General features: G+C 33.3%; 1 protein-coding gene across 1 annotated transcript; it reads right to left on the bottom strand.

The window, feature by feature from the left end:
- Positions 1 to 40,763: 40,763 nt before the first annotated feature.
- On the bottom strand, positions 40,764 to 71,880 carry LOC114327815 (homeobox protein Hox-C4a-like). The gene is made up of 5 exons (XM_050659198.1): positions 71,758 to 71,880; positions 60,379 to 60,653; positions 53,218 to 53,424; positions 47,196 to 47,386; positions 40,764 to 43,221 (listed from the first exon to the last, which is right to left on the bottom strand). The coding sequence occupies exons 2-5, from the start codon at positions 60,593 to 60,595 to the stop codon at positions 43,066 to 43,068; spliced, it is 771 nt and encodes a 256-aa protein (XP_050515155.1). The 5' UTR covers positions 60,596 to 60,653; positions 71,758 to 71,880; the 3' UTR covers positions 40,764 to 43,065.
- Between the last annotated feature and the right edge of the window lie 209 nt (positions 71,881 to 72,089).

Raw genomic sequence — 72,089 nt, 5'->3', positions numbered from 1 at the left:
CCCATTCTAGATCTTAAGTAATTGAAGCGTTTATTTGAAACACAACACTTGTCCAAAAATGAAAATTTTGGAAAATCAAGTAAAACTGTCCAGCTTTAATTTATTTCAAATCTTACTTTTATTAAGGCATTCATTAGAAGGAATGTGGATATCAAAATAATTGTACAAACTTACCATAATATATTCGAAAATAGAGAGATATTGTGTTGTACATATAAGTAGCTTCTGTTATGCTGAACTATTTAAAATAAAAAAGAAACAAACATCACATTATTACTATCAAAGAATGCACACAACTAATAAATTTAAGGATAAGATCATTTACACTTACAACTACCGTTTACTAGGATGGGACAAGTGTTGTTTGTTTTTACAAAAAAAAAACGCATGGACATCTGTTGTTTTTCTAAAACTATCAAAATTATGTATGCAATGTGAACCAAATGTGTGAACTGGAGAAATAAAATACTATTCTATAAGAACAATACATAAAGTCGAATTTTCGAAAAATGGACATGTGTTGTTTTTCAAATAAACGCTTAGCTAGAACGGCTGAAGCTACAGAAATCGGTACCTATAGTTAATAATATACGTAACGAAATAGTAGGTAATGTTTGGGAATGAGTGGACTAAGTTATTTTTTGCAATGTTTTTTTTTGCTTCAAAAAATATTTAGTTTTGAATTGGATTATTTATTTAACTTTGCCGAGTCAAAGGGCGCCTGTACTGCCTTGGCGCCGTCGTGCACGGCACGACCTTGCCCATATGGACGGCGCGTCCCTGCAAGAAATACTGAAGTCGGTATGAACATATGGCATACAGCTTTGGGGATGTGCCAGTACGAGTAAAAAGCGTCGTTTAAACACAACGATATGACAAGTTGAAACGCTGTTTAGACGCTGCGATTCAATGCGATACCACCTTCAACCCAACTCCAACTTTGATAAGTTGTGCGATGCACCGTTTACACACAGTGATAAGTTGCAACAACTCGATTGACCTTGATAAGTTGTTTGATTTATCGCTGTGTTTAAACGACCCTTAACATCAACATGATCCAAAGTTTTCAGAATAAAGTACTAAGAGACATTGTAAATGCTCCCTGGTACATAAGAAGTAGCGACCTACACAGAGACCTTGTAACGGTTCGACACGTTACGAAATTATTTTTGAACTTTTTAATTATTTTTATAATTATTCTCCTTTGATCTGTTAATTAAATTTCTCTAATTTGCTTGTAATTCCCAATTATAATTACTATTTTCTCTTGTATTTTAAAAGATTTATTTTTATGGCATCATACCTAAACACACCTAAAACTATTTACCTGTTAGTTTTGTTGGATTGGTGTCCCTGACGTTTGGTTCATATTCTGAAAATTTGACAAGGCGGTCGGACTTTATAGTCCATTCTTTCAAGGTTTTTGCTCTAAATTTTAAAGAACCGCTTGGATTGACATGAAATTTGTCATACGTATAGCTTAAATGTCAAAGAAAAAAAGTGATATTGTGCCGATGTGTGCTTTTGCCCTGAGGGTGACTTTCACCCCCTCTTGGGGGTGAAAAATATATGTCAAAAATAAGTCCGGAAATGGATAAACTGACTAATTTTAAGTAACTTTTGTTCTATAGAGCTTTTTCGCTAAGTCAACACTTTTCGAGTTATTTGCGAGTGAATATGTTCATTTTTCAACAAAATAACCACATTTTTAGACGGTTTTTTGCAAATAACTCAAAAAGTAAGTATTTTGTCGAAAAAAACGTTCTTAGCAAAAATATAGCCTATGAAAAAGTAAAAAAAAATGGTGTACGCGTTAGGTCTCTGGATCTCGTAGAACCAGAGTTATAGCCAATGCAAAATAGATTCATATTCACCAAATTTCAAATAGGATATTTCGACGTGAAATATCCAAAAAATTAAGCACTTTTTGGGGAAAACCCGTTATAACTTTTTTAAAGTGTTTAAAAAAAGCTTTATTTCTGTTTTTACAAAAAGTTTCTAGCATTAAATTTAAGCAAGTTACGCTCAAAATAAAGACGGTCCCTTTTGTTTTTGCAAAAAAAAAAATTCGGACGACCACCCCCTAATTAGCAACTTAAATGAAATTAATCGTTACCTCTCCACAAATTATTTTACTTATGTTGTGTTTATTTGATCTGTAAGTTTCATCGATTCAAAGTGCCTATTTTTAAAAATATTTGGTTTCAAAGTAAAATTTTTAAAAATTTAAATTTTGAAAAATATGTTTTTTCTTCAAAATAACTTAAAAATTGTTAGAGATACCAAAAATCTCGAAAAACAAAAAAGTCAGATTTTCTTTTCTGAATATCATGTATTTTTTGTTTTTCTGTTAGATAAAAATTGATTGCATACATTCGTGATCAGTGACTCGTTCAACCCCTTTTAACTACAGCCCTTTCAATAATAAGGACTTTGAAGCAATGAAACTTACAGATCATATAAACAATTTATACACGAGTCAAGAAACTTGTGAAGTCGTAACAATTAAGTTCATTTAAGATACTAATTAGGGGGTGATTTTCTCGATTTTTTTTACCAAAACCAAAAGGGACTAACTTTATTTTGAGCTTAACTTGTTTAATTTTGATGCTAAATTTTTTTTTATACAACAAAAATGAAGCTTTTTTTAAACACTTTAAATAAGTTGTAATGAGTTTTCCCCGAAATGTGCTTCATTTTTGGTTATTTCGCGTTAAAGTATTCCATTGGGAATTTGACGAATATGAACCTATTATTCATTAGCTACAACTCTGCTTCTATTAGGTGTAGAGACGTGATATATACACCATTTTTTTTTTAATTTTTTATAGGCTATATTTTTGCTAAGAATGTTTTTTCGACAAAATTCTTACTATTTGAGTTATTTGCGAAAAACCGTCTAAAAGCGTGGTTATTTTGTTGAAAAAATGAACATATTCACTGCCAAATAACTCGAAAAGTATTGACTTAGTGAAAAAACTCTATAGAACAAAAGTTACTTAAAATTAGCCAGTTTATCCATTTCCTGACTTTCTTTGGACGAATATTTTTTCACCCCCAAAAGGAGTTGAAAACCACCCCCAGGGCAAAAGCACATATCGGCACAATATCACTTTATTTCTTTGACTTGTTAGCTATGTGTATGCCAAATTTCATGTCAATCCAAGCAGTTCTTTAAAATTTAGAGGTTTTGCAATATTTTACCGTTAAAGACGGACTATTACTTGACTGTGAAGTGCGCTGGAAGTAGGTAGGTAGGTAAATGGTGTCCCGTGGGTTTTGCTAAATCCATCCAGCGTGTTGTTAAGGAAAAACAATAACTAATAAGGGAGATTCCGGTAAATATTTTTTAACATAAAAATGTTAATGACCTTAGATCTTACATTATTTTTTTCATTTAAACTATTGCTTAATTATTGAATTTAGTACCTTTAATCATTCCACTGTGTTCAATATTTGATATTTGTTCAGAAAAAGTTCTAATAGTCTTAATTCTAGATAGTTCTAATTCTAGAGTGGCACCATCCTGGTGCTCATTTTCGAAGATGCAACCGCAACCTCTTTAGGAGTCGTTTGGGTTCGTTTTGGGAACATTTAGTTTTGTGCCTTGAGTAACTATTATGATTGATATCACAGACATTTGGTTAATGCATTATGTTTATTAATTATTTTTCTTAAGATTTAGCTTGCATTTATTTGGTTTTTAATATAGGTACATATAAGTTTAGTAAGTTCCCAAACGCATGTATAATTTTGCGGTACTGTACGTTGAGCTCAGCGTATTTGCCAAAACGATATTACTTATTGTATTTTGTTGTTAATTTGGTCGATTTCAGTTCATTATGTAAATTTAGTTTGCAATATTACTTAATTGCTTGTTTCACAAATATTTTGTTGTTCATTAGCTTTTCTTCATTTGTTCGGTCAATTCAAGTCGTTTGTATAGGTATTTATTTCTTCATTTCTTTAACTTTCATTCATTAATTTTGCTTAATTCTTTATTGTATTTTCTCTTAGTCAGGCTTGTGCCTATTTATTTATATTATTTTCATATTTGTCGGTTTAATTTAGTTGTACGTAGCAAGCGTACTATAACCATTTGGTAAAGGGTCTCATGTGAGTTGTACCCTATAGATTAGGGAGCGTTCAAGTATTACGTAACGCAATTTTTGAAGATTTTTGACCTCCCCTCCCCCCCGTGTAACGCACCGTAACGTTTTTATGTACCCGCCCTCCCCTTACCTAAACTTTACGTAACACCCAAGTGACCATTTAAACCTAAATTGAAAACTAGGTTACGAAAAGTACCGGAAACCCGGTAAAAGAACTTTATTATTATTTTAATCGTATTTGAGGTAATAATAAAAACTTACAATCATCATCCAGCCTCAAAAATCCACTGCTGAACATAGGCCTCCTTCCCTCGTTTCCAACCACGTCTATACTGCGCCGCTCTCATCCAGTTTTTATTTAGGTTTCTTACGTCGTCTGTCCATCTTGTAGGCGGTCAACCGACGCTTCTCTTGTCTTCTCTTGGCCTCCATTCCAATAACCTTTTTGTCCATCGCCCATCTGTCATTCTGGCTATGTGTCCTGCCCATCTCCACTTCAACCTGGCTATCCTTTTGATGACGTCAGTCACCTTTGTTCATCTCCTGATTTCTTCGTTTTTAATTTTGTCTCGCAGAGTTATTCCTAACATTGACCGCTCCATTCTTCTCTGCGTTACTCTTTTTTACTAGTTTGTTTACTAGTTTACTAGTTTGGTAGCCGAGGCTTTAGGTAAGGTAAGTGTTTTTGATCCGTACGTCAAGACTGGGAGGACGCACTGATCAAATACCTTTCTCTTTATGGTAGGGGAGCAAAGTATGCTAAGTGTGCAGTCACTCGAGCGCTTTGGGGACCTATTGGATTGTGAAGAGTAGGTCCTAAAACCAAAAAAAGTTAAGTAAATTTTTCCATTTTAGTGGGCGCTTGCCATTTTTTAATTTAATTTTCCATTTCAAACAATGGTTTTTTCCGATTATAACGCCATCTATCCCTAATTCGAAAAAATGTTTCGGACAAAAGTTACTTATTTTTACGTAAGGAATCCAAATCTGCAATAAAAAATGAGGGTTTCTATTTAATATTTTAAAGTAACCCCCCACCCAACATCCATAGGGGGTCGTGTTTGGTGCCATTCGATAGATTTTTCAAAAATATTGAATAAGTGTATTTTACAGTTTTTCGATCTGATGTTCATTTCGCGAACTATCGCGGGATTCGTATTTAAAATATTAAATTTACCCCCCACCCCTCTCCGTGGGAAGTTGTGTTTATTATCATTCGATAGATTTTTAAAAAATATTGGGCACGTATTTTTTAGTTTTTCGATCTGTCATTCATTTCGCGAAATATTCGCTTTTTTCTTGTGAAATTTTGGGACTCGCCCATTTCCTTACTCCCGGCTCAAATCGTCAGATTTTTGAAATATACACTCTTTTGCATGTACTTAACTTACCTTATCTTAATCTGACAATTTCGAGTTTTTTTAAGGATAGATTTTTTTTTCGGGCCCCCCTTAACGAACTCCCCTGTGTTAAGAGCCAATATATGGTAGAGGTACATCTCCAGGGTACCAGGTTTCTCCCCATATGCTAATCTGACGCGCTCGATAACTGCAAAAATCCCCGCTTGGGCTCCCCTACGATTAGGCATGTGGGCAACTCACTTTTAAAAGTTTCTCTCAGTTTTCCAAATACTGCCCACCCAAGAACGATTTTTCTTTTTAGTTCATGTGTCTGGTTATCTCTGCCAATCGTAATTTCATGTCCCATGACATGAAATATGTCCAAAAATTAGAATAATAATCTTTTATTACTAATTTTACATTTACATTTACATTTTCCCTGCTTGACCCCATCCTTACATACATTTTTGGCTTCATCCTTTATTGTTCTTCTCATGCATTCTTCTATTTTATCTTTTTTAATAAAAATTTAAAATAAAATAACATATTTATTATTTCAATATTTTATTTTGCTTAGTAAAAATTTTTGTATAACAAATAATATACGATGTTGGCAGTTTCGGAAAAATAGTGAAAAACATGTGTAAAACTTTTTGATCTTCAACGCCATGTATCGTGAAAACGCATGCCGTTACAAAAATCTTATACTAAGCAAACCGTAATTATTTTTCAGTTTTTCACCTATCTTAGAGATCGTGTTACCTTTTTCTGAAACACCCTGTATATATAAGAAAGCACTTATAGAATAGAATTATTTCTGTCCTTGTTTTAATCAATTTTAAAAAACGCTGAGACCCGTAGATTTTCATATATAAGAATGTGTGCTTTTTAAACATAAATATAAATGTTCAGGGTGATTCATGCAAGCCTACCGTAGTCCATAAGCTTTATTTTTTAACACATTTTTATATTTTTAAAAGCTGCTTAACACTCTGATTTCATGGTCTTTATGAATAATACAGGGTGATCATTTAAAATTATAATGTATGGAAACCACTTATGGAATAAAATTGTTGTCATGTGTCATTATTTTAGAAAATTATAAAAACGCTAGGATACGTCAACTTTTAAATTCAACTATGGACTATTTAAACATAAATTTAAATATACAGGGTGATTCACTCAAGTCTAGCATAGTCCATTATCTTTAATTTTAATTAAACACCCTGTATATTTTTGTTTTTAGAAGCTGCTTAACAACCTCATCTCAAAAATGTGTAGGTATTATGTAGGGTCTATTATGAATAATGCAAGGTGAAATTTTGAAATTATGTATAATTTTCGTCAACTAATTAATCACATAAAACGTTGAAATTAATAATTCAGGAATCACACTTTAAATAAGGGTATTATTTTTATTTTAATATCTATCAATTTTCTAAACTAAGTATCAATATAGTGGGTTTTGTATTTAATGCTTTTTATTTAAAGACTTTTTAAATAATTTGAAAATTTGCGTATTGAAAACATTAATGAATACCTACTGCAGAAAACGATTTCAGAAATCATACATGATTTATGAACACGTAGTTCCCTCTACAACCTCTAAATAACATCTGTATCTTTTAATCTTTTGTTGTGGAGAGAGATCCATCTTTAATTATTACAAACACATGTTACTGTGCTTCATATGTGTTACAAATTTTAAGATTTTTTCACTTGAATAGATACTATTGTCCTGTTGTCGGAACATGAGCGGAACGTGAGGGTGCAACATAATACAATTCAGGGGTCTATATAAAACATAAAAGAAATTCCGTAGTTTTTTTTTTCATTTAAGTTAAAAAAGAATGTTACGTAACGCGCTGTTCGAACCCCCCTCTCCCCATGTAACGCGCCGTAACGTTTTACAAAACCCCCCTCACCCCAAACTGCGTTACGTAATACTTGAACGCTCCCTTATTATATGTAAGAGGTATTAAATTTTGTAACAGATAACATTACTGTTGTTATATTGTAGAATATGTTCAACTATAACTCTTGTCATGTTAGAGTCACTTAATAATTCAATTTGATTTAACTCAGAGATTGTCAAACATCTAGTAGTTATATTTAATAAATATTTACTTATTTTGTATATCATTTATTCTTATTATTCCTTTATGTTCACATTTGCTGATTTAATATATTTAATATCTGACAGCAGTGTAAGATACCTGGGAGAGCGATCGAAGATCATTTCCTGGCGCCCATGATATGTTTGGTTTTATTCAATTTATTCTTCATTAGCAATTATTTATCTTTATTCATTTTCAGTACATTATTCTTATCTTAATATTTCCATTTCTTGTCATCCTCACTATATACTTTGAGCTACTGTCTTCGACAGGCATGCAAATTGGTCGTATCCATCCTTGAGTGTCAAGTTGTCGTTCTCTTGCATCTCTCACTAGCCTAACTCCATTCAGTTTGCCTCTGTCTCTCCATACTTATATTATCATCCCACTCTTTTCAATTTTCATCTTATCATTTGCCCCCTACACTAATATTACTGTAAAAGTAGTATTTTGTTACTTCAGCTTCTCCAACGAGAAGCTATTTTCTTTTCCTTACTTCTGTTGGAGTTTATTATTCTCTTAACTTTCACTCCAACAGAAGATTTCTTTTTTGTTACAACCTAGGTGTGGAAGTGGTGGCAGATGTAATTAAAATATTCGCAAAGAAGCATGAAAACAGACTTCATAACCATGTAAACGTAGAGGCTATTCAACTCCTGGATCAGCATGGAATAGTGAGAAGACTAGAATAGTGAAAGAACTAAACCTTTCGAGTTAGTGTAAAATCTTTTAAGTTAGTGTAAATAGTAAATGTTAGTGTAGAGTTATGTGCGTATTAAGTGCTGGGTTAGGGCTGGCTAAAAAAAATATTGAGAAATACGATTGGGGAGAACTCAACAAACATTATCTGACAGAACATCCAATTGATTTGTTACCCTTTCATTAAACTCTCATGCAAAATTCAGACTGCTATTACTAACCAACATGATTCCTGTCATTTGACATGTTCTTCGTGTTCCACTCATTAAAATGCCCAGTTGGTGAGAAACACCAGTCTGATTTTTGCACGAGAGTTTAATGAAATGGTAACAAATTAATTGGAAGTTCTCTCCGACAAAATACATGGAACGTTTTCGTAGTCTGACGTTCCAAATTTTTAACCTGTTCCACAATTAAAACTTCCCCTGTTACAGTGTTCCCATACATCAAAGGTTGTCCCACTAGACACCGTTGAGCTATTAACAAATTTTCAGCTTGCTATTAATAAACTTTTTTTGGTACGCGGGATCCAGGTCTATACCTGATAATGATTGTACTCTGAGGATTAAATCTGCGACCAGCACAATCGTGCCCATAGCTAAAGGAACGACCTTTATCGAGACCGGATTATAGCAGGTAGCATCGGCGCAATCGTCCCCAGCCCGTCCCATTATTGGCTTATTAAAATTTACTAGCGGTAATTTTCAACCGGACTATAACTATAAAAATTATACCAAAAGTGCTACTTATAAATAACTGAGAATAATTCAGAACTACACATCCTCAAATTTCCAAAAATCACAATCGAATTGGACATTGAAACCCTTTATAATTTTGGTTCTAAAAAGTAGAAAAATGATGTTGAAGCCAACGGAAATATCAGCGAAGTAATAAATAAATACCAAAACGAAATAAAGCCGTATCCAGTGGGGAGCGAGTGGGAGCCGGAGTGGGAGTACGATTCAGCCGGTGCTTTTCGTATGAACGGATGAAAAAAGTAATTACACATCAAACGAATTGGGAAAAAATGTGGTTTGGAATTCATATTGTTTTCATAACGGGAGCATGGGAGATAACGAGCCAAACAGCGTGATATAAACTGTCATATATCAAGAGGTGGAGTTAGGGGTTCGGTGGGGGAGGGGAGAGATAGATCCAGGGTAGGCATATTTAAAAAATGTCATTTTGAGTTGGACCTGATTATTTTGTTTCATGTTTAATATATCTTTCATTGCGTGAATTTAGTAATAACTATTATATCACTATGATTTTAGCTAGTGATTTTACCCGTTACCAACCGACGGGGGATCCAATCAGTTGCCATACACAGTCACTCCACTCAATCTTAAAAAATTCTAGGATCCCTAGAATTAAAAATTTTAGGATCATCAAACTTTCAACAAAATTAAAAATTAAATTTTTAAAATAATAAAGATCTTGCATGTAAACCTAGTAAATATAAATAGTCTAGGCGTCAGCTAGGTCACCCTGGCCTTTTCAATTCTGATGGGCAGTGATGGGCAAACTCAACGGTTTCTTATGGATTTTTGGCTGCTGATTACGAATTTCGAGGGTGGATTTCGATCCCAGTGGTCAAAAAAATTGACATAAACAATTTAATTTTTTATAAGGCTCTAGCTCATAAACTAAAAGAGATAAAAAAAATTTCAATAAAATTTGTTTCTTAATAAACAACAAAGAAAATGCCGTTTACTAAACTTAAATTAAACAATTATAACTCAAGATATTATAAAATTAGTGCATAATGCAAATTGCAAAATAAGTAGGTACTTTTCGAAACTTTTTCGATCGTAACTCGGCTTCTGCGCATGCAGATGAGCTTTACAGGGTATCATTTTAAAACTTAATTCATGGACTTCGGAACAAAATTTGTTATTTTACTTTATTTTTATTCGTGTTAAAGTTATACCCGTTCGGAATTATAATTTTCTTAAAAAAATTGAATATTAATTTGTTTATAAGGGTTTTTGGTAAATTTGAGCAATAAACATTTATAATTTAATTAACATTAATGATAGTAGAACTCAAAAGGAATATTTTGAGGTTAGGAAAGTGTTCGTAGGTTTATTTTTGGCCAAGATATCGATATTTTAATAGCGCGCTCTGAGGCGCAAGATCGGCTTTCCGCGAAAAGGTTCGCGAGCTAAGCTCTCGATGCAAATTATAATTATTTACATATATGTATATGTTATCTTCATTTTTCATTTTTGAAGATCATAATACAATTTGATCATATAATTCTTATAATTACATCATCATACAGTACCTCGTCTCACCTTTTATTATATTATTTTTTTTTTACTTTTCTTTACTTTTTCTAAATTTTTTGTACTAAATAATGAGAGAAAATACATATAAAACTAAGATTTCAGAAATATAACTAAAAAGGAAGTTGTTCTTATTTATTAATATTATTTTTACAAACATTTTCTTTCATGCATCTGCATCGAGATATACAGAAAATATCAGCTTTTTTATATCTACATAAGTCTTTGGTGCAATTTTTACAGTTTCATGGCGGTACTAAGTCTATTTTTGGAGGCATTAAAATTAAAACTTTTTGGGGCTTCAGAGTCTCCACCACTACCAACCACCAACACCTGAAGCTACGACAAACGAAGAAATAAACATCGAGGAGAGACAGGTAAAGGAAGCATTAAGGAAATTAAAAAATAGAAAATCACCAGGAGAGGACAGAATGTCGAACGAACTCCTGAAATGCGGAGGACAAGATCTGACCAAACAATTAATAAAACTAATCCCAAAAATAATACTTATCGAGTATTACCGACGAGAACAATACAGAATACCACAAGAATGGAGATCAAGCATCCTAATACCTCTTTTCAAAAATGGAGACAAATCGGACCCGGAGAATTACAGAGGAAATAACTTATTAAACACAACATTAAAAATAACAACCAAAGTGATCAAAAACAAACTGAATAAAATTATAACATTAGCAGAAGATAGAACAACGAGGTTTTAAGTCGGGAAGATCATGCATAGACGCTATATTTATAATGAGGCAAGTTTAAGAGAAATCATTAGAATACAACAAACCGGCATATTTATGATTCGTGGACCTTAAGAAGGCATTTGACAGGGCCAAATTAAAGGACTTTATGATTGGCCACACCTACATTGGATCCGTTTTTCTCCGATCCGATCAGATCAGATCCGATATCGGCCGACGTCGGGAGTAGCTTCTCCGATTTTCATCGAGAAGTGTTTGGTTTTATTCCGGTTTTTGCATATTTATAAGTAATTTAATTTTTTGTTTTAACTATATGAAATAAATCAACAATAAATAGCTTCCAAATCTTAATATTTAATTTTGTAATATGTGTCTCTACAAGATAGATATTTTATAATGTTGTCTTGAATATAAGGTTTACAAAATCTCTTTATTTATAGGTATAAAATTTAATACCTCTAGCACAGAATAGGAAACAATTTATTGTTTCCTATTCTGTCCCTCTAGGTCAGGGGTTCCCAAACTGGGTGGCGCGCCCCCCCTGGGGGGCGTGAGGACATATCAGGGGGGGCGCGAGACAAGTTGAACATTAAATTAAATTTAGTTATTTTTCTAAAATTCAAAATTAACCGCTTGTTAAACTGTGTCTGGTAACGCAGAGTAAGCAAAAGTTATCTCAAATACTTACCTCTTTTTGACAACACTGTGAAACGCCGCCTTGATGATATGACCGAAGACATACAAAACCAGGTAGTTGATGCAGTGAAATAATCGCCATTTTTTGCTATTCAGATAGACGAGAGTACTGACATAGCACAATGTTATCAGTTAATTGTTTATGATCGGTATATTCAAAACGAAAGAATGAAAGACGAGATACTCTCTTCTACAGAGTTGGAGACTGGAGACCACGGCAAAAGCTATTAATGTTATGAAAGCAGTGTGAGAGTTTTTTGACAAACATAAACTCTCTTAGCAAACACTGATCAGTTTATGTACAGATGGCGCACCTTCAATGCTTGGTTTTCGCTCAGGCTATTTGCAATACATTTTTTTATATATCGACAAGCCTTGGCAACAAAAACCCTTTTAAATGAACATGGCTGTCTTAAACTTGTGTATTAAAGTAGTGAAGTACATAAAAAAAACAGTGCGTTGAATACTCGACTGTTTAAAACTCTTTGTGAAGATTTAGAAAGTAATCACACAACATTGCTACTTCATACAGAAGTACGATGCGATGGCTCTCAAAAGGAAACATGTTGGCAAGATTATTTGACCTTTGAGATGAAGTAATCACCTTGGAACATGGCCTTCAAAAAACATTGTACCCAAGTAAAATTGGCTTATTTGTCAGACATCTTTGACTCGTTGAACAGCATTAACCTAAAACTGCAGGGTGGAGACTCAAATATAGTAGTTACTCATTGTGATGGAGGCTTAGTTACTCAACTTTGGAGGCGTAAAATATCAGCAAACCCCTGAAATTATTCAAATTTCTCTACAGTAGAGCCAATCTCAGAAGAAACACGCTTCAAGGACATTTATGAAGGATCAAGTTTGAAAATCCAAATATCAAACCATTTCAAGTGTGTCTTAGGAAGCTTCACGGGAAGCTCTTCATTTATATTTGCCTTTTTCAACACTTGTGGCAATTAAAACAAAGTATCGGAATAAACTTGATGTTGCTAGTGACTTGTGCTGTGCACTTACTAAAACTCAGCCATGAATAATCATACTAGTAAATAAAATGCAAGCACATCCATCTCACTAACCAACCTAATCTATTTTTCTTTTAATAATAATTTTTGTATTTTACGGAAACTGATATTGTTGTATCCTATGGCAGAATAAATAAATGTTTTGTTTAGGGGGGGGGGGCGCGAGAAGCTTTCATTTCAAAAAAAGGGGGCGTGGTACAAAAAAGTTTGGGAACCCCTGCTCTAGGTAAATAGTTTTATTGGGATGGTCAATTTCACTTCGGTTATAAAATTCTAACGGGTAGGTACTACGTGTCTTTGAAATTGCCAAAATAATCTTGGATAAAACCGTACAAAGAGAACCGAAGTTTATTACTGCTTACTGCTCAATTTGTGATAAAACCGGTATAATTATTTTTATAATTATAATTAAAAGTTTAATTATTATAGTACCTATTATATGTTACTATAATATCTTTTTATATGAGAATATTTTTTAATCCGTGCCAACACAAGGCTAGTTTGTAATAAATCAATGTATTTTTTCTTTTCTCATGAATTATTTTACATTCTTGTGACAAAAAAATAGGATCTTAAATTTATCAGGATAGTTACGTAGATTTTTGTTTATATTAAATTCTCCTGAAGATCTGTCTTTATTAAATTTATGCATCCATCTACGTTTTTTTCTACGTCTTTTAAAAACGTTGTTTTCCAACAACAGCCAACACATTAACACCTCTTCATTGGAACTCATTGACGGTGCTGCACGTGTGTGAACGTATTCTGCACTAATTTAATATTGATATAACCGCCAAAAAGTTGAACATGTTAATTTTCTCAAAAAAAAAGACAAAACACATGATTATAGCAGCAAATCCAATAAGATGTAAATTAGAGCTGAAGAGTCAGATAATAGAACAAGTGATGGAGTTTAAATATCTAGGCATCACACTATTTTGCTACTGAAAGCTCGAAACAGAAATGGAAGATCAAGTAAATAGAGCAAACAGAGCCGCAGGTTGCCTGAATGACACAATATGGAGAAATAAAAATATCGGAAAAGAAATGAAAGGCAGAATTTACAAAATACGTGAAAGAAACACGACCTGACACAGAGAGGACAAAAATAATGCTAGAAACAGAGAGCTGAAAACCCTTCGAAATATCGATGGTAAGACTCTACGGGACAGAGCTAGAAGTACAGATTTACGACGGAGATGCAAGGTGGAGAATCTTAATAACTGGATAAGAAACATAAGAGTAGAATGGAACGACCACATATGCCGAATGACAACAAATAGAGTTGTAAGGACGGTGAGAGACGGTTCCTTAATAGGAAGACGATCAGTGGGAAGACCACGAAAACGATGGAATGACAACTTACTGGAGGCTCACTGAAAAAACGCACAGAGTCATGTCTACACAAAAAGAAGAAGAAGACTTATGTCATCAATGCAGTTACTACATATTAGTAACGTTGAACTATAACTCTTTATTAAAATATGGAGGTAAAGGACCAATGGACATCGTGCAGTTAAAATATTAAAGTACGGTCCACGGTCAGGACCCTCGCCTTCTTTGACATGATTGACTATGTTAATATCGTTTTGTCGTCGGAGGACGGGAGAGGTGAGCGAAGGGATAACTGCAAAGCAAAGTCAAGTACCGGTGAAAATTCCCTCTGCAAATTTTCAGCCTCTCAGCTCTCCTCACATTATTGTTGTCGTTGTCATTAGGGGTGAGGACGGTCTGTATAATCGCGCAGATTTATTACATATTTTATCTTGTTCAATAGATAACAATGAAATAGGACAAATATTTATAAAATAGTGAATATTTGCTCTTTTCGCCAAATCGATTCGTTGCGCAGGAATAGAAAGATTGATTGCGTCAAAAATTGTAAATGGGGAGTTTTATTATTATTCACAGTTTCTATATTGTAGTGGTGCCGCTATATTTAAGTTTATTCATGATCCAAAACGAATCTATTTCATGTACCTATATTGACCCGCAAAAGTAGGTAACCGCACACTAAGTTGATTATAAGTAAAGTAATACAGTCCAGGGCTCATCTGTTTTGAGATGGACGTTGAGAGGTGACTCAAATTTTTTTTTCAGAAATTGCTTGAAAATAACTCAAATAATAATATTTGAGTTATCCTCCCACTCAAAATGGTCCGGAACATTGTTTAAATAATCAAAATGTCAAAATATGAAGGAAAAATTCGATTTTTTTATTGGTTTTTTTATTATAACTTTTATTATAGATTTAAAAAATAGTCAACCTTATTGCAAAATAGCAATAATTGCGAAAAAAAAACGTACAAAAACAAGTATTCGCATTTTACGTTTTTCTACCATCTACGCTACACTTAGGACCTTTATATTTTACCCAGAAAAACTCTATGATAGTAAAACAACACTGTAAATTTCATTAAGATCGGTTTTTTCAAAATAGATTTTTCAAAATAAATTTTGCAATCCAGCTTTCGCAAAAAATTCATTTTTTTAAATGTTGCAGGACTGAAAATAAAGCAGATAGCAAGTTGAATTTTTTTTTCTTATAGAAGTGTACTGTACCTTTTATTTGCAATTTGCAAAATTAAAATCGATTAATTACCACGGCGTCAGGAAATTTTTTAAATAAACATTAATTTTTGGTGCTACGCGCAGGACAGCGGCGTTCGATTCCCACAAGTTGATTTCCACCAAAATTTCTTCCAATCTTTATCTAATATATTATTTTCTTACTCTATATTTTGTTGTGTTTTAATATTTTAATTTCACAAAAATCAAACTAATTTTATTATTGTTTGTGAAATATTGTTTAAACAATTGCATATGTTTAAAAATAATAAACTTTTATTCTCTAAGTTAAAATATATGAACAAAGAATGTTTTTGCTAAAAAAATGTTATTTCAAAAGATAGAGTATGTGCTTTTATTTTGCAATAAACAAATTTATTTGTTTATATCAAAATGTAATAAAAATTAAAATATATCAATCATTATCAAAGGTCATTGGAATGCCCAATCAGAGCAAACTATCCGCTGTCCTGCGCGTAGCACCAATAATTAATGTTTATTTAAAAAAATTCCTGACGCCGTGGTAGTTAATAGATTTTAATTTTGCAAATTGCAAATGACAGGTACAGTACACTTCTATACGCAAAAAAAATTCAACTTGCTATCTGCTTTATTTTCAGTCCTGTAACATTTTGAAAAAATGAATTTTTTTTGTGAAAGCTCGATTGCAAAATTTATTTTACAAAATTTATTAAACCGATCTTAATGAAATTTACAGTACTGTTTTACTGTAACACAAAGTTTTTCTGGGTGAAATATAAAGGTCCTAAGTGTAGAATAAATGGTTGAAAAACGTAAAATGCGAATACTTGTTTTTGTATGTTTTTTTCGCAATTATTCCTATTTTGCAACAACGGTGACTATTTTTTAAATTTTTAACTAATTCTGTATTATAGAAAATTTAATTACGCACTTTTTATGTCAGTACAACATTTCTCGAAAACGAATACTTTTAAAGTTATAATACAAAAAACGAAGAAAAATATCGAATTTTTCCTTCATTTTTTGACATTTTGATTGTTTAAACAATGTTCCGGACCTTTTTGAGAGGGAGGATAACTCAAATATTATTAGTTGAGTTATTTTCAAGCAATTTCTGCAAAAAAAATTGAGTCACCTCTCAACGTCCAAATGTATGTACTAATATTTTTACAGATGCGGCCTGGTCTAATAGTAAAAAACTCTAACATGTAGTAAAATCCACTTCTATGCAATTGGTATATTTATTAAAATTTAAAAAATCCCAATGGATTGAATAAAATGTGTCCCATTCAGAACGTTTTCAGACCTATCGGTCCATCATCAGTGAATTTGAATACTTGCTAAATAGCCCCAGAACCAAACAATGGTTGAATTTATAATTCGATTTACATTATTTAAAAGTAATATTAAACAGGCTAAACGCCGATGTTACAAGATATAACCTAGTTACATTCACTGATGATGTACCGATAGGTCTGAAAACGTTTTGAATTGGACATATTTTATTCAATCCATTGGGATTTTTAAATTTTAATAAATATACCAATTACATAGATGTGGTTTTTACTTCATCTTAGAGTTGTTTAACTATATCGTATGTATACAGCCAACCTAGGGAACTTCCCTTTTAGTTTAAAGTAATAGTCTAAGATCCGAATCTAGGTCCACCTTCACCCATTGGATTTCCGGATGACTTTTCTTTTATTAAATTTAAACATTTGAATGAAAATTTTCTTTATTAAATTCCATACCAACAAAAATATTATCTACTGGCATGGGTTGCCTATCAAAATCTTGTCATAGCTATCCGTAAGGGGGGGCGTAGAGTCCAGTGCCGCACTCAGGAGGGGGTTTTGGGGGTTAAAACCCCTCCCAGAGCATATAAAAAATATAAAGAATAGTAGGAAAACGTAACTTGTCTTTCAGAAACAATACAAAAAAATTTCGCTGCTCAAGCAAAGCTAGGACAAATAATCCCGGACAAATAATCCCCGGACAAATAATCACCACAAATTTTTTTGGACAAAATATCCCCACAAAAAAATCCCGGACAAAAAATCCCCAAGAAATATTTGCTGACGAATTGTTCTCTAAAAATTTTCCCGTGAATACAATCGACTCAAATGTTTTTCAGCCTCAGTGCGTGAGAGCTATAGCAATCGCCATGAAACAGCTTTTCGGCACGACAATAATGATTAGTAATTAAGATTAAGCATGAATTATTGTAATTTCGATTACCAAATTTTGAATTACAATTACATGCCGAAAACTTCAAATTTTACATGACAAACGAGTGTGAGTTTTTTCAAAAATCGTGGAAGATATGGGGAATGCGCTAAGGCTGTGGGAACCATGCATGTTGTAATTATTCGCTTAAATCTTTTACTCACTCTGCTTTGAATAACTACGTTTAAAACATTGCCTATTAGTGATGAGAATTACTGATCCTGAAAACGATAATCTTGATTGTAATGCAAGAAACCTGTTACTTTTTGTAAATTTTACGTCAAAAATACTTAGTTATTATCACTTTCAATGGCGTTATAACTCTTCGAGTGTCCTTGCGAGTGTTTTACTATTGCCTTCCATGTGTCGGTACTGTGCCACTATTTCCCATTGGCTCACTCCCATTTTCTTCTGATCTCTGACTGCATCTTTCCATCTTTTTCTAAGCCGTCCTACAGGATTTCTCCCATCGGGACTCTCCCGAGCAGCTATGTCTGGTTTGCTTTTTGGATACATTTTTCGCATGGCATATTCTAAAGCCAGGTTAAACAATAATGGGGACAACGGATCTCCCTGTCTCAGTCCAGAATTTACGCAGAAAGCATTTGATATTTCCCCACATCTTCTAACTTGTGCAAAGAAGTTACTTACACGCATTTGCGTTACCGCAAATAGTTTCTTGGGTACATCCAGCTCGACCATTGTATTCCATAGTGTAGGATGATTAATTGAATCATAAGCCTGTTTGAAATATATAAAAAACAGATGCATGTCTTAATTATACTCCCAATGCTTTCAAGCATTTGTCTGATATAGTAAATATTTGATCAACAATCGATCTTCCGGGCCTGAAATCACACTGGTAGTCACCAACTATTTCTTCGGCGTATGGTAGTAATCTTTTTAGTAATACATAACGAACAAAATTTAGTCATCAGTTTCAATTCACTGCAAGCAACATTTCAGAAACCTGCTTCAAAAGCTTTCAAAAGCCATGCCAAAAACCTGTGTTCTGCGTTTTCATAACAAAGCTAAACATTCTTAATAGCCCAAAAATTGTTCATAGATGCACACAGATAATAGGCAATGTTTTGAACTTAGTTATTCAAGGGAGAGTGAGCAAAAGACTTAGCGAATAACTACAACATAATTCCCACAGCCTTAGCTCATTCCCCATATCTTCCACGATTTTTGAAAAACTCACACTCGTTTGTCATGTAAAATTTGAAGTTTTCGGCATGTAATTGGAATTCGAAATTTGGTAATCGAAATTACAATAATTAATGCTTAATCTTAATTACTAATCATTATTGTCGTGATAACTCTTATGCACTGAGGCTGAAAAACATTTGAGTCGATTGCGTTCACGGGAAAACTTTTAGAGAACTATTTGGTAGCCAATATTTCTTAGGGATTTTTTGTGGAGATATTTTGTCGAAAAAAATTTGTGGGGATTATTTGTCCCTGATTTTTGTGGGGATTATTTGTCCGGGGATTATTTGTCCGGGGATTTTTTGTCTCGAGATTTTTTATTCAGGGATAATTTGTGTAGATTTTTTGTCAGGGATTATTTGTCCGAACCCCGCCCAAGCCAACCCCCCTAGAGAAAAATTCTGAGTGCGCCACTGGTAGAGTCTGAACAACATATCAAGCACATTTTTTTAAAACTCTGGTAGAATTATTTTACTTTTAAATTAAATACGCATGTTCAGTACAATTCATATAGCCACTTTACACGATGCAACTAATTGCGCAATTAATTGCACAATTTCTTGCAGCAATAGAAATTGCATCGTGTCATAAGGAAATTGCACAGAAAAGCTGCAACTTCTTGCAGAAGTTGCAGAAAAGCAGAAAAGTTGCAGTTAAATAGAATATGTCCCATTTTTCATGCTATTATTTCTGCAATTTGGTTGTATTTTTAGTGACTTTTAAGGCTACACTGTTTGTTTTTACTACATTGACATTCTGTCATCCTAAATTTCAAACTAAACATTATTTTAACAAAACTACAGGAACTTTTTACCAATTTCACGCTGTACAGATAACAATATGCTGGTGGATAACTTTAATTGTGCAACATAGGGATTAAAAAAACTATTTTCTATTTGTATTTCTTACAACTTGTTTCCTTTTGTAAATAAATAATGTATTATAGGTATACTTGCATAAGGTATTAATTGATTTTGTTATAATACATATTATTATAATTTTTTCAAGTTATAATCTAACATTTTTAATCTAATATCGGACAACTCTACTCAAAAAATTACATTTAATTTATAAAAACAACATAACCTAAAATGTATGCTATTTTGTCAAAGATTCTGTCTATTTCATGTCAGTTTATGCAATTGTTTGCACCCTGTAATCATTTTATTGCAGAAGTTAGTTGCAAGTTCTTGCGCAAGAAATTGTGCAATTAATTGCACAATTATCATATCGCAAACTGATGCACCACATGTTTTTTAATCGCGGAATAATTTACAAAAATGAGAACAGCTGTTGACCGTTGTTCATTACGTTCAAGCGCGCTGGCGCGAACCTGCTGCAAAGCGAGTCGAAGGTAGGGATATTCAACACTATCATCTCCCTACCTTCCTACCTTCGACTCGCTTTGCAGCAGGTTCGCGCCAGAGCGCCTTAGCGTAGTGAGAAACGGTCAACAGCTGTTCTCATTCTCTTTTGTAAATTACTCTGCGATTAAAAAACATATTTCGGTGTGCATCACTTTACGATTTGACAGACAAAAATAAATTTAAAATAAAAGTTGACAATACTTTAAACGCGTTTTCCTCAAAACTGCTTTTTTCAAAGGCGGTAGACATTGTAACTCAAAAACTACTTGACCGACCCCCCTGGAATTTTGTATATATTTTGTTTAGATATTCCTTGAGGTAACGCTGTCGAGATATTTTTTGTTTTATACTTATTTTTTGTTTAACAATAATAATTATGTTAATTTTCTCCATTTTTTACAAAACAATTCGTTGCTTTGAATTCTGACTGATATCCAAAAGTCAAACGTCGACAAAACTAAAAAACACGACAGTGTTATCTCGAGAAACTCATAAGCTAATAAAATCTTTTTGAATTTTTTATTTACCATGATCCAATGATGAGTTCTGATGTCCACCGCAAGATTCATTATTTTTTGAGGTGTCTTTAAAAATTTGTCACCATTGGCTTATTTTTTAATATCTTTCCTTGAGTTTCTTTTTGAATAATCTATGTATTGTACTGAATATGATTAAGAAGCATATTATGTGAGTTTCACCCCGAGAAGGGGTGACAACAAAATGTCTGCGGTGGCATTTTGTATCATTGGAGTTATTAAAAAGTTATAAAGATAATTATTTATCTAGAAAAATCCAAGACACATGTTTCATTTTCGCTACAGTTCAACCGTTGATTGATATATTGTTAGTCCCCAATATATTATTATATTGTCCCCCTATAATATTTCGATCAACGGTCCACCCCAGATTTTTCAAAATATCTTGCTTTAATATTATATAAACAAATATATATTATTTATTATTTAAACAAATATTATGTAAGAAAAGTGTCTAACAAATTGACATCAAATGTTAAAATTACCGACATAAAATAAAATATTTATGGGCATTACAGTCTTTTAAATTCAATTTGTCAATAATCGTTTTTTTGGGTTGGACGCCTTCTGCTTAACTAGACATTCTGCGTAACATTCAATTATTCAAGAAAATTTCTAAAGTTAGCTAAAACCGTTTTTCTCTTTCTCTCTATATATCTCTTTCCCTCAATAACCAATATAAAGTATTTTATGGACCATAAACCGATTAATGTGTAACGCACTAGATCAATTTCTACTCTTAACAATTTTGAAGTTGGTTAATCGTCTACTTAAGGAGCTCACGATGCTGTATTGGGTAAAAGTTTAAAGCTTTTTTGTCCTTATTTACTAAAGCAATAAAAATTCAAAACACACTGCCATCCAGCACCACCCAAACTATTATTTCTTATTATTTAATCCGCCACCCCTTCCATCTTGCAATAAAAGAGTCAGTAATTGAATTCTTTGCAAGCAATTATCTGTTAAAGTATTTTAGGAGAACAAAAGAGCAACGTTACTGATGTGGGTCTAATAAATAGGAGACGTCGCCCGCCCGGTCGTAGTCGACGTCCCGACGGAAAGGTCCTTACAAGTCAGAATGCAAAGAGGACGACAACGGGGGCGAAAGGCGACATAAATTGCTTAAATAAGAAGAACCTATAAAGAGATTCTCGTAATGCAGAGGCGGAACTAATTGAACAGTGGTGGCGGCAATATAAGATTACTACAGTAAATCCTCGCTCATATAATATATGAGTAGCTCGAAACGCATTCAATATGCTAAAGAAAATGTGGTCTTCACGTCAGATGACAAGTAAAACAAAGAAATGAGTGAAAAATAATTTCGACCACGAATCAAGTAATCTGTTAACCGAGGTACACAGTACCAAGCGGCGCCGCTAGAACACTCCGATAATGCGTCGCAGATTACTTATATGAAACATGGTCATTTTGTACTCTAATACAGAATATGGATGACAAAAAAGAAAATAATCGTTGCGTTTTGATTCAATTCGAGTCTCTTGCCATCCTCTGACACTTGATGTTTCGGAATTTAATATTTGCACCATTTTCTTCGTTTCGTTATGGTCCAATTCAGTCTTCTTGCAAAGCCTCTTTGACAAGAAATAGATTCCGAAACATCAGGTGTCAGAGGATGACAAGAGACTCGAATTGAATCAAAACGAAACGATTATTTTCTTTCAAATAAAACAAAGATAAGATTATTCAACAGCAACGTGAAGACTGTGGTACTATACGGAGCAGAAACTTGGAAAGTGTCTAGAAAATGTATGAGACAGATGTAGGTGTTCATAAATAAATGCCTAAGGAAGATTCTTAACATTTACTGGCCAAACCGCATATCTAACCAAGAGTTATGGACAATAACTAACCAGGAACCTATATACAAGACAATATGCAAAAGGAAATGGAGTTGGATGGGGCACACACTAAGGAGACCTGACACAGACATAGCGAGGAAGCCCTAGAATACACACCACATGGAAAGAGAAGACCAGGTACACCCGTAGAAACGTGGAAAAAAGTGTGGACAAAGAAATTAATGCTATTGGGAAAACCTGGGCAGAAATAAAGATCAGTGCAAAGGATAGGACAGAATGGAGGCAGACGTTTGACGCCCTATGCACCACATGCAGTGAAGAGGAATAAGTAAGTACATACTAACGTAAGGCACGAAAGAAATAAATATTGAATTCTTCACCTATTGACGATTTATACAAATTTAGAATTATAAGTAATTTTATTGAGTTATTATATATCTTTTTCTTCTTCTTCTTAGCCTTGTATCATCAATTTTTGGATATAGGCCCTTCCCATCTCATTTCATCGATCTTTTTCTTGAGCAACATACTTCCAATTTGTTCCGGCTATTTTTTTGAGATCAAGCAAGCAAGCAATAGTGATTTAACGCAGCCTGGGAGACTTGCTCACCCCTAGAGAATGATATTCGGGTGATACAATTCATTGAGACAAGAAGGATTCCCTCATGTATGCAGGAATCACTCCACCCCGCTCCAATGCTCCAGACCATCCACTTCCCCCCCCCCCCCCGATAGCTCTCTGATGCGCTATAGGGGCTCTCAATCAGCAAAGTGCTTATCATATGAGAGTCCTGGGTACACGGAATCCCACATGAAATCCTACCCCGATCAATGCAGGCCAGCCTACCTATACAAACTAGGTAAGGCGAATGAACCATGGTGCAGAAAGTGCGAAATGGAAGAAGAGATTGCCATACACATACGATGCCATTGCATTGTGCTAGGTGATATAAGGCAGGACTTCACTGGTGAAATGAGGTTTGAACCAGAAGAGATCCTAAAACTACCAATAAGAAAACTGTTGGTTTTCGTTGAGGCCATAGGACTTATTAAAGTTTAAGGAGAAGAACAGGGTTTGGTACAAAGGTCTTATGACCAAGTGCCAGAGACTAACGAGTCTCGCCTGAGTTAAGAAGAAGAAGAAGAGCAGGCCAGCGTGAGGCGCTCTATTCCCGCTATCTCTGGTGACTTATCTTCGATCTGAATTACTTGCTCGGGCGCTGAGTCCTCGCTCTGGGCTGCGTCCAGTTTTTTGAAATCATCTAAGTACCCATCTCATCTGTGGCCTTCATATTGGTCGTCAAGTTTTGTAAGATCTCCAGTGTTGTATTGTGGCTAGAGTTGCACAAGTTTGACTTGAATGTTTGAACTTGACTTGAGTTTGACCTAATTTCAAGTCAAACTCAAGTCAATCCTTCTGACAAATAATTCAAGTCAAGTCAAACTGGTCAATCGCACAGGTCTGAAAATTCAAACTGTTTGTCAAACTAGTTTGAAAGAGTTTGAAAAATAATTTATTTCGTAGATATACTTTTTTAACAATCCACGAGGAAAATAAAATTCCTGTTGCTGGTTGTATACCATAAATCACAAAAAATACAGGATCCTTCGTAAAAGGTATATTTAAAAGACCCTAATAAGGGTTACATCGCAAAACAAAACGTTTTCGGATTAACAAGTAATCCATCATCAGTGTTAAGCCAATAACATGCATGCGTGAGCCACCAAAAAGTTATGGGTAAAAACCCTTTAAAAGGTATAAGATCTTATATTATACTACATATTATGTTTAAAATAGTTGGATGTTGCAAATATTCCTGAATATTACCCAGGGCAACAGAGGACTCTAACCCACGTGGATGTGATATGAGAGGTATGAACCTCACATATTAAAAATTGAGTGTCAACTATACCTTTTAAAGGGTTTTTACCCATAACTTTTTGGTGGCTCACGCATGCATGTTATTGGCTTAACACTGATGATGGATTACTTGGTAATCCGAAAACGTTTTGTTTTGTGATGTAACCATTATTAGGGTCTTTTAAATATACCTTTTACAAAGGATCCTCTATTTTATTATTTTTTTTTAAATTTTTTTATATACTTTTTTGTTGAGATAGACATGTCAGTTGCCAATTAAGATAAGAAATTTAATAATACATTGAGTGCCATATAAATCATCCTTCAGTTACAATAAATTTAAATGAACAGTTTTTGGTTTAAATGGGATCTAGCTACATATTTTTATAATTTTCTGCTTTTATAACCGATAACAATAAACACCGGCACCGTCTTCAACAACAGAACAAAAGTAGTCATAAAAAAAGGTTTAGGAAAGTTAAAAAGGAAGAAAACAAAGAACCTCAAAAATCTGTTTTCGTACCAACCCCTTTTTAAGCATGTTAATTCCTTGAAAATTTATGGTCAAATTTGGATTATCTACATTTTTTCAATATAAACGCCCCAGAATCTAACAGAGAATCATAACATGTGGTGTGTACTAAAGTCAAGCTGCGTAAGTGAACGCAGTAGATACTAACAGTACCTATAAGTTGACCTGCACCTTACAAAGCAGACTTTTGAAATTAAAAGTTGTACTGTTGGAATAAAATCAATATTTATACATGAAAAACAGGCTATTGATTTATACTCTTATTACAGAAATGATTAATAAACATTCAAAATTCAAAATACATATAGAAGAATCCCGAAAGGTCCATTTTATGACTTATACTATATTCTTAGTACATAGCACGTTAGACATAATATAAAGATTTTATATAGATTATTTGTATTTTTCAATTTAATTATAAATAAACACAACATTTTCACTTTAAAAAAATTTCATCATTTTTTGACGGAAACTTCAAAATTAATGTGTATGTGTACATTAATAGGGACAAAACTGTTATTCTGGCCAAACGCTTAGTTTAGCATAAACAGACCAAAGTCGGCGCTTAGTCTACAATTGCGAAACTGTTATGAATGGCAGTTATGGATATATGGCAGTTATGAATGGCAGTTAAGAATGGCAGTTATGAATATAGTCTTGTTATGGAAAACCAAAAACCCTTAATAGACAGAATGTCGCTTGGTTTATTTTTGTTTTTCTTAGTAACCGTTAACGTAGCAATAGCAGGGATTTTTCCAAGATAGTTTTAGCTATGTGTCACCAGAATCCGCTGTTATCTTGATTTTAAAGAAATGGCGCTTGGTCGAGCTATGCATAACGCTGTCCTTTTAAAGAATTAGTTCACTGTTTGTGATTTTATAACGCTGTTCTTTATTTTTACATAATAGAAGTATGTATGCACTTTGCAATTTTCATTGTTTTGAAATCACCTGCCACAACATCAAATAAATCAGTATATTTATTTTTCTTAATTAATACTGCTTCGACTACAGATTGTTTCTCTTAATTTTTGCAGTGGAAATACCTTCAATATCAGACTCAATTTGTCTTCTTCTTCTTCTTCTTTAATTTGTTCTGGTACTTATTCTGAACCGAAAAATATCCAAATTCAGATATTATCTCCCAAAGCCACACACTTCAAAACGAACATAATAAACAAGCCAAATATGGACGTCTAAATATGAACTACAAACTAATTTGCGGAGTAGCAGAATACAGATTCAGACCTATCCAAATAATTCACAAAAAAAACCGTACGCTCTCAATTAGAATTGGAAATAAATACGTTACCAATATGATATTCAAACTTCAAATAGTTTGAAGAAGTTTGATTTCAAGTCAAACCTAAAGATATCGAAATCAAGTCAAGTCAAACTTTTTTACAAAAAAAGTTTGATTTTCAAGTCAAGTCAAGTTTGTTGAATAAAATCAAACTAGTTTGACTTGATGCATCTCTAATTGTGGCGTTCCAACGTTGGTCTTGTTGTCTAGCAGTGTGGTTTGTGAAACTCCATTTAAGTTTGGCAATTTTTGTTGGAATATCGACTTTTGTTTTTGATCTTACCAAGTCGTTTCACGTGATAATCGTATTAGTCCTGTCGTCAGGGGGGCTATATCGGCCTCATTTATTCAGATGGACTTAGCCAAGTTTTTTTTATGTATTTTGACCCGTAGAACACGAATTTTTTGGGTAACAGTTGATCCGGATGTCGATAAGATTGTTATAAACAAAGAACTTGAGGAATTACATGACAGCGGTTTTTCGTAAAACAAAACATTTTTTTGTATTCTTTGGGCCATTCTAAGCAAAAAATCTTCTTACAAGTTTTTTCGTAGGATGCATAATTTTTGGAGATAAACGCGGTTGAACTTTCAAAAAATCGAAAAATTGCAATTTTTGAACCCGAATAACTGTTAAAAATAAAATAGCAATTCTGCTTACCGCATTTGAAAGTTCAAGTCAAATTCTATCGGTTTTGATTATTTGCATTGCTAAAAATTAATTTTTTTATTGTTAAACAAAGCTATAAAAACATGGTACTTGAGTGATGTTTTCAATGCATTACTCATTTAAAATCGAACGAGTAGGCGCGCGTACAAACAGGCAATTCCATTAAAACGCATGTATTAATTTGTCCGGGCACGGAAAACACTATTTGTTTATAGCTTTGTTTGACAATAAAAAAATTAATTTTTAGCAATGCAACTAATCAAAACCGGTATAATTTGACATGAACTTTCAAATGCGGTAAGCAGAATTGCTATTTTTTTTTAATCAACAGATATTCGGGTTCAAAAATTGCAATTTTTCGATTTTTTGAAAGTTTAACCGCGTTTATCTCGAAAACTATGCATCCCAAGAAAAAACTTGTAGGAACATTTTTTGCTTAGAATGACCCAAAAAATACAAGAAAATGTTTTGTTTTGCGAAAAATCGCTGTTATGTAATTCCTCAAGTTCTTTGTTGATAACAAGCCTATCGACATCCGGATCAACTGTTACCCAAAAAATTCGTGTTCTACGGGTCAAAATACATAAAAAAACTTGGGTAAGTCCGTCTGAATAATATAGGCTGTTGTACGCCCCTTGGCGACAGGACTATTAATCTATATATCTAGCATTGTTCTTTCCATTGCCCTTTCTGCTGTGGCTAGTTTGTTCATATTTGCCTTATTTATGGTCCTCCAGGTCTGATCTCCATTTGTCATGATAGGAAAGATACATTGATTGAACCCTTTGCTCCTCAATTATTGATATATTTTTCAGTTTTTAAATATCTAACTGAGTTTTTCAAATTATGCTCATGCCATTTTTTCTCTTCTAGTGAATTACGCACTTTGATTCTCGTTGTCATGTTTCAGAATTTGGTCTAGGTAGATATATTCTTGTTTTTGTATTTATCATTAATTTTTTGGCCGACATATTGGGACTGTCTGTAAGTTCCTCCACCATAGTTTGTAATTCCTCGAATATACTCGCAATAATCACGATATCGTCAGCGATATTACGTCACCTTGTCGAACCCCTCTCAATGACGATGGGATTTGTATTTTCGTCTAGTTGTATGTACTATAAATATTATGTTTATATGGGATTAGCCAGAGTTGTTTGTAATGAAAAGATACATAAGAAAAATTGTATGTAGAGAGTGTATAACCGCCAAATTGTTGAAAAGGTTATGTGTTATTAAAGTTGATGTTGATATACTTGGCCATGGTGTTGTATGCAATAGCCATATTTTGGCTGAAAAGATCTGTAGGTGGATGTTTTATGCCCTATGGTACATCAAATTCTTATTATTCTGTGTATTTCTGCATTATTTCTATGTGCTTTATGCAGTGCCGCGCCAGCATGTGGTAGCGCCTGTGTGCAAAACATTTAATGGCGCCCAAAAAATACGCAATTTTTTTAAAGTCGTCTCGTTAAATAAAACAATGTGAATAAAAATGGACAATTATTTACTGTAACCAAATAAAAATAACTAAAAATTCTCTTACATGCAACATGAAAATAAAGTAAGTTGAAATAATTAAATAAAAATAAATCTTTGGCGTAACAACATAAAAAACTAATATAAAGATATAGGTAAACACGAAATAGTATTTTAAAAAATTTCACTTTTCGCGCCTTTAGTTCGAAAAATTTGTTTAGGTAGATATAATGTGAATATCAATTTCATCTAATACTGACGACTATATAGAGATGAGAGATAAATTTTGTCAACCGCTCTTGGCTGATAATCGATCTTAAATAATTTTTTATTTTCCGTTTAGAAAAAGATCGATCAGCAGTGGCAACATATGGGCAGAGTGAGCAGAATGCGAAATGCGAAGAGCTATTGTTAAATTTGGGTAAACTGAAATTAATTCGTTTAAAAATATAAATTTAAAATTTTTACAAACGTCGTTCTTGAATTCTTTTAACAAAGGCTGAAGCTGTATAATTTCTTCAAACAGATCATCTATCTCTATATCTAGATGATCGTTAAATCTCATTTTAATTGTGAGTTTTCTGTACTGTCGTCCAAATTATATAAAAATTTGAAATATACAACATGATTTTCCAATATGGAAAATCTATCATTTACTGCTTGGTCGAGAACACAATAAACAAAATTAACTTTGTGTATGACATTTTACGATCCAAAATCGATTCGTCTTTATGTTCGTAATCGAACTCTCTGCTTTTATTCCGACACCGTAACTGTGTAGCTGGCAATAAAACTGGGCTCCACATCCAGTTTCTCTGCAGTTTCATTTGCTGTAGTAGAAACATCATTAAACTTGCTATCTATCTGTCCGAAACTCGAGCAAGAATTGTTTAAACTCTTTAATTTTACAATTTGTAAAATTTTGTGAACGAAATTAACTTTCATCAGAACTTCATACCATTGTGGACTGAGCATATGAATGTTAATGTTGATATTTTATCTCCTAAACATCTAGCTTGATAATTTGAATCAAGATCAAATTTATTCGAATGTGTTCTATCACATAAAGCATAATCAATTTCTGGCAAATTTTTGTACAATGGCTTTAAAGCATCAATTCTGCTAGAACAGCGTGTATCAGATAAATGCTTTAAAGTCAGACTTGCGAAGTGTTTTTATGATATCCCAACGTTTGGTAGAGGCTGAAAAATATTTTTTCTACAACCACTATTCAAAGTGCACTTTTCTGCACGGTTTTATGTTAGCAAACTTGATATTTTCTCACAGTATAAGATATTTGACATTAGTGTGCAGAAAAGTGACGTTTCTGTGCCGCAAAATGACGTTTCTGTGCCGCAAAGTTCTTTTCTGCGCAGTTGACTACCTCATTCTGAGTAACGTTATATTCTGTTTACATCCGTGGACTACCGCATTCTGAGTAACGTTATATTCTGTTTACATCCGTGGTTAAACTTTAGACAAATATATAACCTATAAGATAATTATTATATTTAACTATAGCATAGAAACTAAATTATGGATGTTACAACTGTTTTATTTTACAATTTTATTCTTATTAAACATTTTATAATTATCAAATAACCAATAAGGATTTAGCAACCTGTGCAAGAGACGTCGAATGAAGTAGGTTTTGTGTAAATCCGTGACTGCATAAATATAATGTCAATAATGTGTAATAATTGTTTAAATTTAAACAAATTAAGGCAGTGCATTAATTTTTTAACTGATTTCTGTGCAATTTATTTAGGTATAAGGAATTTAAATTGATTAGTAGGTATTAATTAAATACAGTTTAAAATTTATCACATAGGTACCTATTATAATTAATCGTCGTTTGGAAATTGTGATTTTTATTTTTAGGAAAAACTGTGCTTGTAGAAAAAGTATAGTGTGAAACACGTGCAGAAAGGTAATTTCTCACTCGTTTGAATTGCGGCACTCGCTTGCGCTCGTACCGCAACTTTTCAAACTCGTGAGAAATTAGTACCTTTCTGCACTTGTTGCACAATATACTATTTCTACAACCACTATTCAAAGTGCACTTTTCTGCACGGTTTTATGTTAGCAAACTTGATATTTTCTCACAGTATAAGATATTTGACATTAGTGTGCAGAAAAGTGACGTTTCTGTGCCGCAAAGTGACGTTTCTGTGCCGCAAAGTTCTTTTCTGCACAGTTGACTACCTCATTCTGAGTAACGTTATATTCTGTTTACATCCGTGGACTACCGCATTCTGAGTAACGTTATATTCTGTTTACATCCGTGCTTAAACTTTAGACAAATATATAACCTATAAGACAATTATTATATTTAACTATAGCATAGAAACTAAATTATGGATGTTACAACTGTTTTATTTTACAATTTTATTCTTATTAAACATTTTATAATTATCAAATAACCAATAAGGATTTAGCAACCTGTGCAAGAGACGTCGAATGAAGTAGGTTTTGTGTAAATCCGTGACTGCATAAATATAATGTCAATAATGTGTAATAATTGTTTAAATTTAAACAAATTAAGGCAGTGCATTAATTTTTTAACTGATTTCTGTGCAATTTATTTAGGTATAAGGAATTTAAATTGATTAGTAGGTATTAATTAAATACAGCTTAAAATTTATCACATAGGTAGCTACCTATTATAATTAATCGTCGTTTGGAAATTGTGATTTTTATTTTTAGGAAAAACTGTGCTTGTAGAAAAAGTATAGTGTGAAACACGTGCAGAAAGGTAATTTCTCACTCGTTTGAATCTCACTCGCTTGCGCTCGTACCGCAACTTTTCAAACTCGTGAGAAATTAGTACCTTTCTGCACTTGTTGCACAATATACTATTTTCTACGAGCGTGCAAAAATGTCTACTTTCGCGCACGCGTTTCAGTTTAGAAAGTTTTACTTTTCCGCACGCGTTTTACTTTTCCGCACGCGTTTAGATATTTTAATGTGGCCTTAAAATAATTATAATACATGCAATAAACTAATATTTAGATATTATTTACTATTTTATTTCAAATATATTTTATTGTGTTCCTGTTTTAATGAAATTAACGCGACAATTCGATGAAATAAAATTATTTTGACATAATACTATTCGAAAACCAAATCGGTAGACAATAACAGTCGTTTTGAATCAGTCGTTTTGAATCACCGTCATGGAAACCAAGATCGTCGTCATGCTAACTAATTATATTGAAAGTTTGGTTTTGACAGCCTTGTCAAAGAATTAATTTGTGAATGTATTTTCATATTAATTAAATTAATTGATTAAGATTTGGTCATTTTTTAAAGACTCATAGAAAAAATATTGTTACTAACTCTTGCAGAAAGTCTCTTTTCCGCACTCGACTGCTTGCCGAACTCCCGCTTCGCGTTGTTCGGCAAACTGCAGTCGCGTGCGGAAAAGTATGACTTTCTGCACTTGTTAGGAAAATAACTATATATATTTCTTCGCTTAAACTAATAAAACGATTGTTTCGTGATTGATCTTCACAGCATAATTAACTACTAAATTTAACGTGTGAGTAGCACATGGAATATATAATAGACTCGTGGATTGAGATGTAAAATACTAAAATAATCTTTTGCAAACCGTTATCTTTGCCACGCATATTAGAGTCGTCATCATAGCCCTGACTGCCCCTGACCTCTCAAGTTATTGATATCTAAATCAAACTTCTTTAATTCCTCTAATATAAAAAAAGCTCAAACCGATACCTGTTGTGTCTAAAATTGGACAAAAAGCTAAGCAGTAGCAGTAGTCGTTAAAGCGGACAAATCTAATGTTATTACTTATTTGTTCCATATGTGCAATATCGGGAGTACCATCCAATATGATTGAAAAGTATTTTTTCTACGAGCATGCAAAAATGTCTACTTTCTCGCACGCATTTTAGTTTAGAAAGTTTCACTTTTCCGCACGCGTGTTACTTTTCCGCACGCGGTTTTTACTTTTCCGCACGCGGTTTTTACTTTTCCGCACGCGTGTTAATTTAGATATGTTAATATGGCCTTAAAGTCATTATAATACATGCAATAAACTAATATTTAGGTAATATTTACTAATTTATTTCAAATATATCTTATTGTGTTCCTGCTTCAATGAAATTAACGCGACAATTCGATGAAATAAAATTATTTTGACATAATATTCGAAAGTCAAATCGGTAGACAATAACAGTCGTTTTGAATCATCGTCATGGAAACCAAGATCGTCGTCATGCTAACTAATTATATTGAAAGTTTGGTTTTGACAACATTGTCAAAGAATTAATTTGTGTATGTATTTTCATATTAATTAAATTAATTGATTAAGATTTGGTAATTTTTTAAAGACTCTTAGAAAAAATATTGTTCCTAACTCTTGCAGAAAGTCTCTTTTCCGCACTCGACTGCTTGCCGAACTCCCGCTTCGCGTCGTTCGGCAAACTGCAGTCGCGTGCGGAAAAGAATGACTTTCTGCACTTGTTAGGAAAATAACTATATTCTACTTGCAAAGCTGTAAAAATAGAATTTTGTATTTTTTTTGGCCAAATTGCATATAATTAAATTTTGGACTTTATCACCAAAATAAGAGGGCAGTTTTGTACCTTGTAAACTTTGTGTGACACGGTTAATATGATCAGCCATTATCGGATCAAATTTACCCATCATCTCTATGCACTTTAAAAAATTACCATTATGTCTTTCAAATAATTTACTATAATGCCCACGAAAAGGTTTTGTGTAGATAAAAATTCAATAAATAATATTAATTATTACGATAAGTTGAGATACAGGTACAGGGTGGCAAGGTCGGTAAATGGCTAAGTGTGTTTTGACCCGCGTAAAATTTTTGCAACAACTCTAGTGACGCCCCTTAATTGCTGGCGCCTGTGTGCGCCGCACACATTGCACACGTGGACGGCACGGCCCTGGCTTTATGCACAACAGTATTGTATTGTATACAGAGAGAGTCTGTAAAGTGGAATAAATTCAATATCTCAAATACTAATTGTTTTTTTGGAAAATGCTCAGACCCGTCGATTAGTATTTCAAATTGTCCTTTTTGACATTCAATAAAAATGTATACAGGGTGTCCCAATTTAGAGATATGACGTCATCGTCGATTTTCTTAAATGGCAACACTTTCATTTTGATAGCTAATTTGATAGGGTTTGTAAAGTTATACATAACTGCAAAATATCAAATTTTTATTCTCTACCATTTACAAGATAAGAGAAAATAACAAAGTTATATCTGTAATTTGGAATATATTCAATAATTAAAATACTAACTGTTTTTTTGAAAAATGCTCAGACCCGTCGATTGGTATATCAAATTGTCATTTTTGACATATAATAATAATGTATACAGGGTGTCCCAATTTAGAGATATGACGTCATCGTTGATTTTCTTAAATGGCAACACTATCATTTTGATAGCTATTTTGATAGCGTGTGTAAAGTTATACACATCTGAAAAATTTCAAATTTTTATTCCCTACCATTTACAAGATAATAAAAAATAACAAAGTTATGAAGAACAAAAAGTAATCAAATAATAATTGAATTTATTTATTTCAATTAAGAAAATGCTCATAACGTTGCCCATTGACAATTTGACAATAATTGAGGGCAACATTATGAGTTTTTGCTTAATTTATTGAAATAATTAAATTCAATTATTATTTGATTACTTTTTGTTCTTCATAACTTTGTTATTTTTTATTATCTTGTAAATGGTAGGGAATAAAAATTTGAAATTTTTCAGATGTGTATAACTTTACACACGCTATCAAAATAGCTATCAAAATGATAGTGTTGCCATTTAAGAAAATCAACGATGACGTCATATCTCTAAATTGGGACACCCTGTATACATTATTATTATATGTCAAAAATGACAATTTGATATACTAATCGACGGGTCTGAGCATTTTTCAAAAAAACAGTTAGTATTTTAATTATTGAATATATTCCAAATTACAGATATAACTTTGTTATTTTCTCTTATCTTGTAAATGGTAGAGAATAAAAATTTGATATTTTGCAGTTATGTATAACTTTACAAACCCTATCAAATTAGCTATCAAAATGACAGTGTTGCCATTTAAGAAAATCGACGATGACGTCATATCTCTAAATTGGGACACTCTGTATACATTATTATTGAATGTCAAAAAGGACAATTTGAAATACTAATCGACGGGTCTGAGCTTTTTCCAAAAAAACAATTAGTATTTGAGATATTTAATTTATTCCACTTTACAGACTCTCTCTGTATATTGTGGGTTACATATGTAAGTATTGTGTATGATTGAAGACGTGCGTTTCCCATTTTCTCATCCGCTATTGTTGGTTTATTCTTGTTGATCACTTCTTCTTTAAGAATTGGTAACCAAAGTTTGCTGCATTCTACACATTTTTCTTCATTTAGTAGGATAAGTACTGCTTCTTTGATTTTTTCTTTTCTGTTTACTTCATGATTATTGATGCATCTATCAAAAAAATATATTGAGAATTGGGAGTTTGGGTTTATATGTAGAAAATTAAAGCACTTTTTGGGAGTTCGCTGCTCTCCTAAATATTCAACATAATTTTACTTGTAAATTTTACGTTTTGGGCATTTATTGACTGTTCTGTCATTAAATTTCGCCTCTTTTATAATATGGAGTATCTTTCTTTTCTTTGTAAAATTTTGTAATGCCTTCCGCTCTTTGTAATGCTAATTTCGTTAGCTTGGATTTTATTTATTTGCGTCATTACAAAACTTTCACATTTAATAACAGAGTATTATCATTGTCTTCTAATATGTTATTACTCCTATCGTTTCTTTCTGTCTCTTTCCCTCTCAACACTTCTGTTCGACCTAGATAATTGCAATGACTGACTTGTTTTAGTAGATGATCGTTAATTATTCTTTTTATTCCTTTGTATTTAGTCTATCCGTTATTCCAGCTTATTGTTTCTTGACTCCTTAGAACTTAGAAGCTTCTTATAATTTCCCCAGTATAAATTACCAAGCTGTAGGAGTCTTCTAACTTAACCGGTTTTGTGTAAGAGCTTTTCATGTTTATGTCGATATGATTCATTATTTAATAGGTGCAGGACTTTCTCCTTTCACTCCTCCTTATCAGTTGCTGAATGTAGTACATCTGTTGTACATTCAGCATTTTAACCTCTCTTCCGATTTCTTTTTGTTTTCTTTTCTTTTCCAATACGTACAATGTCGTTTGTACAGTTCACCAAATATAGCTGAAAGTGTGAAATTCCCATTGCCTGCGCTAACAATGAAGTGAGAACGCACATACAAACGATCTGGACCATCAGCGAGTGTGAGGTCCGTCGTTTGACGAATGCGCATCATGATCGTCACGCGTTTTCATACTTTCAGCTATATTTGGTGAACTGTACGTCTTTCCAATACTACGTCTGTAAGCCCACATTTCGAGAGCCGTCAATCTATTGGCGATCTGTTTCTTTAACGTTTATGCTTCCACTCTATACAGCAGCACAGAGAACACGTAACACCTCAAAGTTAACTCTAACTCTTAATCTGCTTATGTGGCATAATATTCAATCTATCTAATCAGCCCTAAACATCCATCCTTGGATATTGGCCTCCTCTTTCTTCTTCAATGCCTCTCTATCTTGGGCAATTTGCATCCATTTTAACCCAGTGTGTTTCTTCAGGTCATCTGACCATCGCATCGGTGGCCTTCACCTTTTTCGTTTGTGGTTCCACGTTCCACGGTCTCCAATGTATAATGTATAATCGTAGTAGTCCATCTTTCATCCTTCTGCCGTAGGGTGTGTCCGACATTTAAGCTTTGCTACTTGGATTGAGACATCTTTCACTTTTGATTTGTTAGGGATCCATTCGTTTCTTTTCCTGTCTTATAGTTTAATGTTCAGCATTTGTCTTTCCATGGATATTTCTGTCTTTGTGTCTTTGTGACAGAAAGTGGCATAATATTATTACTTGGAATATGTTTATAATAAAGTAAATAATGTAATAATCGGAATAGGTTTTTTAGCGGCTACATAAGACACATAAGTGGAATGTTTATTATTTATTCTACAATTATTAGTTGCCCATCGAGCGTTTTTTAGATTATTTCTTCGGAATATAATATATCGAAGATAATTGGTGATAATATAAATCTTTGTTTGACACCTCTATTTATTTCGATTTGATTCGAAAGCCTTTTCCTCTACTTCATTACGACTTTATCATTATTGCATATTCCTAAGGATTCCCAAATTAATCATTCTGAACAGAAACCCTACCTGGATATTAGGTTTAAAGGATTAAGACAAAATCAAAGTCATTAAACCAATTTTTTTATTTTGAATCACATTTCGTCATTGCTTAAGTACATTCTAATATCGATAAATTGCATAATAATTCAAGTAACAAATAAATAATATAAATAATACTTTGGCATTGATACAGTTGCTCTACTGTTGATAGACGAATAGGGAATCTGGATAGATTTCTGGAGATTGTTTGCAAGGATGATTTTTTACATTATAGGGATTCTATATTTGCAAAAATTATATTTTACTTAATTTTTTTAGTTTATAAAATCTTAACTTTCATTATCAATAAGCGCCTTCAGCTGTTAGGTAAAATGATTATCGGGGAAACCAAACTGACTCTCGGCAAGAGAGATCTACAATAGGTCAGCTCTTTACTGCAAAACAAGCATTAGCTAAATTTTAAGAACAGAATATTCTGTAGGAATGCCTGAAAATAGTCAAAGGTATATAAAGCTTGGTAGAGCTCCCTAAAGTTCCATATAGATCAGTGGCGTGCGGTGACATTTTCTAAAGGGGAAGCGATTTAATCAGGATATAAAAATATTTTCTTAAGGGTCGAGGGTCGAGCCACTTCCCACCTGATAACACTCTGATGCGCTATAGGGGCTCTCTATCAGCAAAGTGCTTATGTGAGACGTCCTGGGTATAAGGAGTCACACACTAAATCCTACCCCGATCAATGCGTGAGGCACTCTATTGCCGCTATTTCTAGTGACTATAGTGACCTACCATTGATCTGTATTGCTTGCTCGGGCCTTAAGTCCTCGCTCCGGGCTTCGTTTCCTAAAGAAGAGATCTATTTAATTTTTTTTTAAATTGCGAGGCATTTTCCACAACACACAACTTTCAACAATATGACACTTATTTATACTTGAGCTCTATTCTCCTATCAACTTCTGATAATTGTTGAATTCGGTCTTTTTCAATGGACTTGTAAAGTCTGTCTTCGCTTGTTGAATTTCTTGTAAAACTTTTAATGCATTTTAATACTGAAAAACTTCGTTCAACCGATGCACTTGTGACTGGGATAGTTTGTAGTAATTCACACAACTTGGACACTTCACACAGGGACTTTTTAAACCAGTAGTTATAAGAAATACCCAGATTTCTGAGTATATATTTATCACTAATGTGAGTTGTTTCATAAACAACACTTAACTTATAATGCAAAGCTGGCATATCAAAATATTTTCATTATTTAATCGTAGTGAAATAAATTCCTCTGTGGGAAATTTTGATGAATTAGAAATATTAAATAAGAATATGTTATATAATTCTACAAGTTTTAATTCGTTAAAATTTTGAAAGCGAAAATTCATTTTTTGTAGAATGTTACCAAAAGGTCTCTGTTGTCAACATTATCAATCTTCATTCTTTTTCTTTCATGTTCAAACCCCATATTTTCAGTTTTATCCCAAATATTTTTAAATTGCTCTCGTTATTTAATTATCGTATTGATAAAGTCATCAATTTGTCTTATACAAAATGCAATGTCAATTGACTTTATCTGTAAAATGTCAAATAAAAGATCAGTAAAAGGAAAAATCTCTGCAAAAAATTTAAATCGAAATATTCTTTAAGCGAATGTATGTACCTAAGCACCCCTCAAGCAGTAACAGTCAGAGCATCCCACTCTTGGAAGGCGATCGAACGATCGCTTCTGCAGGGTACCAAAATTCGCGCGACTAGTGGGTGCCGTCATTGAACCCTGACCGATTTTTACACGGGACAACTGCATGACAAGCGGCGATTTTGAGATGCGCTTCTGTCAGGGGTGGACCGAATAGTTGAATTGTGTGCATAGTGCATATTGAGTTCCTTCCTATGCGATTAATTTTTAATATTTTTCAATGCCTATTGCCTAGGTAATAATATGTAGATTACTGGGATTGGGGAAAATTTTTGATAATTAAATATTAGTTAATAATATATTTTGTTATATCGAAGTATATAATAGGGAAGCGGTGCTTCCGCCGCTTCCATGAACCGCACGCCTCTGGATAGATAGTAACATTATGTTCCGACAGAAACATATTCACAAATGAAGAGATCGGCCAAAGACATTGGTCTTAAAATGCAAACGAAGAAAATCAGAAATCCAAGTGAAGTGGGGGAAATAGTGAAAAACTTCTTTGCATTTCTAAATATATCTTCTGCTTCTTCTTCTTGTTTTTGTGTAGACATGACTCTATCTGTTTTTCAATGTGCCTCCAGCAAGTTGTCATTCCATCGTTTTTCGTGGTTGTCCCACTGATCGTCTTCCTATTGGAAAACTTTCTCTCGCCGTCTTTACTAGTTTATTTGTTGTTGTTATTCGGCTTATATGAACGACGATTCTACCCTTCTCTTTCTTCTTCTTCTTCTTCAAATGCAAATCCACTAATGGATGTTGGCGATCACATTTTCCATTAACTCTCTGTTTCTTGCAATGTGTATCAGAGATTGTATGTCGTTAATCCCTGTCCATTGCCTTATGTTTCGGAGCCAGGACATTTTCTTGCGTCCTATTCCTCTCTTGCCTTCAATTTTACCCTGGATTATAAGTTGAAGGAACTGGTATTTTTCGTTTCGCATGATGTGACCCAAATACGCCTGACCCAAATACGCCGTTTTTCTTTTCTTGATGTTTTCGAAAAGCTGACGTTGTTGGTTGATTCTTTTAAGGACATCCACATTTGTGGCTTTCGCCATCCATGGTATCTTTAGGATACGGCGATAAAGCCACATTTCGAAGGCTTCTAATCTGTTTATATCCCTCGTTTTAACTGTCAAGCCCTCTATGCCATATAGCAGCACCGACCACACGTAGCATTTAGTAAACCTTAGTCTCAGTGTAAGGTCGAACTCTGAGCAGGTCAGTACCTTCCTGAATTTTACGAAAGCTTGTCGAGCTTGCTCAATGCGACATTTTACTTCCCTGTCCGATGCCCAGTCTTCAAAAAGCCACGTTCCTAGGTATTTGAATTTGCTCACTCTCTCAATGGACTTAGTATTCAGTGTTATGGTGGAGTTTTCAAATGCATCCAAGTTTCTGGAGATGATCATGAATTTGGTCTTTTTGGTATTAATCTCTAATCCCATTCGCTTACTGTATTCTCCGATTATAGTGACAAGTTGTTGAAGATCTGCTATGTTGTCGCAAATTAAGACAGCATCATCAGCATATCGTATGTTGTTGATCAATACTCCATTCACTTTGATTCCCATCTCTGCATCTTCCAAGGACTCTTGAAATATGGCTTCCGAATAAATGTTAAATAAAAGAGGGGAAAGCACACATCCCTGTCGAACACCCCTTCTTATATGTATGGATTTGGATATAGAATTGTCTATTTTTAATTGTGCTGCCTGATACCAGTACAAGTTTTCAATGCATCTTATGTCTTTTTGGTCTATATCAAGCTTCTTGAGGATCTGCATTAACTTGTGATGTTGGACCCGATCAAACGCTTTCTCGTAGTCTAAAAAGCACAGAAATACGTCCTTCCTCTGATCGTAACAATTTTGGACCAACACTTGTGTTGCTACTATTGCTTCTCTTGTTCCCAAACCTTGCCTAAACCCAAACTGAGAATCACTGATGTCCCATTCACATTTTTTGTATAATCTTTGATGTAGTATTTTTAAGAATATTTTTAAAGTGTGACTCATCAGGCTAATGAGTCTGTGATCCTCACATCTTTTTGCATTGACTTTTTTGGGTAGGGGAATAAATGTAGAGGGCAACCACTGCTGAGGATAGCAACCAGTTTTATAAATAAAATTAAATATTTTATGTAGTGCTGAAATTCCCCTTTCATCTAGTAGTTTAAGTATTTCTGAAGGGATTTCATCAGGTCTAGTGCCTTATTGTTTTTTGAATATAATATTGCCTTTTCTATTTCCTCTTTAGTGATTGAAGGGCCAGTCAGCTGGTCTCTTACCCTCTTACCCAGTTCTCTGTCTTACCCAGTCCTAAATGTTTGTTAATAGATTAATGTATTGTTAATTCTGTCTTTCATTTCTTTCAAAAATGAGTTGACCAATTAGTATTCTACATTGGTATCAAGAGACGTCCGCTAATCTGTTTCAAGTTAGACAAAGTGGTAGACAAAGACATCGCCAACATTCGATAATACGATAGAGTCACAGTATAAAAAGGGACAGTAGAACTACTCTGCGAAAAATTGGAAGTAAAATCTTTCAACGCGCATGGCGACCGCGCAAGGTTCCCAGTCGCTAGATCACCAATATTGCATTGCTAGTCGCGTAGAAACGTAATTGGTAATTCACCAGTGGTAGATGCGGGTTTTCCCTGTTAAAACCCGCATCTACCACTGGTGAATTACCAATTGCGTACTGCCGGTATTACTTCTTGAGATCAATGTGCCGACATTTTTAGAGCAATGTGCCGAGGTTTTACTGTCCCTCTTTATACTGTGATAGAGTACTGAAAGAAAAAGAATCCTGAGTGCCTACTTCGGCATCAAAACAATCCAAATCGTTCCAGATTCCATTTCTAAAATATATTTACACTTTATTTACGCTTGATATTTACATTCTCAGAATGTTCTCATACAGTATCCAGATAAATACGGAAAATATTGACAAAAGGAATAATTTAAAAAATCAAAATAGTGTCTGTTTATTAACTAATTTTTTTTGGGTAGCCTTAGATGTCTTTCAAGTATTTATGTTTACATAAATAAATCCACGTAAGTGTCGTTTATAGATATACAGGGTGTCCAGAAACTCTCCCGCTTCCGACCAACGGAGACTGGAGATTCCTCAGATAATTTTAAGGCAATTCAACCCAATTCACTTAGTCCGACAACGCTTCCTAAAAGAGCTAGAGCTATTTGAAGATGGCGTCTAGTAATTAGTTTTTCTTAAATACCTTCGGAACTCTTGTATTTAGAAAAACAAAATTTGGTATGCTTATTTATCTTCTAGAGATAAATCTATTCTATCTATTGCGAATTTCTAGTACTGGTCATAGGCGTCCGTTTTGGGTAGGGCAACGGTTACTTTACCGCAAAACTTATCTGTCTTTAATTTTTAAGAATTTTTGACTCTGATTAAATTGTGAGGTGTTCTAGTACTAAAAGGTACTATTGTTTCAACTCAATAGGATAAACCGTTTTCTATAAAAATCGATTTGAAAATTTTTCGCTTTCTGAATTAAAAAAAAATATTTAGAAAACCGAAAACTTGTATGTTTAATTATATTCCAGAGATAAATCGATTTTATTACTTGTGAATTTCAAGTACCGGTCATATGCATCGGTTTTGGGTAGGTCAACGGTTATTTTATCGCATAACGTTTTTGTCTTTAATTTTTAAAACATTTTTGGCACTAGATTATTAAATGATGAGGTATTCTAGTACCAATAGTTACTATTGCTTTAAGCTGGTAAAATATGCCGTTTTTTTTAAATTTTTTAAAATTTTTTTTTTAAATTCAAGAAACGATAAATTTTCAAATCGAATTTTCTAGAAAACGGTGCGTTTTATCGACTTTTATCAACTAAGCAAGAGTACCTTTTAGTACTAGATTATCTTACAATTTAATAATCCAGAGTCAGAAAGGCTTGAACTTTAAAGACAAAAAAGTTATGCGATAAAATTACCGTTGCCCTACCCAAAACGGACGCCTAGGACCGGTTTCAGAAATTCGCAATAGATGGAATCGATTTATCTCTCGAAGATAAATATGCCTACCAATTTTCGTTTTTTAGAAGCTTTCTAGAGGTATTGAAGAAAAACTAATTACAAGACGCCATCTCAAAGAGCTCTAGCTCCCTTAGAAAGCATTTTCCGACTAGGTGAATCTAGTTAAATTGTCTTAAAATTATATGAGGAATCTCCTGTCTTCGTTTGTCGATAGAGTTTCTGGAGATCCTGTATAAACATGTAAATTTTCTACAACTTTGTATTATTTGGAGAGTTTTCACCCCTCTATTTTGGTGGCTAAAGCATGTAAAACCTGTTAGCAGCACAAATGATTTCTTTAGTTCGAAAACGTTCTGTAATGTAGCCCGAAAGGAATTTTTAAATTAGTTATACCTTTTATAAAGTATTTTGATAAATTTTTCTATTTTTCATTTTCTGCATACTCAATATACCCTAATGTTAATAAAATAAACCATAACCGAGTAATCTGACAACATTCTGAGCAACAATATACAAAAAAGACACACGCGAAAAAATTCGTGTCTCACGTGTCGGTGCCGGAACTGTTGGTGTCTTGAACGTCGGGCTGCGGGTCGTCCAAAAGGAGTTGCTGTTGTTTCAAAACCGCAAGACGTTGATGGGTTAATTCGAGATGATGCTTACGCCACTTGATCCGGCGGTTTTGGAACCACACTTTCACCTGGAAGTCAAGACATGTTTGTTAATGAGACTGTTAGCGGTTTGTAAAGGAGAAGGGTGAGATTTAGTTCTGATTGTTTCGGTGATTGTATGGGGATTTAAATAAAGGGGGAGACGGCGACGGACTATAATTGCTGTTAAGACATTTGAGACAACACTATTGTTTCAAAATTCACGCAAGAAGTAACAACTTTTGCAAACCGATACGAAAGTTTTTATTAAAAAATTATACCGGGTGTCGGCTGGATATCTTAGGTGTAATTAAATCATTTCAAACGATCGAAAAAGCGCTCGAACCCTTGTGAGGTCATATTATTCTATTTTGTAAAATTATGCAGGGTGTCCCGAAAAAATGAAAATCAATTTTTCCAATATGTATATCGAATACTATTAGAGATTTTTTATTGAAAATGGACATGTGGCTTCTTATGGCATGAACATCTTAAAAAAATTACAGTGAAATTTGTGCCCCCTATAAAAATTTTATGGGGGTTTTGGGTTTTGTTCCCTTAAATCCCCCTAAAATTTTGTGTAATTTCCTATGAAATTAATATTGTAGTAGGTACTATTAGTTAAACACAACGTTTTTAAAACTTTTTTGCCTCCTAGTACTTTCTCGAAAAGCCATTTTTTATCAAGATATTTTGAATATTTGTCAAATCCACCAAATATTTGTATAACATGATTAAGTACGATTATAGAGACCTGGTAATAATATGAAAATTTATTTGTCATTTACATTTTTAGGTATATTTTGAACCATATTAAACAATAAGGCACATCTGGATAAAAGGTGCCTTATCGAAAAAATACTAAGAGGCAAAAAAGTTTTAAAAACACTGTGTTTAAATAATGGTACCGCAATAATAGTTTAATTGGAACGTACACAAACATTTAGGGGGTTAAAAGGAACGAAACACTCATCAAATTTTTATGTAAACATGGTAAAAAAGAAACCACATCTCGATAAAAACTGGCTTATCGAAAAAATATTAAGAGGCAAAAAAGTTTTAAAAACATTGTTTTTAACTAATGGTACCACAATAATAATTTAATTGGAACGTACACAAAAGTTTAGAGGGGGGTTTAAGGGAACAAAACGCCACAACATTTTTATGGGGTGTACAAATTTCACTGTTGTTTTTTTTTAAGATGTTCCTGCCATAAGAATGCCACATGTTCATTTTCAATAAAAAATCTCTAAGAGTTTTCGATATACGAAAAAAAAATCGATTTTTATTATTTTGTAACTTCAAAGGGCTGTAACTTTTTTTGTGTGCACTATTGTATAAAGGTGAGGTTTAATTAACCTATTTTGACCCCAGAATCTGTGGTATAATTTATGACCAATCTTTTCGGGGCACCCTGTATATCATTCTGTTTACTTAGGAATTTAATACAGTTTTTGAATAGATCGTAATAAATTGTGTGTGTGTTTAAAATGGAAAATAAAAGAAGATACTATAAGTGTTGTTGTAGTACCATAAAGTAGAACCATTAAAAACCCCTATAAAATATTTATTAGATTGTCAATCGATAAGACCCGTGCATTAGACCAGGGCGCATCTGTATAAATATTAGTACATTTGGACGTTGAAAGGTGACTCAAATTTTTTTGCAGAAATTGCTTGAAAATAAATCAAATAATAATATTTGAGTTATCCTCCCTCTCAAAAAGATCCGGAACATTGTTTAAATAATCAAAATGTCAAAAAATGAAGGAAAAATTCGATTTTTTCTTCGTTTTTTGATTATAACTTTAAAAGTATTCATTTTCGAGAAAAGTTGTACTGACATAAAAGTTGCGTAATTAAATTTCCTACAATATAGAATGAGTTAAGAGTTAAAAAAAATAGTCACCCTTGTTGCAAAATAGCAATAATTGCGAAAAAAACATACAAAAACAAGTATTCGCATTTTACGTTTTTCAACCATTTATGCTACACTTAGGACCTTCATATTTCACTCAGAAAAACTTTATGATACAGTAAAACAATACTGTAAATTTCATTATGATCAGTTTAATAGATTTTGCAAAATAAATTTTGCAATCCAGCTTTCGCAAAAAAATTCATTTTTTCAAAATGTTACAGGACTGAAAATAAAGCAGATAGCACGTTGAATTTTTTTTTGCTTATAGAAGTTTACTGTACCTTTCATTTGCAATTTTGCAAAATTAAAATCAATTAACTACCACGGCGTCAGGAATTTTTTTAAATAAACATTAATTATTGGTGCTACGCGCAGGACAGCGGATAGTTTGCTCTTATTGGGCATTCCAATGACCTTTGATAATGATTGATACATTTTAATTTTTATTACATTTCGATATAAATAAATAAATTTGTTTATTGCAAAATAAAAACACATACTCTATCCTTTGAAATAACACTTTTATTAGCAAAAACTTTATTGTTCATATATTTTAACTTTTAATTTCTACTATATATTTAAACTACTAAAATTTTTTATTTCATTAGTAGTTCCAAAATTACACAAAATCTAGGCATCGGATAAAAAAGTTTATTTGAAGTTTAAAAAAGTTTATTGTTCTTCTTAATGGCGGTACATGCTCGTTTTTTTAATATTGTATTTAATTACAGAGTAATTTCCACATAATAATATATTTTTCAAATTGGGCTCTGTACCGCCATTCTTTGTTATATTACGAATACGTGTGCCAAATATCCCGAAAAAATATTTAAAATTACAGCCGCAATCTTGGAACGCGTTTTGGCTACCTGTTGATCGCTACTGTATTTAACAAAAACACTCAAATTATAAATATATCGTTTACAACAACTATCTAAAGATTTATAAAACTGAGGTAAACCATAAAATGATTGCAACAAGTAGGGGAGAGTAATACACAGTGAAACAAAAAAAAATTTGAATTCAAATTTTATTTTTGAATTAAAAGAAAAATTTTCAAAACAGTATGTTACACTAACTCTTTCATAACATTCTAATAACGAAATTCGCTAAAAATTCACTTAATGACAAAAGATAAAACTTAAAGAAAAAATACCGAAAATAGTTTCACTGTGTACCAGAATCGGTACACAGTGAAACATACTATATCTAGTGTCTTAATATTTTGACCACGTAAAACTCTTATCGAACATCTAACGATCGAAAGTCAAAATTATTAAATTTGTAATAATCAGATTAATGCATTTTTTGAGCAAATATCATCGTAAAGTTACGCAACTAATATTATCTCTCTCGGCTGCTCCACGTAGAGAATAATTATTTTAGAGAACTTTGTGGCATCAGCCATTACATGTAGGCGTTTGCTTTCTAACCATTCGAAATACCAAAATAACAAATTGTTGGTAATAATTTATAATATGACGGTACAAAATGAAACGCGTATCACTTTGTACCACATAACACTGTTTCAGTGTGTACCAATAACCCAATCACACAATAAAATTTAAAACTTTGCTACGCGAGTCGTTACGTTGTGTTTTAGGTTATATTATTACATAGGTAAAATGCCATTTGAATAGTAAGAATGCTTGAAATCGGCTGTGAATAAGTAAAAAATGCATGTCAACTACTGTTATTAAGTTATCTGCTACATAACTTTACAAAACATAAAATCCAATTACTATTTGCAAAACTTACTCCAAGCACGCGAACGCCCATGAGCAATTGTAGATTTCACAAATGCGCTTTACGAGGACGCCAAATTTAAAAATAAATTTCGGTGTATCACTGTGTACCACTTTCCCCTAAACGAATATCAAACATAATGAATTAATGGCGCGGATCTCAAATTTTATAATAATATGACGTCACGACCAATGCGGGTGCATTTTGGACTGGCTGCCATAATTTGAATTTTATAGATACAGTATTTATTCATAACTAAAAACTAAAAACTGTTTGACCGTATAAAGTTCTTCCACGTAACCAGGCGATATAATATAGTCAAAGTTGACTGTACATGTCCATAATTTAAAAACTTACTTGTGCCTCTGTGAGCTGGAGCGTATGTGCCAAATAGAGTCTTTCGGGCCCGACCATATATTGCTGTCTCTCGAACTCCGCCTCGAGACGTTCCAACTGTTCGGGGGTGAAAATCGTCCTCACTCGTTTACTCTTACAACTCTTTTTGCTCCCCATCACCCCCTGCGACATGTGTTTGAGCGGGTTGCGGACTGAAACAAAATTAATACGTTGGAGAAATCGAAAAGAGTCGTTTTTAGGGTTGTTTTAGTAAAAAAGGAAACATTGCTGAACTTTTTAGACAGAGAATTTAAAAAATCCACTTACATCGTTTTTACCTCCAGAGTGGAGTTGATTTTTTAATACTGTTCAAGAAGGTCAATATGTTTTTATGTAAATTTCAACTAATTTTTAAAGTTTTTTCATTCTCTTAATAAAGAAACATCATAGTCCAGGGTAATAAGGATTTTCTCGGGACACTCAAAGATAGCTGACTACTTTTTTAGTTATTGTTGACCTATAGGAAGAAAACCTACCTGTTTCCTGCCTCGAGTTCGCGTCCGTTTTTTAATTATTAACAATTTGGTACAAAAATCGCGATTTTTTCGATTTTTTGCACCCCATTTAAAAGCTAAATAGTTGACATAAAATTACAAAATTCAATTTTTAGAACATTGAAAACCCTTCAAAATGCCGATTTTTTAAAGTTAAAACGTTAATTTGTTGCTACGTAAACTGCAAAATAAGTGAAAATCGTTATTTGTTAATAACTATTACTAAAACCACCTTAGAACTTTAGTGTTTCACTCAAAGTTGGGTATTGGGGTACTTAACAAACCTTTAAAATTTGAGACCGATCCATTAATTAGTTTAAGAGTTATTCTATTTGTTTATCCCAGAGACCTTTATTTTGCAATAACATAAAACAGAAAATAATGAAGGTAGGACAATTCTGAGTATGCCAAATGAAAGTAGAAGAGTGATAGTATCAAAATGTATTATAAAGAGATAAAAAATTAATCAATATAATCAAAAATCCTAATGCCAAATTTTTTAAATTTTGTAGTTTATAAACATTTAGAATAACTTTACAAGTATGGTCCGTAGGAACAATCTTTTTATATATTCGAAAAGCTAGTATTTTAACACGAATTTTCAAATAAAAAAATTTAGCCTGTGTTTTTTTTTTAATTCACGGCTAATTTGTTTATAATAATTAAGGAATTTCATTGATGCCATTTTAAATAACGGGCTTTGTATTTTTCCTTAAAAAATTTTCATAAACATTGTATCTTCACAGCACCCTCTACGATTTTTCAAAATTGTAGTTCAAACGGTTACTAGGGGGAACCTACGAATCCACCGAGTTAAAATACCGAAAAAGCAATTTCAAACTAATATAATTTTCTGTATCTCCGGATCAACTCAATGGATTTTCATCTTTCTTTTTTAATTTGTATGTACACCTCGGCCTTCTTTGCTCCGGCAATTCGGTGGGTTGCAAATTTTAGAAACCACGAAGGTGTTACCATAAGATTGGTCCCAATAGTTTTATTTTTGATATTATTTTTAATTTTAATAAAAGTAAAACTTACACTTGTTTTTAGCAGATGTCGCTACGGCACCCACATCATCAGGTTATTTCGTTGTGAATCGATGCTGGCCGCCCGAAGTTAGGTTGTTCAGAGAGAATCAAATATACTCTCTTTGAGGAAATCCTAACAAGGATGGAAACCGGTCAAAGTGCTTTTGGCGTTCTCTGAACTAACCAAAAATAAGACGGCTTTTCTTTTCGTTTTACAACAAAATAATTATTTATTTATTTTACATAATTATTATTTGCAGATTTGCCAGCTGACTTATGCACACCCCTGTATATTCGTCCATTCAACAACTCTTTTTATTGTCTCAACCCTTCAACAAGTTATCTTGTTTTATGAAGGCTGGTTAAAACTGTAAGCTTCGTTGCGTTCTGTAAAATAATACACTCCAAAACTACCTGCTAGCTGAATGAACATATTAAGTGACCAAACTACAATAGAAATCTTCCTATGATTATTTTTCTTTTTCTTTAAGGAAGTAGGTATTATTTTACAAGGAATATAATCTTTCAACGAACTGAGTCGTTATCGCCAATGTAAAGAAGATTTAAAATATTTGATCACATAAATTAAGGACAATTATTGTACAAAAAATTAATATTTCCTAAAGAAAAAATAAAAATTCTTTGTTTTCAATTTTTTGTCGACCATTATAAATTGTACCTCATCATCATCAATGGCGTTACAACTCTTCGTGAGTCTTTGTCGCGTTTACTATTACCTTCCATGTTTGTCGGTCCTGTGCCATTATCTCCCATTGTCTTACTCCCATTTTCTCCAGTTACTCTCTGACTACCTCTTTTCACCTTTTTCTACTTTGTTTTCATTGGTGAGTGTTGAGTGTTGCTCCTAGATATTTATATTCCTTATAGACCGGTATAGTTAGACTCAAAAATAGGAGTGAGGTTACAATAATTACCGGCAAGCTGAAAATTGGCAGAATTGTTCAAAATCATAAATGAAATCTAAAAAGTCCTCATGAATCCGACCCGAGCTAAAAAATTTACGCGGGGTCAAAGGTCACCAAATATGGTTTTTAGCGATTTTCAGCGAAACGGTAAGTTTTATCATAAAATTAGTTCCAACAAAAAATGTAGATTAGATAATTATCTATAAAAAATATCTTAATACTTTTTTTCGTAAGAGCCACCGTTTTTGAGACAACGATTCAAACAGTTGAAAGAGTTCAATCGTCATATATATGTACATATTAGTACACCACGTAGGTATAGGTATACATCACTGAAGCTGTAATACAAGTACCTAAACATAACTATCGGTCCACTTAACTTATATTACACATAATAATGTAAGATATTATAAGATAATGTTTCTACTATACAGCTTGCGGTCTACCGAGGGATGCAATGGATAAGCTGTATTATATATTACAGTGCCAACAAAAAAATCTTTACAAAGTGAATATAACGCGAAAATAATAAGAATTATTCTTTCAATTTTACGGCTTATTCTTAACAAAAATAGTTAATTGATATGACAAAGTATTAACTTATAATAATACTTCTTACTGACGCGTTTTATTCAATTTGTAAAGATGGGTTTTGTCGGAATAAACACGTTATATAGGTACGTCGGCTAATCTAATCACCCTACCTATTCTTTTCTCAGAAGGGTTTGAACATAATAATGAAATCCAACTTTCTAGGCAAAATGTTTATTGCTAAGTACTAATAAACATTTCAATATACGATAAACTTTATACAAATTTAGTTTGTTTACTATTATGCAAATTAAACCGTTATCTTCCTTAAAATCCTTCAGGTAGATGACAGTCTCGAGGTATTAATTAGTCTTAAGTACTACTCCGGAGTGAATATACGTGTTAAAACTAATTTTACTTAAATGTGCTGAAGTTTTTAAAAAACTAATTCAACTCCACAAGAAGTTATTTCCAACGGAATTAGATAAGTTTCGATATGCATGTTTCTTTAAAAATAATCGAAATAAAAAACATGTGCAATTATCTTGTCTTCCTCCAACCTCAGCGGCTGCTCATCAACATATTTTTCGAGTATATTACCAAGTTCAAGTGTGGCTTGGTTATCAGCTAGATCCAAAAGACTGGGGATGGAAATTAGTCGACAGCTCATTAGAATCAATTCAAACTTTACTCCCACCTGCGCCGGAAAAGCTCCTGAACACAATTTTTTGCAACTGTAAATAGGGAGGTAGCGCTAAATGTGGTTGCAAAAAAGTTGGACTGTTTTGTTCGGTAGCATGCACTAATTTTCAAAACTGGTCGTGCTCCAATGTTGAATCACCAACAATTGAGGATTCATTTCATTATATCGAGGAGCCATGCGATGTGTCATTATTGGGGCAATTTACTTGCACCCAGAATGAACAAGAAGATGAAGGACAAGAAGAGTAAGAACAAGAAGAAGAAGAACAAGAAGAAAAAGAAGAACTAGAAGGTGAAGAAGAAGATGAAGAACAAGGAGAAGCAGAAGAAGCAGAAGTATTAGAAACTTATGAACCAGTTAGATGAATTTCCCTTTTTTTCAATTTATACCGCTTTTTATAACTTTCCAATATCATAATCATTTTTAACCCTGGCCAATATCAATTATTCAATAGCTTCAAATTAAACAGAATCATAACAGATCCGTAGAATAGGCCTACTAGGGAAACCACGTTAAAAAACGCGCTAAGTGCAAAGGTGGAACGGAAATTTGTGCGCATATTATGAGGATTACAATCTTTTGAATCGTTGTATCTCAAAAACGGTGGCTCTTGGGAAAAAAAGTAATAAGACAGTTTTTATAGATAATTATCTAATATACATTTTTTGTTAAAACTAATTTTATGATAAAACTTACTGTTTCGCTGAAAATCCCTAAAAACTATAATTTTTTAGCTCAGGTCGGATTTATGAGGACTTTTTAGATTTCATTTATGATGGTATTTTGAACAATTCTGCCAATTTTCAGCTTGATGGTAATTTTTGTACCCTCGGAAGTGTAAGTTGACCGGAGTATTAACCACTTCGAAGTTATGATAGTTATAGTAGTAATATTTTGCCTTATTCGCCGTCGTTCTTGTTTTGAAAGGTCCATGTATTTTGTTTTATCTTCATTTTATTTTAGACCGATATTAAATTCAGCTTCTTCAGAGCTCGAGAAAATATCATCGACAAAGGTTCCCCGAGCAGCTATGTTTGATTTGATTTTTGGATAAATTTTTTTTGATAATTTGTCATATTTTGGCATATATACCATACTAGTGACGTCATCCATCTGGGCGTGATGACGTAATCAATGATTTTCTTAAATGAGAATAGGGGTCATGCGATAGCTCATTTGAAAGGGTTCTCAATTCTCTATTCAATAATTTAAACATTAAGAAAAATTTTGATGCAAGGTATCCAAAAAAAAAATTTAAATTAAATTAATTGTGACAAAAAGAAGAATGTATGAACCTAATTTATTTAATTCAAAATACGTTTTCCTGTTATCAGAAAACAGGAAAAAAATGTTTATTTGACAAATAAATATTGTTTTTTGCTTAAACTCAATGTAAAAACTGCCACCCACCTACCTCGTGGCAATTTAAACATTTTGTTTAAGCGAAAATTAATGTTTATTTTTTAAATAAAACTGTTTTCTGTTTTCTGACAGACGTAAAATGTATTTAGAATTAAATAAATGAATTTATTAATTATCAATTAATTTAATTAATTTTTTTTGGACATCCTGTATAAATAATCATGCTAATGTGTATATTAGTGAATAGAGAATTAAATACCCTTTTAAATAAGCTATCACATGACCCCTATTCTCATTTATACAAATCATCGATTACGTCATCACGTTCAGATTGATGACGTCACTAGTATATTATTTATTCCAAAAAATCGTAATTTAAAAATAAAAATCGACCTGTTTGGGGATTTTTCCTGAAAGTCGCCGGTTTACGAAATAATGAATTTATGCGTTACTTTATGGACGCCTTGTATATGGTGAACGTAAAAATATTTTTGTCTATTAAACAACAACTGTGCCAAATCTTAGACGGCCTTTTACATATTTCCCTTGATTTGTCAATGTCATTTGGCGAATAAACTAGGTATGATATTAAGATAAGATAAGATTTTGGGAATACGCCAAAGAAAGTTTTTCCAGAATTGGAAAACACAAATTTCAATAGTTGCTTAAGATGTAGTTAATAGAAAAAAAGAGTACTTCACATTTTTTCTACACTTTTTAACATGTTTCTTAATACTAGAGCAAAAAAATTCCAAATTCTGGTTCAATAAATTTATAAATAAAAAAGATAAACTATGTACCTACTAAATTTTACTGAAATGGTTGTATATGCTAAAAATATAGGTTAAATACTAATTTAATGACCTCGAACAGTATCATTTGTTTGGAATTGCATCTAAATCTCACCATCAAACCACAGCTCTCAGACATACTCACCGTTGTGCCTAACCGGGGGGCATCCCTGACCCACGGCCGAGGGATTCGTGGGAGCGAAGTGCCCCCCAGGAGGGGCTGAGCCGGGAACTCCAGTGACGTGTACCGGAAGTTGTAACCTGGTGCAACTGGAAATAAGCCCACTGCTTCGGTCACCACCCGTCGATAGGTTCACTACACTTAGATCTGTAGCAGAACTTACGGGATTACCTGAAATTCAAATATGGTGTTTTATTTTTGTTGCTATTAAGTATCAATATTATGGTAACTACAAAATATACAGGGTGTACAAAAAGGCAAGTCATAAATTAAATCACATATTTTGGGGCAGAAAATATTTCGATTGAACCTAACTTACCTTAGTACAAATGTGCACATAAAAAAAGTTACAGCCCTTTGAAGTTACAAAATGAAAATCGTTTTTTTCCAATAGATATATCGAAAACTATGAGAGATTTTTTATTGAAAATGGGCATGTGGTATTCTTATGGTAGGGACATTCCAAAAAAATAATAGCAGTGAAATTTGTACACTCCATAAAAATTTTATGGGGTTTTGTTCCCTTAAACCGCCCCAAACTTTCGTGTACGTTCCAATTTAATTATTACTGTGGCACCATTAGTTAAACACAATGTTTTTGAAACTTTTTTGCCTCTTAGTATTTTTTCGATAAGGCAGTTATTATCGAGATGCGGCTTCTTTTTTAATATGTTTACATAAAAATTTTATGGGGGTTTTGTTCCCTTAAACGCCCAAATGTTTCTGTGCGTTCCAATGAAATTATTATTGTGGTACCATTAGTTAAACACAAAGTTTTTAAAACTTTTTTTGCCTGTTAGTATTTTTTCGATAAACCATTTTTTATCGAGATATTAATGTTTCAAAATATACCTAAAAAATGTAAATTCACAATAAATTTTCATATTATTGATTATTAGATACCAGGTCTCTATAAATCTTCCCTACTATGTAAAAATTTGTGATGGATTTTACAAATGTACAAAATATCTCGATAAAAACTAACTTATCGAAAAATTACAAGGAGACAGAAAAGTTTTAAAAACATTTTGTTTAACTAATGGTACCACAATAATAATTTAATTGGAACGTACACAAATATTTGTGTAACAAAAATAAAATTTTAATGGGGTGCCCAAATTTCACTTTTATTTATTTTAAGATGTTCCTGCAATAAGAATGCCACATATCTATTTTTAATAAAAAATCTCTAATAGTTTTCAATATATTGGAAAAAATCGATTTTTATTTTGTAACTTCAAGGGGCTATAACTTTTTTTTATGTGCACATTTGTACTAAGGTAAGTTAGGTTTAGGTTCAATCGAACTATTTTTGGTCCCAGACTATGTGATTTAATTTATGACCTGCATTTTTGTTACACTCTGTATAATGGAAAACATCATATGTACATCTCAGTACTATACATAAAATGGGTGATACAATAAATTGTGAAAGTTCCAAGAAATAGCTATAATCGGATCTATGAGTAGAATATATGGAAAAGTTTTAAAGAATCAAATCGAGAAAGATTATTTAGATTCTGAAGTAGACGAACAAGCAGGATTTCTTATGGCTCGATCCACTATTGACCACATTTTCTCCATAACCTAGATACTAGAAAAGAGATGGCACGGAATTATGAAATTCATATGTTGTTCGTCGACCTACGGAAAGTCTATGATAGCACATCAGACGTCAAACCAATTGCACATCGGCGTTCACAGTTCTTTATTATCTGCCAAAATGTTATCTGTCACTTCAGACATGGATACATTGTCAAAGGAACATTAGGTATACAACGACTAAACGACTTAACATACAGAGACACACGACCCATCGCTGATAACGTATACGGCATAATAGAATCATTCTTTTGATATGTCCAATCCATCCCTCTCCCATGAATTTTATCAAATACAATGCAACGGTATTGCAACTTATGCTTCTGCGCAATACGTATTGTGTTTACACTGGGCACGAGAGTTTTAGGTGTTAGTAGTGGACATGGCATCATCATTTGTATTAGAGGCTACTATTAGGTACAACCTGCGAATAATAGCTATTATTTCTCGAGTAGGTACATATTTTGCTGTAAAATTTTCAATTTCAAGCTGAGCAACAATTCTTTTAGTCCTGTCGCCAGGGGGGGGGGGTACAATGGCCTTCTTAATTCAGATGGACTTACCCAAGTTTTTTTTATGTATTTTGGCCCGTAGAACACGAATTTTTTGGGTAACAGTTGATCCGGATGTCGATAAGATTGTTATAAACAAAGAAGTTGAGGAATTACATAACAGCGATTTCTCGCAAAACAAAACATTTTTTTGTATTTTTTGGGTCATTCTAACCAAAAAATGTTCCTACAAGTTTTTTCGTAGGATGCAGAGTTTTCGAGATAAACGCGGTTGAACTTTCAAAAAACCGAAAAATTGCAATTTTTGAACCCGAATAACCTTTGAATAAGAAATAAAATAGCAATTCTGCTTACCGCCTTTAAAAGTTTGAGTCAAATTATATCTGTTTTGAATATTTGCATTGCTAAAAATTTATTTTTTGATTGTTAAAAAAAGCTATAAACACATAGTGTTTGCCGTGCCTAATACATGCGTTTTAACGCTTGCTACGTAGAAATAGCCTCGCTTGCACTTTTACCTCTTCTACCTACTCGTTCGATTTTAAATGAGAAATCATTAAAAACATCACTCAAGCACTAGGTGTTTATAGCTTTTTTTAACAATAAAATAATAAATTTTTAGTAATACAAATAATTAAAACCGATATAATTTGACTTGAACTTTCAAATGCGGTAAGCAGAATTGCTATTTTATTTTTTAATCAAAAGTTATTCGGGTTCAAAAATTGCAATTTTTCGATTTTTTGAAAGTTCAACCGCGTTTATCTCGAAAACTATGCATCCTACGAAAAAATTTGTAGGAGTATTTTTTGGTTAGAATGGCCCAAAAAATACAAAAAAATGTTTTGTTTTGCGAGAAATCGCTGTTATGCGATTCCTCAACTTCTTGGTTTATAACAATCTTATCGACATCCGGATCAACTGTTACCCAAAAAATTCGTGTTCTACAGGTCAAAATACATAAAAAAAACTTGGATAAGTCCATCGGAATACAGGAGGCCGTTGTACCCCCCCTGCCGACAGGACTATTTCTGCTGCTGTGTTTCCTGCATCATTATTTTTATACCTTTTATATCGTCAGAATCATTCCAGAGAACAAGATCGCTTTCATACAATTCTATAAATCTAACATATATAATGGTCTCCCGTTCATTCATATGCTTATTTTTGAGGGTAAAAGCACGTGTTTAATCAAATAGAAACTCTCTACGACTGTCTTTAGAGCGTGAAATATTTAACATGTTTAATATATATCGTGGCGTGGCGTACACCATTCGTGAGACAATCGTGCTGCACGAAAATCCGTTTACATTAGTCGTGTAGCACCGGCCAGCTATGTAAGCGTGAGCCACGTACGTTATTCACTGGTAATGTCAACCCGCCTTACGCTTGTTTTTTAGTGTGAACCACGTTCGTTATTCACTAGTAATGTCAACCCGCCTTAATGCACTTATTTCCAGCAGAAATCGTACATACAGGGTGTCCCGGAAAATAGTGCGTTCCTTAAAGGTATAGGTAGAAGGCACCATGTAGAACAAAAAACTCTTATAACATTTTTTTCTAAATGCAACCGTTTGACCAAAAAATTAAAATGTATTTTGGTAGGCAAATTTAAATCTGACAACTATGTGCGGTACGCAAATTTAAGCATAGACAGTCCCATGTAAATAAATAGATAGAAGATAGATAGTAAACAGATAGTTTTAAAGAATCCTGTTTAGTGTCAATGCCGAAAATGTTTTCGAATAGTGAGTGTATTACCTATGAATGGTGTTTGTGAAAGGTTACTTGAAACATCTATTCGGTATAATAATTATTTTCAAGTAAGTACAACTTAGTTATTTCAGTTCACAAGTAAACAAATTACTGAGACATTATCTGGTGTATTTAAGTTCCACTGTAAACTATTAAAACTATGTAATTCAGTTAAAGCCCTCAGCAATACTCAGCACTCAACCCATTTAAACCTTACTAAATACATAATACTAGTTCAGTTAAAAGATGTGTTTTTATGTTAAAAGATGTGTAATTCGTTTAAAATTATGCAATAGGTATTTCAATACATTTCAAAAGAAAATAATTTTAGTAAACAAATAGTAAATACATAAGTACCTATTACCTACTATTAGGTTGGATTATTTTAAATACTGTTAATCACAATCACAAACGAGTTCTTATTATGTTATTATTCCGTAGTGCGTACGATGTTGCCAGTTTATTAAAATTTCCAAACATTAAAATACAGGTATATGGAAAACAATGTTAACTTTTTTTTTTGGAAACGGTTAACTTTAGAAAAAAATGGTATAGGACTTTTTTGTTCCAAATTGTGTATTCTCTCCATACCTTAAAGGAACGCACTATTTTCCGGGACACCCTGTATTATGCTAATAAAAGATTGATGCCATCGAAATTATTAGGCAAAAGAACCAAAATAACTATCTACAGAACATTAATTAGACCCGTAGTAACCTATGGTTGAGAAACCTGGGTAATGACGAAAAGGGATGAACCCCAACTCAGGGCATTCGAGAGAAAAATAATAAGAAAAGTATATGGCCCGGTGCAAGAGGAAGACGGCACATGGAGAATCAAGACAAGAAAAACAACGGTATTAATAAATTGAATGAATGTTATGATATTGTACGATTTGTGAAAAGTCAAAGACTGCCATGGCTGGGACATGTACAGAAATTAGACGATGAAGAGATAACAAACAAAATATTACAAGTGAAGCCGAAAGGAAGGCGAAAAAAACGAAGGCCCACACCGGGATGATTGAATGACGTGGAAGACGACCTGAAAACCATGAACATAAGACAGTGAAGAAGAAGGGCACAAGAGAGATCCGACTGGAAGAACATAGCCAGAAAAGTAAAGATCCATCCAGGGTTATAATGCCAAAAGAATAAGATAAAGGTGGGTTTTATGGGCAAGTCCGGGGTAGGAGTGGCAACTTATAAAACAATTTATGTAACGCTGCATTTGAGCTTGTTGCAAATATAAACTGTCTTAGCTAAAATTGAACTGATATGCTCTTTTGGTAGGTTAACTATCCAGAACACCTCAGTAAAAAGGAAATTTTCCAAAATTACAGGATTTGGAAATATCATTTTTTTTTTATTAAATTAGGGAAATATAACAATTTAACAAATAAATGAAAACGAAAACAGTTTAATAATTTTAAAACTTAGACTAAAATATTATGAATGTGGCCACCATTATTGTTTACCACTTCTTGAAGTCGTCTTCGCCATAAATTGATAGCCCCATTTATTACACCGTGTTCAAAATTGTTCCAAACAAACTGCATTCTTGAGCTGTTCGATGGTTTCAAATTGTTGTCCGTCATACAAATTTTGTTCTAAAATTCCCCAAATTGAATAGTCAAACTGATTTAATTCTGTTAGGTAGTCACATCTCCAGCTCAATATATTCCGGGCCATTTTCACTCAAGAATATCCTTGTACATATTTTGGAAAGTGTGCGAAGGAGCACTATCCTGCTGGAAAGTGTAATCATAACATACTTCTTCAAATTCAGGTAATAGGTGCTGCAAGATTTGTTCTTCATATCTTTCTGAATTAAGTTTTACCCCGGCATCAACAAAAATCAGACGAGACTTTCCCAACATGGATACTGCAATAGAGACCATTACACCTTTTGAGCAAATGACTTTTTTTTTCAATTAAAAGATGCTTTAGAGGAATTTCTCTCTTAAATTGTACGTCAGAATACACCCTATTATTTTGAGTATTTTTAGGAGGCCGTAAATAAAACATTTTTTCATCTGAAAACCATATTTTTCTAATGTCTGCACGAGAGCGGAATCTTCTTAGTAGCAAATTACATCTTGCCAGTCGTTTTTCTGTTACATTGGCAGTAAACTTTTTCATATACTTTAAGATGGCAATCTTATTTAATGATTCTTCTAATGTGCGGGAAATCCTAGATTCTTTTGCGATTTTTTCTGTTCCAACAGATTGGCCAGGTTGCAAATTTTCTAAAACAACCTTTACTCTAGCAATATTTTTCTCAGTTCTTTAGCTTCGCTTCCTTCTTTTTCCACTTTTATGTTCAATGGACCCATGGGTTTCCCTTAGATATCTTAAGAACTTTCCTATCGTTCCAATATGCCAATTTTTCTCATGAAATGCATTTACAATTTTTCTTGCACCATAATTATATTTTTCACGGTAATATTTAATTAATATTCTGTCCTCTTTGCTTAAAAGGGGCATTGAACTGGCCAATTTACTTATTTATCTATAAATGTCAAACAAATTCCATGGCAACCTAAGCAGTCATGACTTACTAAGTAAAATTGATATATTTGAGCGTTTGAGAAATTCTTAACACATTTAACAAAAATTACTGCTAATATGAGGCAAAAATGATGGAAAAGATGTAATTTAGTGTTAAGAATTACTGCTAATATGAGGCAAAAATGATGGAAAATATGTAATTTAGTGTTAAGAGGGTTACGTTCTGGTGAACATATTAGAAAAGTACTCGAATAAGAATTTCTAATTTAAGTAAAAAATTATATTTTACAAATTCCGGATTATTTTGAAATATTATGGCGAAGGCGTGTTTTGAACATTATTTAAATAAAAAAATGGTATTTTGCGAATCCGGTAATTTTGAAAAATTTCTTTTTTACTGAAGTGTTCTGGATAGTTAACCTACCAAAAGAGCATATCAGTTCAATTTTAGCTAAGACAGTTTTCATTTGCAACGAGCTCAAATGCACCGTTACATAAATTTTTTTATAAGTCCGACTCTGTACGTTATTTTTACTTCCAAATTTGCAGTCGTGTTGAGGACTTGTTAGGCTATTAGCCCTGAAAAAATAAATTAAATCTCCCAAAAAACAAAAAAGTTATTTTCAACTAAAAAATGTACTCCTTTATTTCGGCTCACAGTGTACATATCAGATTCGTCAAGAGTCTGTTAGATAGTTTATTAAACAAAACTGACTAGTTACATAAAAATGACAATCTGGACTTACCTAAATGTTTATTATCATTTTTAAGTCCTAAAATGGCTGCTATCGTAAAGGACTTATTGCTGGCAGAAGAGTTACTCCTACATCTTGCGTCCTCGTCTTGAGAGAGATCGTCGCATAAATTCTGAGTTTGGTGATCATTGTCGTTGGAACGATCCTCGAGTTGGTGATAACTAAGAAAGTGACTCAGAGATGTTGAATAGTTGTAGTGGTGTAACATGCTAAGAACTAGAGTGCGATGATCTGATTATAAAGGATCCAATTACATCATTGAAGAACTGGAACAAAAATGGAACAGTGTTAAAATATGTAAGAGAATCAATCAATAATTTCAGTGAATTCTTAGATAAGCTTATCTGTATCTTCAATAAAGTATTTCCTTTAATTGCAATTAAGCCAAAACATCACAATCCCTGGACTACTAAAGGTATCCGAATATCTTCCAAGAATATGCGTTCTCTTCTCTATATCAAGAAATTTACTACCACCGTCTCTATCATTGAATATATCACCAAGTACAGGGCAACCTATCTTAAACTTTTAAAATCAGCTAAAAAAGTCTACTACCAGAACCGTCTGGGAAGCTCCAAAAGTGTTGCAAAAGAAACTTGGTCCATAATAAACGATCTTCGAAATAAAACCCACACTGCTCAAACATTTTTCCCTTCCAGACCCTGAAAATCTAAATGAATACTTTGTTAATGTGAGTAAAAATATTACATCAACTATTTTGCCACAACAAGATCCCATTTCCTATCTCCCTAATTCAAGAAAGGTCTCGAATTCATTCTTTATAAAACCAGTCGATAAATCTGAACTGATCCAAACAATCAATAGTATCAAAAGCAAATCTTCCTGTAGTACTGATGGTCTATCGATAAAAATTTTTTCTAATCTTCCAGAAAATGTGTTAGAAGTCCTCATCTCACTAATTAATGATTCTTTTGAGAAAGGTAAATTTCCAGAGTGCCTGAAGACAGCCATCATTATTCCTCTCCATAAGGGCGGTGAAATATCTAATACCTGCAATTATAGACCTATTGCACTACTACCGGTACTCTCCAAAATTATTGAGAGACTCATAAAAGCCCGACTTATGTCCTTTCCAGTTGAAAACAACATTTTATCACAAAATCAGTTCGGCTTTCTAAATAATAAATGCACCACTGATGCCATGTTTTCTGTACTACATGAGGTTTATCAAGCACTGAACAATAATCTTCACACTGCCACCGTTTTTTGTGACCACGCCAAAGCTTTTGATTGTGTAAATCACAACATTTTGATAAAAAAACTAAATTTCTACGGAATTCGGGGCATTTCTTTATATTGGTTCCAATCTTACTTGGATAATAGGAAACAACTGGTTAGAGCAAATGATACAGACTCTAGTCTCAAAAACATTGTATGTGGGGTACCTCAAGGTTCTGTATTGGGTCCTCTACTTTTCCTTATCTTTATTAATGACATCACTAATTTAAAAATCGATGGAAAAATCTCTCTTTTTGCTGATGATACCAGTATCACTTGGAGCAACTCAAATATTGCAACTCTTCATGCTACTATAACTTCTGATCTACTTACAATAAAAACCTGGTGTGACTCAAATTTACGCTCGTTTAAAGTAGATAAAACAGTAGCATTGTCTTATAAAAGAGCTCTTCAACCCTTACCTCTTAAAAACAGCCAGATCAGTACCGTTGACTCTGTAAAATTTCTTGGTATTTTTTTAGACAGCAACCTTAAATGGTCTCTCCATATCGATTTGTTACGGAAGAAACTCTCTTCAGCTTGCTGTGCTATAAGATCTGTTTCGAATAAACTCAATTTAGCATTTTCCAAAATAACATATTTTTCTTTGTTCGAGTCACATCTTCGTCATGGTCTTCCTTTTTGGGGTTCTGGTACAACTGCCCAATTCGATGTTATTTTCAAATTACAAAAAAGAGCAATAAGATATCTGTTTGGCCTCAGAAGAACAACACATTGCAGAAGTTACTTCAAAGATCACGGAATTTTAACCCTTCCATCTTTGTATATTTTAGAAACTGTTTGCCTAATTCGTAAACATCTACATTAGGGTGGAGTGAAAATAAAACAAAATTTTTTTTTTTCTCAAATTTTTTCGCCTGTATGCGGAAAAGTGGTCTCACGTGTAGTGTAAGTAGCTTGCAAAAAATGAATTTGATGGGATAATTTTTTCCGGTGCCCCAAGCCACCTAAAAATTAAGATAACGTGAAAATAAAACAAAAATTTTTTTTTCTCAAATTTTTTCGCCTGTATGTGGAAAAGTGGTCTCACGTGTAGTGTAAGTAGCTTGCAAAAAATGAATTTGATGCGATAATTTTTTCCGGTGCCCCGAGCCACCTAAAAATTAAAATAAAGTGATTTTTTTTGCAGCTCTTCGCTTGTTTTCCGTGAAAACAACCCAGAACTCACCACGAGGAGGTGGCTGCAATTCGAGTTCCACCCACCCACCCACCTTTAAAACGTTTATGATTTAATGCTTGAGATTAGCTAAAAACTCAACTTTTGTGTTAAATTTAGGTAATGCTTGTCGGGAAACTATTTGGGACCTTATGAAGCCATCTCTTGCTTCAGGCCCACATACTTTTAAGGATGCCTCTGTTACCAACTTAACGCAGCGTTCTATAGCTTGGGAGTGACAGGGAAAACGTAGTATCTCCATTTCTTCAGGAACATCTTTAATCATCTGTTTTAGATCTTCTGTTGAAATTTTTTTTGTCATTGGAGGTTCGCTTATCACTAATTGTTGCCAGTCAATCATTTCAATGTAGTCATTTGCGTTAAAGTTAATTTCTGGGACTTTAAATTTTCTTATTTCATGGGAGTTTCTGGATTTTAAGATTCGCCGCAAACCTAACTCTCTGATATGCTGCCGTTCATCACAAAGCATTGCTATCAACACATTTTCAGGATGTGCAAAATAACCATTAATTTGTATTATCCTGTCCACTATTTTTTGCAGTTCAGGTGACAAATACCTCGTCCTTTTTACTAAATTAAATAAATGTACTGGTCCATCAAAACAAAATGGTCTTGCTTTAATCTCGAACCACAGTGGGGCATATACGTTTTGTATATAGCATACCAAAGATTTTAGGTTTTCCGAAGGAGGATCTGTTGCTACGTAAAGACGAAGAATTCTGCTTGCAGTTGTTAGCCATCTAGCATGTGAAATTTTTCCCGGTTGTCTTCTTGCTAAGTCACTCGAGATTTTACCGTTAGATACTGAATTACTAATTTCAAATAAATATTTCTGATCCGTGCTAAGCTTCTCGATTTCCTTTGCATCATATTTGGGTAAAACTGATCGAATTTGCTCAAATTTAACTACAGGAAGATGCTCGCAGTTTTGTAGTCCTTTTCCAATTTGTCCTGAAAACTCACGTGGTCCGGTAGTTTCTCCATCCAAGTGCTTTATTAGATGGCGCAGAGGTAGTTCATTGGTATGTAATATGCAAATAAACCATTGCATTGATCGACCAATTGCAAGTTCTACTTTACGGATAACACCATTGTGAATACCTGTATTGACAGCAGTTCCGTCGCATCCAACAGCTACCAAATTATCAAGGTCTACATTTTTATTTAGAAAGTCCAACATTGTCTTGCTGATTTCTTCTGCACTACCCGACGATACACTAATATGTCCTATATATTTTGACTTGGGCTCAGAGACTAAGACAATATGTTCTTCAGATATGGTAGTTTTGTAGTATTTATTATCCTTCATTTCATTTTGTAGAGTTCTATCTTTTCTACCATCAAAATAGATTCCATGAAGAAATTTAAAAATTTTTGTATCATCAATTTTAATCTGGTTGCGCCTTTTTTTTCTCTCCCGCCTAATTTTACTCCGATCTATGATTTTGTCATGACTTTCTACCGAGATGAAACTTAGATCTTGCAACACCGAGTTTGTTATTATGGATGCTACTCTATCAGATACTCCTGTACGATCGCATGCTTGAGCTAAGTTTGGCAAACTAATTCGCATTTGTTTTGTTTTTTTTGTATTCGGTAAATCGTCTTTTGTTCCGGTTTTTGTATTTTTCTCGTAGACACTTGTGGCACTTTCATCTGAAGACTCACTTATAATTTGTTCTACTGGAAGATGTGTTTCGGATCTTGATGAAGAAGACACAATCTATTGGAGATTGTGTTTCCACAATTTTCCGGTAAATAGAGCGTTCTAGTTTTTTGGTAATTACTTTATCCACCGAACCAATTACCATTTTTCTATCATGCCTCTGATCTTTAATGAAGTCATGCTCTCGAGCCGGTATTTTATTTTTGCATTTGCATAATAAATAGTCAGAACATTTGCATGATGCAATATCAAACAATTTCTTTTCCAATAAATCTCTAAAATCTTTAACCTTTCTTTGCATATTGGCTGAGTTTCTACTTTTCATAGGTTTTTTAATATTTCTGTATTTTTGATGTAATTCCTTTAATTTAGATTTAATTTGTTGATCGGATATTATCGGAATGGATGCTTTAACCCACAGCAATTTTAATTCAACAAGAAGAATTTCATTAATGTCACTAACAGTTGGTTCAGCATTATTTGCTGCAGCTTCTTTCATAAACTGGCGAATACACAAAAAGTTTCTGATAACATCAGCACAGGTCGGTAACATATTGTCTTTAAACTTCCTTGGTGCTCCAAAAACACAACAAGCGACGTCTGTTCGTGTTTTAGGCATGTTTTCTTTTTTTACGGATCTCACGGACACAGTTTAACAACACAGAATAAAACAACGGTTCACTGTATTGCATCTAAATTGATACTAATACAAGAAACGCAGTTTGCTCTCGAATCGAACTACTACCAAAATTAACCAAGTAAGTATTAACGAAGGCGGGCGCATCGGCGCATTACTTTAGTGGGAGGCCAATAGCCTCAAATTTCGAAGTAGTGGGGGCACCGCTAAACGAAGTCCGATCGATTTGAAATTTTGCAGGGTATTACAACAAATATGCAGACCACTTTTCCGCATACAGGCATTTTAAATTTTAAAAGTTGATTTTTTCGCTCCACCCTAATCTACATGTCTTTCCACCAAGACCTAATCATGACTACTTCACGAGAAATTCTACGTTTGACGTCTATTTGCTGACCCCATCCTCGGAGTTAGTAAAGAAATCGATATTATATTCCGCAAAAAAAATGTACAAACATCTCCCCCTACAACTAAAATCTGCACCATCTTTCCCCAAATTCCGTAAACTGACAAAAGCCTACCTGTCTGAAAGACCATATTATTCAGTAGAAGATTTTTTTTAGTCAATAACTAAGACATTACAGTACCCTTTGCACAAGTAGTATTTTTATTATTTTTTTATTTATATTTGGGTGTCATATGCAGCAGCTTAACTTTTTAACTTTTAAACCTTTTTTATTAATTATTAGGTAGACTATGCATTTGCAATTTATTTAAATTTTTGCAATTGATTATTTCTGTTTTAACTTCATTATTATTATTATTATTATTTAAATAGATTGACGATTTATGTAATTACTAATTTTAGTAAATTGGATTGTTACTGTTTTGTTTTTTTTTGACTATTTATAAGCTTTGTCGATAAAATTGTAAAATTTTTCATGGCAATAAAGCATATTTCTATTTTATTCTATTCTATAACAATCATAAAGTATGGAGGGTTTCTAGAAATGCATTTATTATCAGCATCATCATTGCAATCTCTGGTAATTATGGCTAACGCCAGAGCTGTTTGAAAATTATATTCTAAGATGAGGCAAAAGTGTCTATTCAATACTATGTTGTGGCTCTCTTACATTTAACCCTTCTCTGCATTGGACTTTCTAGTGCTTGCTGTTCATAGCTCTTATATTTTTTTTACATTGCCCAGTCATTTTTCTCCACTTTCCTCTACATCTGGGGCATAGTGATTTCCAGGTCATGAACTTCCTCAACATTGTTGTAAGTAGTCGTCTCAGTAGGTGTCCAATTCATTCAAAGTGGAGATATTTTAGTATTCTAATTATGTTTTCCCCCTTAAATTATTGTTTAATTTCAATATTTGTTTTCATTCTTCTTCCTTAAACCTCTGTTGGCCTCATTGGGCCAAAACAAAAATAGAGAATAAGACAACTGCTTCAATTAGAATTGAAAAAAGAATGCGACAAATAGCCTGTCCCTAGGTATTTGTACTTTGCAATATACTTGATTATCGCTTTCTTCCTCCTCCTTTATATAAGCAATTTTGGATTGAACACTGAAGATTGTCACTCTATCTTTTGAGCCGTCTTTTCATACTTTTTCTACCATGTGATGATTTTGTCCCTTGCCATTTTAACGATCCTTGTGTCCGCCGTCCTAATGATGTGACTGTTATATTCGTATTTTTGTATTTAATGTAAAGTTGTTTATTCCCTATAGGTACATTGCATTATGTCTTATCTAGTTATTTCTTATTCAGTCTCTCATTCTAAATTGGTATATAGTGGAATTGGAATATACTAGTATGCTTTACAGGAACTAACAGGCAACTTGACCAATTTCTATCATACATTAATTCACTTCATAGTAATATCGAGTTTACAATAGAAACAGAACAGAATAAGTCCATAAACTGTCTAGATGTAACAATTACCAGACTACACAACAAACATGAGTTCTCCGTATATCATAAACCTACCCATACTGCCACAACTATACACAATTCATCATCTCATCCTACACAACATAAATTAGCAGCCTACCATAGCATGATACATAGACTGAAAGAAATTCCCATGTCAAAAAATAACTTCGAGATAGAACTGAACATCGTTAAGCAAATAGCAGTAAACAACGGCTATAACGAACAAACTATTGACAAAATTTTAAACCAAAAACTCCATAAGAAATCCCTGAAATTAGTCTATCCACCACCACAGAAAGAACCCAGTACCTTCTGCTCTATCACATATACTAGCAATATAACAACAAAAATAGCCAGATACATAAAAAAGAAAGGAATAACACCAGGTTTCAGAAATAACAACAACTTAAGCAAATATATTAAAAGCAATAAGATCCGAAAGAGAAAGCAACTACAGAGTGGTGTTTACAAACTAACTTGTGGTGACTGTCCGAAAACTTACATTGGCCAAACTGGCAGAACCTTTGACAAACGGATAGCAGGACACAAAAGGACTTTCAACAATAGAAAAACAGATACTTCTACATATGCCACCTTCTAGATCATAATCATTCTTTTAATGAAGAGTTTCAAATCCTGCATATTCAAAATAAAGGCCTTATAAGCTATCTTTATTAGAATCTATGTAAATTAATAAATTGAAAAATACAGATATAATTCTGAATGACCAACTCGAGACAAGCATCTCCCCACTCCTTAACCTGTTCGGTTAAAGACTTCAAAAAGGCAAACACATAGTAAACTAAATCACTTGAGAAAGGCACTCTGCCGAAACAGCTGTAGTCACATAGTTATAATAAATTTTGTGGAAGTATAGAAAACAAACGTGTTCAGTGTTTTATTGTTAGATCTTCAATTGACATATTCAATGTTACCTCCAATGTAATTATAACAAAAGAATGGTTCCTGGGCACCTCCAGAATGGCTCCTCCAAAATGGGTATGTGTCCTGTTTTTCTGTGTTTTATATATCTGATTGTGTCTGTTTCTAATTTTAATAAGTATATTAATAACTGGCGACTTTAATTCATTTAATTTATTTCCTTAAAATACCACCTTAGATACGATCCACATTTGTAAATTTTCTTTACCACTTAATGACCCATATTACATCACGGTCATTTCCAAAAATTTTCAATAACTAAAATACATATTTATCTCTTTGAACGAAATTCCACCGAAAGTCACCGAAAACCAGATGTGACACTCAGTGCGTATCTTTTCGCAATGCATGCCACATGCGATGTAGGATATTGCTTCGGTATGAGAGCTCGCAAGATATCGTAAGATATCTAACACATATCCATAAAATCTTATCCAAGTCGACGAAATTATACCACAGCATCAATTTGGTTTTAGTCAGCATCACTCACAGTGGCGGATCCCAGGGGAGTGTCACGGAGGTCATGACCACCCCCCTCTCGGACGAAAATAAATACCAATTCAATAACCCGAAAAAAAGAAAAACCGAGAACCGCCAAACAAAAAAAATTAGGCCTATTCAAAAAATAATTGAAAACCCACTTATCCTATAGGTGGTAGACTAAGTGACCTTGCATCAAAAAAAAAAAAAATTAAATAAATCACGCTCAAGATCCATGATCCCTCCCCCAAAATTTCTGGATCCGCCACTGATCACTCCACCATTCAGCAAAAACCATCAAATCGCAATCAAAATAAAAAGCTGCTTGAAAGAGAAGAAAATATGTGCTTCTGCTTTTCTTAAAGTAAAGCAATCATTTGACAAGGTTTGGCACGACCCGATGGTCTCTTTATAAATTGAAAACACAATGTATCACCAAATATAACTCATTCTCAAATCCTACATCAACGAACGATATTTTCAAGTCAAAGGTAACGCCTCAAAATCAAACCTCCGTTCTATCTATTTTGAAGTCCCTCAAGGTAGTGTCCTTGGCCCATTCCTATACCTCCTAAATACAGCAGACATACCTCTAAATAATGGTATCCTAATGGCTACTTTTTTGCTGATGATACAGCAATACTAACTTCAGACACAGATCCTGAAAGTCTGCCAACAAACTACAAGATTACCTACAAGTGCTACAAACCTGGCTTGGACTAAGGAAAATTAAAGATAACGCAAAAAAATCGACAGCAGTTACTTTCACAACAAGAAGACAAACATGCCCCCAAGTACACATCAATAATATTCCAATTCCACAAAAATCTTAAGATATACTTTTCAATAACAGAATGATCTGCATCACATTCCATATGTGTATGACCACTTACAAGAAACTTGTGATCAATATACTCTATTGTACTTTTATTTTGCAAAACGCTCATAAACATTGCTCACTCACACGTGACCGTTTTTATTCTGGCCCTGGCATGTATCCGAATATAAACATACTCTTTTTATGGTTGATGGAAGATCCATAAGATGTCGGTACAAACATGAGGCAATTTGATTTCCTCCTCTGGCTGAAACAGACTCATTCCAAATATAGCAAGTAGCTGGAAAAATACATGAGCCTGCTGAATCAACAAATACAAACAACATAAAGCACAAGAGCAAGCACAATAAGCTGAAACGCTGCAGTGTGACCGGGGTGCATGCACGGACGGCTTCCAGAAAAAAAAACAAGAGCAGAGATTGGAACTCTCTGTTCCTTTGTTTTTTGTTGTTTGTATAAGTTTCCACTTAGTATCAACAAGATCTGTTTTAAGTATCTGGTTTTTGTCCACTGTATGTTGTTTTGAGTTTGCGTTTTCAGCATTTTTGTATTAATGCTACCTTAAAGCAACTTACCTTGCAAAACAAAAAAATGAAAGTCAGACTAGATCAACTTACGGAACCTATAGGTATGGTATGGGCAGCGGAATAAGACAGGAGGACGCATTGAGACCTACGCTCATAAATTTACTTATGGACAAAATCATCAAAAGTGTTAACAAAGGAAGAGGATACAGAATGGGAAACAAAAGAGTAAAAATACTTTGTTACCCAGATGACGCACTATTGATAGACCAAGATGAAGATGGTCTGCAAAGACTAGTCCATAGATTTAACACTAGAGCAATGAATTTTGTAGGTATTACAATTTCAACTTAGAAAATTAAAACAATATTAATTGGCAAATAACCAATCAGATGTAAAATAGAAATCGACAACATCAGCATTGAACAAGTAATGGAAATGAAATACCTTGGATCTACACTGTCCATCCAGCTATGTAGACCTCGACAAGAAGTGAGGGAACAATTACAAAAAGCAAATACACTGACAGGATGCCTAAATAACACTATATTTATGGCGAACCCGACATAGGTAGGTATTAACAGTGAGATCAAGTCAAGAATTTATAAAGTTAGTGTAAGACCAATAATGGCATATGCATCACGAACAAGACCCGAGATAGCCACAACACACAGACTACTGGAAACGACAGAGATGAGATTATTGAGAAAAATTACAGGAAATAGGTACGTTGAGGGATCGAAAGAGGAGTGAAGATATTAGAAGAAAATGTAAAGTACAATGTATAAACCAATGGACACTAAATAGAAAAAAGAATGGAATAACCACATAACCAGAATGGGGGAGGCAGGTTTTGTCAAAATAGCAAGAGATAATTCACCAATCGGTAGAAGGAGTAGAGGTACAGTGGTGTTAAAAAGTCCTGCATCACCTTACCAAATACGCGGTCTGTCGTCGATTTTTCCTTGTTCAGCATACTTCTTAATGCCTCTAATTACTGTAGATTGATTAAAGTTTACTGCGGATGCTATTTTGCGACTAGATTTGTCGTTTTATGGTGAAAAATAATTTCAAAACGCTTTTCGTTCGATAATTTAGTTTGTTTGGTCTGGGATGACATTTTGACCTTTTTATCAAAAATCAAAGAGCGAATAAATGTGTTAGGGTAACGGTAACTACAGTGTTTATATAGTCACAAATATGTGGCAAATTTGTCATTAAGATTCAATTTAATAGTACTTTAACGACTTAATAATCACATCATAATTTTCTCGGATTATGGGAAATAAGGCGCTTAGGTCATGCAGGACTTTTTAACAGCACTGTATCTTCTATAGAAGATATTATCTATATTAATCTTCCATTAATATTTTATTACTTTTCCGTACAGACCACTAAATGAGACTGTAATGCATCTACGATAATAATTATCTCCATGATTTTTTATCGATATATTTTTTACGTATTCTTTGCTCCTATTATTCATTTCAATTGTTTCGATCCATACTTTTTTTATCAGTTTTGTTTTTTATCTGTGCTTCTCGTTTCCCCTGGTAAGTACCTGATGATGTCAATATAGTAACGAACTGTTATTAGACTAAAAATCAAACAAACTTTACTAAGTAACAAGACATTTACTCAACACACACACACACTACACTTTACACCATCTGATTGTGAAAGCAACAGTACCATGCCAATGGATATTAATTGTCGAGGTGTAAGGCTAAATGAAAAAAAAATATTGGTGTCTCACAGAGAGACATTTATAGTAAACAACAGTTTTTATAGTATGATGCTTGATGTCAATAAAGTAGAATAAAAAATATTATGAGACTAAAAATTCAAACACAAATCTTGAAAAAGCAAGCAAAGATGCCTTAAAAAATAAGAAGAAAATAATGTCGACAAAATCAATAATTTCTGTTATCTATTTATATATTAGATTAATAAAAATTTACCTGGTAAAATTAAAAAGTCTCATGAAGATAGAAGAATTATCGTCACTATCCTGTCACAACCGTTTCAACACCTGTCACTAGTCCACTAAATACAAATACCAACTCTATTAGCGCAAATGAAGATGAAGACACCTCAGAAACAGTCTGTGCTATAATATAACTGACAGATAGGCCCAAGGTGCAGTTCGTTTCCCGGCTCATCTTCCATCAACCCCCCACCGTTGGCGGGAGACCGCAGAGTGAGGGGTGGGGCCAATGATAGTACACACCCCGTGTGATTTTAAAGGGCTAATGCGACCTGCTGCGGCTTCATATTGCCTTCAATTTATCTC

This window comes from Diabrotica virgifera, chromosome 8 (assembly GCF_917563875.1).
Source record: "Diabrotica virgifera virgifera chromosome 8, PGI_DIABVI_V3a".
NCBI lineage: Eukaryota > Metazoa > Arthropoda > Insecta > Coleoptera > Chrysomelidae > Diabrotica > Diabrotica virgifera.
The sequence above is the reverse complement of the archived record's forward strand: the minus strand, read 5'-3'. Positions and strand labels throughout refer to the sequence as shown.

Excerpts from the sequence above, each read along its gene's own strand:
- LOC114327815 (XM_050659198.1), bottom strand. The coding sequence starts at position 60,595 with ATGTTACACCACTACAACTATTCAACATCTCTGAGTCACTTTCTTAGT. Across the intron at positions 53,425-60,378 it reads AAATGATAATAAACATTTAG|GTAATCCCGTAAGTTCTGCT; the intron begins GTAAGTCCAGAT and ends TTTGAATTTCAG. Across the intron at positions 47,387-53,217 it reads CCCCCCGGTTAGGCACAACG|TCCGCAACCCGCTCAAACAC; the intron begins GTGAGTATGTCT and ends ATTTTGTTTCAG.